The following is a 72,089-nucleotide window of genomic DNA, read 5'->3' as shown; positions in this document are numbered from 1 at the left end:
CATAGCTCCAAAATTATTTTTTTGAGTAAAAGGTAATTAGGGTGAATTAGTGCATTACTTAAGTAGAAATCGTCAATAACAAAAAAATATGTGAGATAAAAATAAACTTCCTTCGAAGAAATTGTTTGTTTTAGTATAGGAAACAATATTCCAGAACATTGAAAAATTATAGAAAATCACTACTAGAAGGTATATTGAAAAAACTGATTTTTAGTGGCAATCTGTAGAAAAATTCACAAAAGTCCATTAAAATAGGCAGATAGAAGTATGATGTCTTTGACAAAGCTGTTTCTTATGAAATGTGATACAACTTAGCTGAATACGACGAATTTTTATATGCAAAAATGAAAAAAGTAAAATTCGCTTTTCACTATTAAATTGATCACAAAACTGTAACTTCTATAACATGGAAAATAATCAATGGAACAACTTTACTGAAGACACTATGGCTCTAAAATCAAGATTTTTGGGTCAAAATAATTTCGATCACGTTTTTGCAGCTTTGGAAACAGTGTGCGACGGTACCGGGTTTGTTTATATATAAGGGGCCGTTACGTAAGCATATTTTTCCACTTTTTCAACCACCCCTCCACCCCTTGTGAGACATCGTAAGATTTTTTGATACCCCCCCTCCCCCCAGTAAGATCTAACTATGTATACTATATATAGATTTTTATTATAGTTTCATCATCCTGAAGCAAGCACAATACATACTTCGTTTCCTCTTCTGTCCTTAATTCGAGTTAATCGTCCTTCCGTAATTTTCTATTTATGAATTTTACCGTCCACACTTTCATGAACATGTTTTTTTGAATAGCTCCATAAACAATGTTTTTCTCACGTAAGATAATCAATTTACCCCCTCCCTCCCCTGTAAGATAGCGTAAGAAAATTGAACACCCCTCCTCCCCCCTCTTTGCTTACGTAATCATTGAACGGCCCCTTACTACAAATCAAAGAATGAGAGAGGTGAATAAAATTCAGTCATAAGCAAACACAAACATCACAAATCTGTAATTTTAAATCGATTTGCCAGTAATTTTCCTTGTAGGAAATATTTTCCTGGATCCCGGGATTCAAAAGAAATTTCCCGGGATTCCGGGAAATTTCAATTACCCGGGAATTCCATCCCGGGAAGTCCCTAGTGGCAAGGTACCGTTCTTTGAATACTTCTCTGAATGGAGTAGCTTCACTGTTTTCGCTATCACGGTTAGAGTTGAACTGAAAGACCTGTCAAATTTTCTTATTGACTCATGGCTTACTATGATTGATGTTGCATGGGTAGTTTCGTCAGAGCGTGTGAAAGTGAACCCATAAAAAATCTGCAATTTTTGTTCATTTTTCAATGCAAACGTTAGCAGCGGTTCTCAAAAATCAAAAATCTATTTTCTGTTGTGAGAATACTACTAACTTTATTACAGATTTCTTTCGCTATTTTCACTAATTACTGTATAGAAATTCATGCGAATCAACAAAAAAATATAGCCGGTCTAATAATCGTCAAGGGGACAAAATACTACAAGGTGTACAGCCCTAGGAGATGTATGAAATGGTGACGTAGGACTAAATGTATATATTCTATGCTGCGATAAACTGTTCATAGGCAACACTACCGTTTATATTTGATGGTCGTTATTGTAAAACTAACGATGCATGAAAACATGAAAATTTTACCCTATTAGTAGTTGTGAAAATTCTCATAACTCTTATCTTCAAGCATCTATAGTTCTGAAAAGAACTGATTCCATAATCTTCAGTATGAAATTCGTGCTACAGAACGCTGATGATCGCACAACCACCGGTAGTATTGAATATTTTGTTGGCCGCGCATAAAATTTGCTCTCCGCTGTACCCTCCAGTAGCTGTGCCAGCAAAATATCCTGCAGTGTACGATGGTAACTGTTGCTGCCGTATGCAAAATAAAGGTAACATGCTCCGCACTGCCTGGAAGTTGACTCGTATGCAGCTCTTGTTTCTCAATGTCGCGTACCTCTAACAGCTATACTCCACTCGCTGTTGGTGACAAACTAGACTGAAGCTGAATTTTCTACACGCAGTCTTTTGTATCGAGTTCAGAGTAGATTTTTGCCATTAGGGCGTGGCCACACAGCTTAGAGAAAAACAAACAAACCAAAACACTTTGTTGAGTCAAAATATGTAGGCAGTGGAATTCATTTCGTCCATGTTATTGTTATCTGTGCTCGGGAAGCAAGCCAATAACAAGGAAAATGTATGGGAAAGCTTGACTTTGGAACTTTTCACCTTTTTCCACCATTAAGCAGTAAAGCAACAATGTTGAACATTATATCAAAAAATTGTTACTTATTTTATCTATTTACTGACATATAAATGACTAAGATGCATTAAGTCGTTCACTTGCTATAATCGTTTGAAATCTGATGCAACATTTGCCAGTTTCATTTTAATTTTCACAAAGTGTAATCTAGTATAGAAAACAAAGACGTAGTCCTACGTCAAAAGGTTGAGAACCGCTGGCGTAGGAAATACACTATTTTCGTTTAACTCTTGTCGCCATATATTTCTTAACACCAAATTTTTCTCCCATCCAAAACTCTAATGTTCTCTGACCTTGAGGTTTTGATGTGAAAGAATTTATTTTTAAGCTGATTAATAATTCCATCAATCTCTTTCGCCTTTTGTGTATGAGTTGATGCTTCATTTCTCTGGAAAGCTAAAGAAAGTTTTCTTACACCTTTCATTGTTTCTTTGAGTTTATGCTCGGGGTGAGTGGCTTGCCCAAGTTTTCCCATCGATAATGGCTAGACGTTAATTCCGGTAATCCCCTTGTTGAAAAGCTCAACGTTGTGCGCTCTAGAATACTTTGGTCTTGCGGGATTCAAAAGCTGTCTCTCAGCATCCATCAACTTCGGTTTGAATCGCGGTATATGAATGACATGATCCACAAATTGTACGTCCCAGTTATCTACTTTTTTGCATCATCTACATGGTTAGAAAAAGTTTTTCAGAGGATCGTTTTTTATCCTTTTCTGGTAACAGTCTGCAATCTATTATTCATTTTGGAGATTCATTTTTATCCTTTAAGTCACAGCAAAAGACTTAGCAAAAACACATAACAGTGTTAGACATGAAAACGTTTTTGTTAAAAAAAACTTTTTCGTATCAGTTTCCGTTTAGCAATGTTCAGAAGAGAGTGCGTAACTAAATATTCTATCTAAATATATGATTTGAGGATACATATTTATAACATATTTGTTTTGTAAAATCAATCTATATTTAAAAAGAAACCTTTTTTCAAGTGCAGGGTTTAAAATTTATTTATTTTCTAGATTGCCAAAAAGAAGTTCAAATGAAATTTAATGAAAGCTATCCAATGGCAACCTTTCTCCAGGTCTTGCCCTCATTCAGAACAATTTAGAACTAGAGTTAAAAATAAGAATTTGAATATTTCAGCGCAATTCTATAGCCTAGAAAAGTTTTCGGAAAAAGAATTATGCAAAATTAATTAGTTAAGTAAGGCATATTTTCATTGAATTCTGAGATGGTGCTGTCAGATCCAAAGCTGGTGCGAAACGAAGTCCGTAATATCGTTTAATCGATTTGTTGTTCTTTCGCAAATATACATTATTGTAGGTACAGTTGTTAGTTGGATTTTTTTTTCTCGCTTATTTTCCGTCGGTCTAGTTCCGCCACTGTTGTTGTGCCAATCACCGACGCCCGGAGAGGCGACTCCACCCAGGACCCTAACTCACGACCCGTTGATTAACGAACCGGCGCCAACGGCTTTACTTCCTCATGCGATTGAAGGCGTGATCCCAGAGATTTTTCGCCTCAGAAAATCTCCCGGTGTCGGCTAGGATTGAATCTAGACCAGTTGGGTTGGTTGTGAGTGGATCACGCCACCTCACAACCATCGACACCTATGTCAGCGGTGGGATTCGAACCCAGGCGTCGAGCGTGGTTGGCGGAAACGTTACCAACCCAGACCGATGTCATGGCAACAGTTTCCTGAAGCCGCCGCCGATGATGATGGCGCTACTGTTGGAAATATGGTCATAGGCTCCGTTCATTGTGCCGCATGTGTTACTGTACGGATTTTTCGCGTGCTTCTAACTATATTGAATGTAGGGCTATCCGGAACCTGTTGAAACATGTTTGAACGTGACCATTTATGTCCTGCACAAAATCCATAAAACGTTCAAAACAAAACAATCGTTTTAAGCTTTCTGCATTTCTTCACACCACTTGCAGCAACAGTTGATCTCGCATGGACGGTGCTTAATCAGCTGTTTCGCAAGCACTGACAGCCTTTTGACGTATAATCGAGCCAGGGAGCCAGAGAAAAACGGCTTCAAGCGAGTATGGGGATGACGTTCGTGACAGGGATGTGTACCAACCACGCTAGGCCCCCGCTCTGTTAGTTAGTTGGATTTACCCTTCAACAACAGACGCATTCCACGCCAACTCGAGCAGTTGTCTAAGAATTCAATTGAACTTTGTTGGTGAGTAGGTCTCAAGGCCCCAATACAATAGATACGTTGGCGTTGCGTTGACGTTGATTTGACAGAAAATGTATGGGTAACTGTTAAATTACCGCAAACGTAGCCGTAACGTATCAATTGTGCTTGGGGTTTTACTAAACTAAGCAGTAGGCAATTTTATTTGGAAAATTGACAAGAAGTAACATTTGAAAAATACTGAAGTTTTTAAACCTTTTATTTATAAATTGATACCTACATTCAAATAAGACAAGAGATAAAAAAATTTCAATGGACTTCTAGAGTTTATCCTTCTTTTGTTGAACAATATTGAAGAAATGAATTTGCGATCCTACACTGAAAAAAAAATCATTTCAAAAACAAAAGTGATATTAACAAAATCTGTTCTTTTAAATTTTTCAGAACAAGTTGTTTAGATAAATAATTTAGTTGCTTAAAACTCTTATAGACAAAACAAAATGGACTTTCACTTGAAAAAAAAATCCAGCGAAAACGTTTTTGTGTCCAACACTGTTTAACGTTGAAAATGTTTCCTAAACATGAAAATGTAAGGGCCACTCACACAAAAAGTTTCATTGAGTTCTGACAGTGTGCTGCCAGCCCCTCGGTCGAATTGGCGCGAATTGTGTCAATAGTCGTACTAGAAAACCTGATTTCATCTCTGCACGAAATGTCAACTACCGTAAATTATTATTATTAGTATGATCAAAGTAGGGTCAACCAGGATTACTTCTTCGGCGATTATTACAATCGATAACTGTTCACTGTTGGTATGTATTCTGTGCGGAATAATAGAGCAATTTCCATGCTACACATGTTGCAATGCCTGCAATTACTACTCCCCGGAAATTTCCTTTGTGTGGGGAAAGTTGTATCAAACGCACCGCTTAGGTAAAATGGCTCAAGTCAATTATAAATCTCTGCAATTGGTTTATATAGGCAGTATATAAATATAGAATATAGGATAGACTAGCATTCACATACTACTTAAAAATCTGTTTGTTAGGATATAAAAATATTGCGGATGTTATGAAGCCTTGCACAATCATAATCAGCAATGCAAAATCTACTATTTCGCTAAATGGTGCGCGTTTCGAACCATTCGCCCATATGTATTTCTACCCGTTACATCTTCTGAGTAGCATCAAAGTGGGACTGAAACTAATTCCCATTCTTTTTCTTCCTTTTTTAAGAGCACCTTTCTCTGAGATTAAAGCAAGACAAGTAGAAGATGATAATACTCGTAAAAGTTAAATACCTTTTATGAAGAAAAACGAGCCAGCTCGTGGAAAACGATGAAGATTATCATCAAGTCGTTATTGTCATTTTCGGTTACTACACCTGAACTTAGATGGGGCTTAAGAAGAGCAGATAGACCTGACCAGTGTTTTTATGATGCCGTGGAGATTGTGTTTTTTCTGTCTCACTGGTCACGGGCTCTTGAAGAAGCATAGAAAGGTGTGACTCTTCGGTCAAGAATGTTCAACCATACCGATGATGATTCATTGGAATGGGTTTCCAACCTCAGCCGATGCGGGTATGATTCGCTATAGCGTATCGGAACGCTCACTCGCGATTCGCGTTTGCCGCCACGTTTTAGATGCGCGCATATTGTATGAATAAATTAAACACCTGTCTAATCATTGCGAGACTTTATAATCAACTTATCGCCCTGCTGTTGCTCCTGTTGCATGTTAGCGGCAACTATATTAACCAAGCTATATAAAGCTTGGTAAATTATTCATGGTTGTGCGGTTATTAACAAGAAAGCTTTAGGCCTTTTATGATTATTGCTTGTCAAAAGATATTATCTGATGAGTATTTTGGTCTATGTTTATTAAGGGATATTTAAAATTTAAAACTGATTATACGGCACAATTGGCTAGATGGCATCGCTTAGTATTTGTTTGTGTTTAAAATGGGGGCGGATGTTTGTCATATGTTTTTCTTATTCAGAATAGGAGCCGAGGTGGGTCGTATTGTTCTATTTATTTGACACAGCAGCAAACTGTTATTGTACAGGGCAGATGCGGGGCTAGCGCAGCGATCCTACTGACACTAACAGTCTCTCCCAAGCCAGGATTCGAACATACGACGACTGCCAAGCCGGGATTCGAACATACGACGACTGGATCGTTAGACCAGGATCGTACCTCGAGACCAGCTGGGAGGCTACGATTGCTGTAAATATGTTACATTAACTTTTGCGTTAAAAAAAAGAACCAAATTTGACGATTTTTCATGGGTTTACCTCTAAACGCAATAACGAAACGACGCTGAGCGTTGTCGCTCCAAAGGATTCTGAAGAGGAAGACTGAGGTGCAACCGGCTGAACAGTGAAAAAGTACGTGGTGAACATACATGTCAGGAAGCAGCAGCCCCGTCCAGTAGTCTCGGAGCTGCAGTTAATGACGCAGCTGCAGCGCCTGAATAAGATAGTCAAATCGATTTTCCCGGCAAATCACGACGCGGCGGTGGTGATGGACGACGAGACCTGCCTCATCCTGGATGGTAACGACTGGCAGGGCACTTCGTATTTTACCTCCCCCACGAAGGAAGCGAGCACCGAGGTGAAGTTTATTTCACACTACAAGTTCCCCAAGAAGGTGCTGCTGTGGCTGACAATCAGCGAGAAAGGGATGTCAAAGTTGCTGTTTATATTTATAATAAAAAGTGCCTGCCAGAAGTTGCGTCGTTCATCAAGAAATACCGAAAGGCCGAAGACGCGGTGTTTTGGCCGGATCTGGTGTCGGCCCACTACTCAAAGCGATCGTTAGAGGAGATGTAGCGGCTGAATATCGTACCACACCCGAATTGGTGAACCCGCTCAACGTCCCAAGGTTGCGTGTCATCGAGGATTTCTGGTCAAGCCTGAAGCGTAAGATCTATTCCACTAATTTTGTCGCGAAAACTGAGGAGGAATTGATAAATATAACGACGAATGAATTAAAAACATGCCTACACGCATGTTTTCGTCCGCTATGGTGAATGTTCCGGTTACCTGCCGGAAGGCCGTATGCAAAGACGTAAAAATTTTTTGAGAGGAAGCTATCATGATTATCTTCCATGGGAAATTTATCAAACTCATTTATCTGTCTTAGTAATTTTTTATCACCATTCGAAAAAAGTCAATTTTTAACGCATACGTTATGTAGGACAGAAAAGACGAAAACCATAATAGATGTTATTGGCGTATTGTAAAAAGAAGAGTGTTTTTTGATAGAATTAAAAAATGTCACATCACAAATATCACCACTATGTCTGCAATTTTTCCAGCACGTTTTAAGCATGCTTTGAAACAATTTGGAAAAGTATGATTGTATTATTTCACTACATATTTGTATTTTTTCTACCATGGAACTAGCAATTTAAAATTCGTTTCATTAAATTAAAAATTCATTTTCTGAGGATTTTTGGATTTGCTGAGTTTTTATAGCTTCAGCATCCCAAATTTGTCTTAGATGCTCGCTGTGTTTTAAAAATCATCATTCAAATGTAAAATATAAAATCATAATTAAATAATATGATGCATTTATTATTCAATTGTACATACTTTGCTGGCCGACGGATCGTTTACCGGTTTAAGGCCGAATGAATAAGAAATGATCAGCTTCCTCTGTTTTGAGCAACCGTTCTCTAGTCACCTCATACACCAATAGATCGTGCATTTACTTTCATCGCGCACATCCGCCGAGTGCAAGGTCTGATAGGGAGTAGACGGCTTTTTCTGCTTCTCAGCTAAAATAGATTCGGCAGTTCACTCCTCAGGCATTCTGGCTGCATGTCCAGCTTACTGAAGCCTGCCCCGCTGTACTACCTTTACTATATTAGCATGTTTGTATGCCTGGTACAACTTGTGATTCATGCGTCTGCGCCACACTCTATCTTACAATTTACCGTGCGATCGCAGAACTTTATGCCCAAAAACTCCAAGCACTCGTGGATCAGCTTCCTTCAGTGTCATTGCTTATTTCCGTTAAGGGGCACCGGGTGGATCAGCGTCCTATGGAGCGGTAGTTTTCTGCGAGTTTGCAAACTACGGGACCATAGCTGGTTACGTAGCCCGTAGAAGGCTCTGTTCGCAACTACAACTTGTCGTTTCACTTCACGGCTCATACCGTTGTCTCATGTCACTAGCGTACCAAAATAAACGAGCTCATTAACTGCTTCATTCCCCCCATCAATCTCCATTTCAGCCCCAGCACCATCGGAACTCCCACGTCCCCTGGCAGCTACCATGTTTCTTGTTTTGGTAGAGTTAACGGTAAGTCCCAACCGCTTCATTCTTAAAATGCCTGGTGGCCTCTTGCACGGCCGATGATGTCAATGTCATCTGAAAACCCAAGGAGCATGTGAGATTTCGTGATGATTGTATCGTTTCTTTGCACGTTCGCTCTGCTCTTCGTACTGCACGTAGTGAGATGGAAAGCGCAACTCACTGCTTCAGTCCATCTAATGTTACGAACACGACTGTTGTCTCGTGAGCTATCCGCACGCATGATTTCGATCCCTCCAGCGTCATACGACTCAGCTTAATTAGAAACCGCGTTCCAGTATAATCTGCTACAGATCGTTTCTTTTCACTGAGTCGTATGTCATCCTAAAACCTACAAACAGCTGGTGAGTTTGCATCTTATACATCCGGAACTTATCGAGTATTTGTCACCGGGTCTATCGCATTTGATCCGTCGTGGAACGCTCCTGTCGAAAACAAGCCTAGTATTCGTCGAAGAAAGATTCGGTTAACGGTTTCAATCTGAAGACTAGGTTACGGAAGAGCACTTTGTATGCGGAGTTGAACAACGTAATGCCTCGGCAGTTGCAACAATTCAGTCGATGGCCCTTCTTGTAGATTGGGCATATGGGGCCTTCCAACCAGTCGTTCGGCATTTGCTCATTTGCCCAGATTCTCAGTCTCATCTGGTGGATCGCATGTTACAGCCGCTCGCTCATCGGTTTTAGAAGTTCAGTCAGGAAACATCCTTCCCTGCGACTTTTTCGATTTTCAGCTCATTGATCGCTTCTTTAACTGTCTCCTTTGTTGGTGGCTACACATCTTGTTCGTCGCTCGTGGCCCTCATCTGTTCCTGTTTTACTCATCTTGTTCCTTACCGTTCAATAGCGCCTTAAAGTGCTTCCTCCACCTGGCTGCAACCGTTGGATCATCCGTAAGAAAGTGACGTCCTTATCATTTCCTGTTAAATGGGATTGGGAATTCCTGTTTCTGACTCTAACTTACCTATAGAACCTCCGTACCTCATTTCTAGCGTAGTTATCCTCTGCGCTGGCGAGTACCTGTTTCGACTTTATTTTCGGCAGCTCTTGTTTCCCTTAATCACGCGTAGCCGCAGTGAGCATGCGGCTGCTGACATGCTTCTTCTTGTCCGTCGCTCTCACTTAGAATCAAACCAGCTGTTACGCTGTCTTCCACGCTTCGTACCCACCACCTCGTACCCACAGCCCATTTATATTTTCCACGCGTCCCTCCTGCTGTTCTGCGCTCCGTTGATGGAGCTCTCTGGCGTATTCTTCTGCCACGCCATCAGCTTTTAACCGCTGTATGTTGAAACGCATCGTCCTTTCTGTGCGAGATTTCAGCACGTTCGACAACCTTACGAATGACGAGATAATGGTCACGGTCAATGTTTGGACCCCGATAAGTCCTAACATGTCAATCTCTCAATCAGTACGTGATCGATCTGGGAGCAGGCTTTTCCATTTGGATTCCGAAAAACGTGGAAAATATAAGTTACATATGGCCATTCTTTTGACCGTGGCAAAGTTTATCAGCCTCAGGCCGACTTAATTGGTTGACGATTGAAAGCTCTGCCCTTCAATGACCAGACGGAAGAATTTCTCTCGTGCTCGTGCGTTTGCATCGTGTTTTGAACACTCGTCATAACTCGTCAACTCATCTTTGACGTAATCGTATTTTTTTTCGTCTGTCTGTGTGTAGGTGTTGATTGAACTGTAGTAGAAGAACTTGCCTCTTAATCCTCAACACGCATATCTGGTTATCTACTGGCCTCTTTTGGATGACTCTTGTAATTAATTTCACAGCACTACGAAACGGACGCTCGTTTCGCTGCTTTGCCGATGTAGTAGTACGGAATTCCCTAACTCCGGCCACCGGGCCTCCTGAAAACCGTCCGCTGTAAGTCTCGAGTCCATTGATGTGAACTTTTCTAATTTTGTATACGTGTCCCCTTGCAAAATACAATCACCACTATTGTTGAGAGAACTTACACACAAGCACGATTGATTGCGGGGCTAGCGCTACGATCCTGCTGACACTAACAGTCTTATCCCGAGCTTTGCGGGGCCAGCGCTACGATCCTACTGACACTAACAGTCTTATCCAGAGCTGGGACTCGAACCTACGACGAGTGGCGTGTTGGGCCAGCTTCGTACCTCGGGACCAGCAGGGAGAGTCAATAGGACTTCAATAGTGATACTGCCAACACTATGAAGTGCGAAGTACAGAAAACACCTGGAAAATATCACAATAGATCCAATCTCTGGTGATGAGTGTGATGTGATGAGTCCACAAAGGAAAAATTTGTTGAGAGATCTGCACCGAAATGCTCCCAGTCAGATAAAATATGGTTTATGAAACCAATCACCTTCCCAGGATTCAAAGACCAAATCTCTTTGGGCTGTGAACCACCAATGCATATTAAAAAAACGACAGATATCATTCTGAACCCGGCCAATGTTTTTTTAAATGATATCTTCTCGGACAGTGTCCTGTTACTAGGCCGACGTATGTTCGAAGAGCTCTTCTGTTGAGCTCTAAGAGCTTCTTTAATTTGACTGTTTAGCAAGTTCGTCTACCCTTTCATTCCCACTAATGCCACCCCATACAAATTTACTCAGTTCGTTTGACACAGCTGTCGCAATCTTCCGAAATCCTGCCTTACCAGGGTTGCAATACCTACATCTCGCTGATGGGGCTGCCAACTCAGGTGTAGCTGGCGGGATACAGCATTTCATATTCGGCTGCTCGTTTTAAAACAGACGCTGTTTATGCCGCTCCTGCTGGAGATCAGACGCACCGGGTTTTTTGGACTGAAACGCTTATTGCGGCGTCGACTCGCCTTTTAGAAGTGGTTAGGGGAGATCAAGTAAAGCCCACTACGCATATCCCGGCCCTAATTAACTCCTGCTGCTTGTTCGGGGAGCTAATTCAGTGTATTCGCATCTCCATATCTGGAGGCTGTTTCGCTATCCGCAACATGCAACCTGTCCGATTCATTGAAGCTAGGTTGTGCATATTGAAACTCACATTGAACAATGTGAGTAGCGTATTAACTCTGTGAGAATTACCATGACCCCCACTTTAGACCCTGTGGGAATCACTACGCCAAAGCAAAGCAAAGCCTTGGTGCTACATTCCGATTCGGAACTTGACCTTCTGTTTATTATACACGGACTTCGCAGCCAACTGTTTAGTGTACAGGACAATTGCGGGGCTAGCGCTACGATCCTGCTGACACTAACAGTCTCTCCCGTGCCGAGACTCAAACCTACGACGACTGGCTTGTTAGGCCAGCATCATACCTCGAGACCATCTGGGAGATCAATCACTATCAAATCACTACGCCACTTTGATTTAATTGTAGAGTTTGCAAATTTGAAACAATTTTGTTTTTTGTTTCCAAATGCTTGTTGGAGAGTTTCAGGAATCTTATTCTCATTCACATCTCAAATTTTAAGGAATTTTGCAATATTAAAATAATCAAGATAAACAACACAGTGGCAGCAAAAGCATACAAAGATTGATTTTTGCTATTGTAATAAAACAATTATCGTGTACATATATGATTAGGGTTTGCAATATTTCGGGAATAAAAAATCGCATTTCCCGGGAATTCCCGGGAACCGGGAACTGACAAATTCTTTAGCAAAATGATATTTTAAATGAAGTTCATCAGTAAAAGGTAACAAAAAATTGTATAAAATTTCATTCTCAATCTGCATGAAAAACAGAAAAAAAACAAATGAAATACGAAACATTTTCAAGTTAACATAAAAAGTTCGTGATCGATTTTTGTAGTATATATTTGCAGAAGAGGAGAATTAAGGGTATTCATGTCGTCAAACAATCGCTTCAGATCTGCTGACAATTTTACGTCTAGCTCAAAAATTTTATTTCCTCCTGTAAAACTTTGCTCAAGTCTGCTGAATCACCGCTGATGTTTGAATTCCAGGATACTTTCAAATCACCGATTACAGCTTTTGCTACACTTAATTGAAAACTGGTGTCCAATTCTTTCAGTTTGTTGAAGAGAGAACTGTGTGTTGAGGCTTAAACACAATGGATACGTTGCGACTACATTTTCTGTCAAATTAACGTCAACGCAACGCAAACGTATCCATTGTGTTTGGGCTTTTAGGCAGGCATAGGACACTATATTATTCGGTACGAGCTTTTTGGGCAAAATATTTTTTACAATACAGTAAATATTTACTGTTTGCTTGAGCGATAGCAAACCTATTCGCTATTTTTTTTTATTTAAATATATTTGCTATGTCATTGTGATTTATTTTAAATAAACTGCGTCTCAAATCTAGTTTTCATTGACAGAAAAACATTTCAAACCCTTTTGGAGTTTATATCATTATTGATTAGAACGTAAGATTCCAAGGAAGATTTTTGGTTAATTAACCCGTAAAGATCCATACGCGATGAAATATTTATTCTAGCATGCAAACATTTTGAGAAAAACGAGTTTAAATTTACCAAAGTACGTATTTTCATGGAAACTTGATTTTCTCAAAATGTTTGCATGCTAAAATAAATATTTCATCGCGTATGGATTCAGGAGACCTTACCTCAAAAATGTGGAGCTTAAAATTTGAAGAACGATTTTGTTATTTGAATTTTTATGAAAATACGTAGTTTTGTGATTTTGTACTGAAATAATTTGGAAACTCCGAAATTCACACTTACATGCCATATTTCATCCACCTGACATGATTTGATACATGGTGCAATTGATACGTATGAAAATTTCCAGAATTTGCTCAATTTGTGTGAAAAATTAGAAAAAAAACACAGGCATATTTGCGTCTCACGAAAACGGGGAGGGGTCCAGAGGGGTGGCACCTTCACCAAAACTTAGACCAACTATTCCCCTTGAAAAAAAATCCAAGCTTTCCCAAATCGGCCGTTCCAGTGCTGAGAACGAGCATTTTCAATAAAAAAAACCTAACTTAATCCACCTAGCGGTCAGACCCAGCCTTTCTCATTCAAACTTTTATTTTTAAAAATAGATTTACATGAACGCTTCAATCCAATAAATGTATATTCACTCTTTAGGTTCTAAAATATTGATGTTGTAATCTATACATATAAAAATGCAGTACGGTTTGTCTGTCTGTTTGATCCATATAGGCTCGAAAACTACCGAACCGATCGACGTTTTTGGTCCCGATAAAGGTTCCTATGATAGTTTGAGACCCCTCCCTCTTCTGGAAAGGAGGGGTCCAATACAAATGAAACATACATTTCTGCACAACTCAAGAACAAACCAAGCAAATGAAACCGAATTTGGCATGTGGATGTTTTAAAGGGTAATAAACATGTCCATAATGGTTCGACGCCCCTCCCTCTTATGGAAGCACATGTTTCTGCACAAATTTCTGCACATCTCGCGAACTAATCAACTAAATGGAACCATACTTGGCAGGTAAATGTTTTTAGTGGTAACAAATATGTTCCATAATCGACCTCAGGCAACATTTTGGATTGTAAGATAGCAACTTCCGGTTTCTGGAAAACAGCCAAAAATGGACGATTTCCACTCAATATAATAATATCCGGATAAAGAAAGATACACAGGAGCTAAATTCGACCACAGATACCATTTTGAATTCTAACCATTTCCGTCTAACATGATACACAGCAGCTGAAATCGTTCAAAGATCCTATTTTGGATTCTAGGTTGGTGACTTCCGGTTCCTGGGAAACAGCGGAAAATAATCGAATTACACCCAATGTGAGTGTTTCTTCAACCAGAATGACGCTCAGAGGCCAGAAATTATCTTAAATACCATTTCGAAATCCAAGATGGCGACTTCCGGTTTGTGAAAAACGGCCTAAAATAACCAAATACCATCCAATATGAGTATCTCTGGAACCAGAATGATGCAATGAGCTAACAATTGACCTCAGGCACTATTTTGAATCGCTAAATGGCAACTTATAGGAAACAGCCGAAAATGACCAAATAATACTCAACGTGGATATTTCCGTAATCGAGATGATGCATAGAAACCAAACATTAACCCTTGACACCATTATGAATTTAAAGACGACCACTGTTCGTTTCTGGAAAACAACCAAAATAACTAAATACCTCCCAATATGGGTATTTTCGGTGTCAGATTGATGCCAGAAAATTTGCTGAAAATGACCGAATACCACCCAATATGAAGATATTCAGAATTAGGGCGATGTACAGAAGCCAAAAGTCGAGGATGTTGTCATTTCGATAAAACCAATCATTTCAAACGATTTGTCTTTTGACTTTGACCATATCCTATGGCCGATTCGTCGTGCATTTGCAGACTTCAAACAAACCGCAAGGAATCAATGAATTTGGAACGTTCAAATAGTACGACACCACATTTAAATTATGTTGAGGCCACATATATCGATCAAAGCAGGTATAGTTTTAAATAGTCTTTGAATTTCTCTTCTTTCCATAACTTTTGAGCCACATATCAAATTGTTATGAAGTTTGTTATTTGTAAGTTTGAGAGATGACTCGTTCATATGACACTAGTTATGTTCAAATAAGTCATGTCATCATTTCATGATAATAGACTTTCGTTGTTTTATTAACAATTTAATATATAACGGTTGCTTAAGTTCGATTATAATCAAATGAAAAGGGAACGTGTAGGGCAGCCAAACTTTGAAACCACGTGTGCAATCATAATTCATCAGTTAACCCTTAAATAGCCCGGTCATCTGATAATAATAATCAAATCGGTTGTGTAGTTTCTGAGATAATGAAGTTTCGTGATTTTTACAAGTCGGCACATTACAAATGAAGTTACAGTTCGATTACAGTAAAATTCAATAGAGTCTTTTGAGGCAGCTAGACCATTCATTTGACTTTAATTTCGTAGAAATCGGGCCAGCCATCACTGAGAAAAGTGAGTGAGTTCAAGTAGTCTTCGGAATATGTTCCTTTTCATAGCTGGATTTCACATTTTTAAACATAACAGGAAAAGTAATAGTCTGATTGCAAAACAAATCAATAGAGTCTTATGGGGCAACTAGACCTTCCATTTGACACTGATTTTATGAAAATCGGTACAGCCATCTCTGAGAAACATGAGTGAGATTAAACGGTCTTCAGAACACGTTTCTTTGCATAACTTTTGAACCACAAGTTCAATCTTTATGAAATTCAAAAATTAAGGGTTTTCTAGGTAGCCCGTTCTTTTGAGAGCAATTTTGTTCAAATCGGTTGTGTAGTTTCTGAGATATTGATGTTTCATGATTTTCACATTTTTAAACATAACCTCTAAACTAAAAATCCGATTACAATGAAATTCAATAGGGTCTTATGGGGCAACAAAACCTTTCATTTGCAATCAATTTCATGAAAATCGGTCCAGCCATCTCTGAGAAAAGTGAGTGAGAATAAAAATCTGCACATACACACACACACACTCACACACACATACAGAAAATGCTCAGCTCGTCGAGCTGAGTCGAGTGATATATGCCATTGGGCTTTTTGGAGCACTTTTATACTTTCGGTTTTGCAAGTGATTGCTATACCTTTCTAGGAGAAAGGCAAAAAGTTCCGTGCCGGGTCTTTACGGGTTAACTACGTTATTTCGTTATTTAGCCGTTCGGTGGTTTTCTGTAACCGAGACAAACCGGAAGTAAAACGATAGAATACTAAATAATCTGTTCAATACGACTCAAAATAAGTCAGTCTTAGAGCATTTGAAGGCTTACTAATTAACATGCAAAGATGATTTTTACGTTGAAATACTATACTGACTTTGAGTTTTATCAAATGATTTATTTTAGGTCGTACCAGTTTGACGTATTTAATTTTATTGCAATAATGCATGAAAAACTATAGTGAATCTTACAAAATTTTTCGCGGAGCTCGGGAATCCCGGGATCCCGGGAATCAATATTTCTGTTCCCGGGATCCGGGAATCCCGGGAAATCGTTCCCGGGATTGCAAACCCTATATATGATGGCAAATAACCTTAGGGCTTCTATCCACATTCTACGTGTACTCGATTTTGACTCCCCCTTCCCCCACGTGGACAACCACCAATATTGAGTCTTAAATTTCTATGAACCGTCTTTTTATGAAATGATATGGAAATAAATATGAATATAAAAACGTATTTATGGCTATTGAGTTGTCACCGTTTAAAATAAAGAGACTCAGATGAAATCGATCTGGAAAAACTCGCTATAAAATTACTGGTATTTTCTAAAAACACACAGGAGAAATTCAAAATTGCCAAACAAACTAATTTGATTTTTATTGCTTTGTGTTTTCCTGTCTAGATTATGACTCGATGCGAAAATTTTTTTGGTGTAGATATAAACAGAACATTTCCGTCTAAGTGCAAATTGAATTTTTTTTGAGACTAGGCTCGAGTACCATAGCCATTAACGGTTGTAGATTTTTCTGTCCTAGACGTTTTTCGGGGAATTTGAGTTCAACCAAAGAAATAATACACAAAATCCGAGGCCACGACAGCAGTTTTGGATCGTTATTGAGCTGGATCCAAACATTGCAACAGCTGTAATCCTATTAACGAACGAACTTCATCACAGGGATTAGGAATGACGGTGGTTCAAAGTTAGGCTACGCTTGCTCTGTACATCGATTTTGCTGAAGAAACCCGTTTCTACGTTTACCATTGTCATACGCTCTATATGCTCTGTTGTTTGAATAAAGCATAGTATTAGTGATGAAAGCTAGCACATATATGCATGCGAGAAATAAGTTTAAATGATCGGATATAGCTGGGCAAATTTTGAACGTGATATGTCTTTATCAGACACATTTAAGCATAAATTTGAAAATGTTGGAACATATACTTAATTTGAGTAGTGTAGTAAAACGAAGAATAAAGTAAAAAGCAAAATGCGTAGCATCATAAGACACAGTCCAACCTCATTGCTAGGTAGATTTACTCCCCGGTAACGCTGGAAACGGAACTGCTAAAGGTCAGTGCTTGATTGCCATTTTGCTTCACTCACAGTTGTTCAATATTCGTTCCGGTTTTCCTCTCACTTCAGTGCCCTCATCTGATAACAGAACACGAAAAAGGATACCGCTTGGCATCGGAGCGCTTAATACGCACGGAAATGGATCTTAAGTAGAAGATAATTTGATTGCGGTGGGACAATCGAAGTAGGGGAAATGCTATCATTACAAAAAGTGTTACTAAAAGTTTCGTGTTGACATTGGCGTAAGTTGGAAACAAACAAACTTGAGGCGTGTACGGTTCTGTGCGGAATCTTTTTCAATCATCTCGGAAGAGGACCAACTTGGATGTGCCGTTGAAATTTATATTTGCGGAGTAAGATTTTTTCGGGAACCTTTCAATATTTATGGAAAAGTAAGCACGGGGTTTTCAATTTCTTGGAACGAATTATTGAGATGAGAAGGCTGAAAATCGTCCAAAAAGTGTTTACGGTACAGTTGACAACTGAAAATTTAAAATGGACATCTTATTAAGGCTCCACAGATACCAGAGAGTATTAGAAAGCTACTCATTTTCGAATACCATCTTTCTTTATAATTCATCTTGTGGAAGTTTTTTCGCAAAATTTGCACCAGTCGTAAATATGCTTATACCTATATATCTTATTCAACGACTGGAAGTGTTCCTCCTATAACAGCTGCGCAAAAGTGCAAAAAATAACTTGTGCACATCTAACTTTTGTGATAAAAGAGACAATCATCTAAGAAAAAAGTTTTTTTTGCATACCTTCTTCCTAACACTGCTTCTCAAACGTTCACCTAAACTTGTTATATATACTGCCATAGTTTTAATCGCATGAATTATCCAAGCAGAAAGGAATAGAACTAAAAGTTAAAATCACTTACGCTTCAAAACTTGGAGCTGGGAGTAGTAATAAAACGCAATGATTCGACAGGGATGTCTCAAATTAGTAGGGCAAAACCGTCGTTATCTAGTTCTTATTGAAAGTAAGTTTGAGGTACAATGAAAATTTTCTTAGAGCTTGTATGTTCAATTTAGGTTTTATAGCCGGTAACTGAAAGTTAGTTTTGTTACCAATATTAATGTAACCATGAATTAGTTGTGTGAAACGATCAATGCGTTACAGGTTTACTTCTACCGTTAAGCAAGTAAAACTAAATTCATGAATTATCAAAGCGACTCATGATTCGAATATATTTTAATATTTTATTCATAATTCTAGATTGTAGAAGTTTTGATCCTTCAACATGCAACCATTAATAAAGATTCTGTACTTGTCACGTTTAAAGATTAGCAAGCTGAGTATTTTCCACGGGTTGAGATATTTTTGGACTCAAGAGTGCCTTTTGGAAAAAAAACGGAACAAATTTATTTATTTATTTCGTCAACTTCGTGTAGACTACATACAATAATTCATTACAGTTGTTATTTATAGTGTTTACAATGTTCTTCTTACGTGCTAAGCATTATTTCTATTGTATTTAAGGGGTTATATCTACCAAATGCTCAAAAAAGCAAGGCTTTTTTCATGATTTTTTTTTACAGGACATTTGAGATGTAAGGTATATAAATAATATATCATTGGATTGGGCAACTCTTGCAGAACAGAAAAAATATTTTTATTGCTATTTTTGTTACAAAATGGCGGCTGTGCAGCGATTGCCGTGAACCGCTTTTTTTAAAAGTTGTTCGCGGCGACCAGTAGAAGTCGTGCCCAACTCCACCTATAACCAAAACAATTTTTTTTTTCATTATCTACATAAGTGTCGCTAGTGAAGTACACATGATTATATTTTTAGAATTTTTCTTCGCAAAATGGCAACGGTTTGAAAAAAAAAAGTTCTGTTTCGACGAAAAAAATCGACTTTGATTGTTTATAACTTTAGTTGTTGTTAATCAATCGCTTAAATCGTGTGTACTTCACTAGATAATCTAATGAAAAAGCTACAGTTAAAATTTCAAGTCAATCGAATGTAAACTTTTTCAGTTCTTCTGCTCGCCGATTTTGAAAACATGGTTTTGAGAAAAACGCGTTTAATATTTTAAAATGCTATAAATCTTAAGAATCGCAATAACAAAGCCCCTAATAATTTTTTTACCTTCAGTCAGCTATCCCTGCGCCATAAAATTGTCCTTCCTGGGTTTTATTTTCCACTTCTTCCTTTTTGTCATCTGATGTATGGCTACGCCTAGCCTCTTTCGCGATGCTTAGCGACTTTGACACAGTTGGCGCCCGATCCCACGCAAAACTTAAACTTGTCACTCATATTTTAGTACTTTTGAATATAACTCACAGTTAAAAAGTATAGAAAAACTCAAACAAAGAATGTACACAACGAGAACGGCTGATCGACTAAACAAAGGGAAATTGTGAGTAAACACGTTCTGTAGAGACGCTATAACGGTCGAAATTTGATGCAGAGACCTCTATACTTCAAATTTGAAACACGATAACGATCGTAGGTAACTTCTGCTAGTTTACAAAGCCTCGAAATAAAAAGAAAAACGAGCATCGCCAAATTAAACGAAAAATGTGATTTTTTTAGTATAAAAATTGTTCGGTAAAAATTGATTTAAACGAACTTTGAGTTTAGATCTGTACGTGGGCGATGTAGATTTTGATTCTTGGATAGTTTTAGCATGCTTTAGGCCAATAAAAATAAATGGCGAAAAAAATTTTTTTGGGTAGATTAATTTGTTCTTTTGACATTGTTATCATTCATTTTATAAATCATTTCTTTAATCATAATGTCGACGTATTCAACGAAATATTAATTTTTGCTACACGCGAAGGCTTGAGCCTAAGTGATTATTCCATTCTTTCAGTCCGCACAACTGTTGATCTGGTGACTCAGAGGAAACAGTAAATAGGATTGAAGCAGCAATATATGTACATACATGTCAAACTATATCATTACTGATAAATGTTTTGTTTGTTTTTTTTTTTAATTGGTTTTTATCTACCAAAACACGAGAAAAGTAGAATTTTATGCAAAAGATCTGTCATTGAATAAACCATCCATATTTTGCATGTACGACATCAAGATCGTCATTGGGGATGTAAATGCGCAGGTCGGGCAGGAGAACTTCTTCCGCCCCGTGATTGGTAGAGAAAGCCTCCGCTCTACTACGAACGATAACGATACACCCGAACGGAGAGGCCTGCTCTCAGATCGACCATGTTCTGATAGATGGTCGGCACTTTTCAGACGTTACAGACGTGAGGTCGTTCAGTGGACCAAACGTTGACTCGAATTCTTATCTCGTGGTATCCAAGATTCGCGCCCGGTTGTCCAACGTGTTAAAATCCAGGACGATAAGGTGGATACAGTTGAACATCCAGCGGCTGTCAACTGGAGAAGTGGCTACAAAGTACCTGCGGAAGGTTAATGAGGGGATCGAGGATAAAGTTGGAGGTAACCTGAATGAACAGTGGAGGCATATCCACAGTACAATCAGCACCACAGCGGGAGAAATGTTGGGTAGATCTGCGACAGCCATGTCCAATGAGCGGTTTGACGCTGAGTGCCAGCGAGCGACGGATGAAAAGAACCGCGCCAGAGTTCACATGTAAGCCACCGCTGTGACTCGTCAGAGCGTGGGAAGATACCGGAAAGCTTGAGTTGCTGCAAATAGACTCCATCGTCGGAAGAAACAACAGCATTGGGAGCGGATTCTTGCGGAGGCGGAAGGTTGCTTCTCTAGGCACGATGCGAGAAGCTTCTACAAGGGGATTAATGGAATCAGGAACCGTAACGTGTCAGCCCCTGTCATTGTTGAAGGGTCTCATATATCCGATCTACAAGAAAGGCCACCGCCTGGACTGTAGTAATTATCGGGGCATAACCCTTCTCAACTCCCTTTAATGAAATTCTCTCACGTATTCTGTTTCATATACTAAGGCCGTTTTCGTAGACCTTTGTTGGCGGTTACCAATGTGGTTTTCGAGGGGGACGCTCCACTACGGACCAAATGTTCACCCTGCGCCAGATCCTCGATAAATTTCGAGAATTCAATTTGCAGACGCACCATCTGTTCATTGACTTTAGGGCAGTGTACGATACAGTTAAGAGGAATGAGTTATGGCGAATTATGCTCGAACATGGTTTCCCAACAAAATTAATTAGGCTGATACGTGCCACTATTGAAGGCTCTACATCATGCGTCAGGATAGCCGGTGACTCCCATATCGGACTCCCTCGTGACGTTAGATGATTTGAAGCAGGGAGACGGGCTGACAAGCTATGTAGTCAAACTATACGGAGGGCTGGCGTGCAAAGCAGCGTCACCATCATTAAGAAGTCTCACATGCTTCTAGATTTTGCGGACGATATCGAAATCATTGGTATCAACTGTAGAGCAGTGGAAGAGACAGAATAGGGCTCATCATTAACTCTGCCAGAACAAAATACATGGTGGCTGGTAGACGAATGTTGGTGCTGAGGTGGGGGAAACTTTTGAAGTAGTCGACAAATTTATTTACCTGGGTACATTAGTGACATCTGACAACGAGGTTAGCCGTGAGATAAAAAGGCGGATAGAAGCTGCAAACAAAGCCTTCTACGGATTACGTAACCAGCTGAGGTCCCGTAGTCTGCATACCCGTACTAAACTTGCATTCTACTGCACTAAAACACTAACTCTAAACACTGATTTTTATGGGTTCGAATCTTAGTAGAATCAGGCCATTCGATGTTAAAAAAGGACTTAAGCATGGGTTTATTCTCAGGCTAAGACTTCCTCTTATCAAAAATAAGTCCCTCTTATTAATAAAACTAGCCAGAAGGACGCATGACGAAACTTCTCCAGGCACGAGGCACGGTATAGCAAAACATTTAGCGTGCAAAAGGAAGGGTAAAACCACTTACACACAAGCATAGCATAGCATAGCATAGCATAGCATATTTGATCGCCCGTGTGTTGCCCGCGATTGACCAGAATCAGCTGAAATTGCACAAAGAACCGTCAAAATGGTGCCTAGGAGTAGCAAGCCATTTTCAGTGTACAATTCCTGGTGATCTTTCTTTTCACTGGTCAATAACGTAGCTGGCCACGCCCAATGCAGATCAATAGAGGAAGGGATATCGGGAATGTTAGTTTAATACTTGTTGCTACTAGAGACCGAGGAATCCTCTGCATGATCCACAAATATCAAAGGAAGGAATTAGTGTTAGTGGAAGGGAATTGATCTGGATCCATCGAGGTTCATGGTGCGATCTTTTCTACACAAATTCGCGCACGATATGGTTACTTCTCGGTCTCTGGGTAACCGGCCACCAGGAGACGATATAAATAGAACCGCGCCACGATCTAGTTATCTTCGGCGACCTACCAATCGTTAACAGTCTGTATCACACCAAACTTCGCGTTTAATGCCGTGAACTTAATTCAAATTTACCTAGAAACGAATAGATTTCGTGAAACGCAACAACCGCACGCCGTACGCAAGCTACGCAAACTACTGGTACCAGCTCAAATAACCGATAGAGCGCTGTATTAAGATAGTCACACTGAGCGCAGTCAAAATACCACGCGCGAAACTGAACTGCATTCTCCGAAAGCAAACAAGGGCGTGGTATGACGAAAAAGCCAAAACACCCGCTTTGCTAGAGAAAAAAATAGAAAAAAAGGGAACCGGCAAAACAGGAATAAATAAATTTCTTTTTGAGCGTCTTAGTAGAAGGGAATTGAGTATTGAGAACAGGCCATGCCTCCACCCAATTCCACTACAGCTTGTAGTAGAATCAAACGGAAACACAACCCACTCTCAACATTCAAAACAGGAATAGATTTGGCATCCATGCCGGGTTTGTCTTTGTCGCGATTGGATAGTTACAATATTTATCGAACGAACGAAACCTACTCTGAATCGTAACGTGCTAAAAAAGAACCAACGGGCGTACAGTCTCTGAAATAATGATTTGGTACATCTCGGAAATCACAATACACCGATAATCCTTATAGCGAATTTCTTTATTCCACTGTGTGCGGTCAAAACTGCCGAGGAATAATGAAACGTCATCGCCATTCAAGATGCAAGTAAGAAAGAGATGCCAGATAATTGTTTACCAACTTAGCAAGTGCGGTGGTGGGTTGAAACTGACAAATTTCACAGTGCGCTTCGGGCAGCACGGCAGGTCAAAACTGGGTCAAATTCGAGCGAATAAAGAAGGGTTTTGACAGCAGTTAGTGCGCTTCCAGGTCAAAACGAGGTGAGCTGGTGCAATAAAGAAATTCGCTATTAGATGAGCAAAGCTCACCAAGGCCGAAGACACGTTTACACCGGAGCATTATGTACGACCGCTTTATTCCCTCTCACCGACGCTACACGGTGCTTCGACCCGATAATTTTTTGTTTTGTCTTTAAGATACCTACTGAGTATAAAAAAAAACTGGCAAAGTTTCATGCACTCATAGCTCAAAAATTAAAAAAAATGCAATATGCATATCGAACAAGACAGAATTCTAAGTTGAATGATAAAATGCCAAAGCAATCGCAATCAAAATTTAGTTTCTATTCCGACCAACAAGATTTTCACATAATTAATAAAAATTGTCTATGTGTTCCAATATTTGTTCAAAAGCTAGAAAAATCATAAAACAAGGGCACAAAACTGGGCCAAATGTCCGTAACCGTTCGGTCAGGCCGCGATAAGTTTCTGAATTATATTCTAATGCTACAAGTTCCGTGTTGTGAGAGCCAGCGTGTACAAAGGACTGAAGCTCTCACCTACTGGGGCAATTCTGATCATTCAAACAGAGCTTTAGCAAATGAAATGACTCCACAAAACCACGCTAAAATAAATCTCGACATATTGTAAGCAATGCACCCAGATTGGCATCTACCAAAAAAATAAACAAATAAATAGACCAAGTATTTTCGAAACGGCTAACTGACAACGCAGGTAGGGTGTTTAAAGTAACCCTGCCGTCGTCAGTGCACTGCTCACACGAGACGCATGAAACGCAAAAACTAAACATAACACTTAAACCCGATTATCCTTCTGCCCGCGCCCCCAACACACGTTGCAAGCGATCATGCAAGACAGCTTCGATATATTCAAAGCTGGAGGAAGAACAAAACTTTTTCTCGATTGGCCTCGCTGTGTAAGATTTACTTGAGTAACTAAAAATATACTTGTACTTAGTTGTAACGTATACATACAAAATAACCTTTTCGAAATTTTGCCTACGGAGAAGAGTAAGTAGCGTAAATAGTAAAATTTCAATAAATCTGGCAACACGACAAAAAAAAAATCGCGTTCCGCAGAAAAAACCGCACACCTTAATCGATCAACCCGAGATGCCAGATGTTCCTCTACAACCGCCCGAAAAACCACAAAAACGGCTCGAAATCCGCAGCTCGAAAAAAATGCATTCGCTCTTTTAAAAGTCTGCACACATTCTAAGAAAGCCCGCGCTAACGTGACAAGGCTCTGCCAAAAATCTGCTGAAAAATGAATAAATTGCAAACAGCTGCAAATCAACAAAAGTCCCCACACGGACTCCAAAAATCCGCACTCTACGTACAAAACCGGACATTTGATGGCCCTGCGATCAATAACAATATCAATGGCGAACGTTATTTCACCTTGCAAGCAGAATTTCCGTGTACATCTTGAACAGAGAGCAGTAAAAAGAGTATTAATGAAAAAGCAGTGTGTATAAAGACTCAAAACTGGACGAACTCGAAAAACCTTCACTAGCTAATTTTAGTAAATTAACCGAGAAAATGTTTTGCAGATAAATCCGATATGGGTAAAATTAACCCACATCTGGGTATTGCCAGTTTTTCATGCTGCTCGAAAAGAAATTTCCTGCAAGTCCCGCCAAGTCCACCAAATCAGAGGTGCCAAAACCACAGTTGTATCCTTCTATTCCCTCCTTTTTGTCAACATTAAAGCAATTCCTCTGTCTCAGCACTCTCCACACAGCAATGTCCACATCATATCGCATCACCAAAACTGATACTTATCCTATTCCTCATCTCTGATTCTCGTTGTGGGAGCCATCATGGTGTTGCGAGCAGGTTCGCACGCCAGCCGTTTTGACACCGACTCTAACACTAACACTAATACTCGACACCATGGAGCCGCGAAGCAATGAGCAAACTGCAATTTTTCCTAATGTTCATATGAACCTCCATTTGCACTAACAGGTACACCTCCACTTTCACCGACAGAATGCATTAAAAGAACTGAATTGCATTTAACTCCGGCCACTTTACTTCCCGAAAACAATACAAATTTCATCTTTTTCGCGAGTTGGATATTTTTCAAACCTGTGCAAATCAACAGTGTTGCCGAAACCAATAATAATAGTTTATTACAACAGGAGAAAAATAAATGTCAATGTCTGAGATGACCATGATATGAATTATTTATTTTGATGATAGTATGACTAGTCGTTCATAGTCGTTTCAACAATATGTTTTTAAGCATAACCAAAGATGACTAGTACACAATACGTCACTCTTGCAGTATGCAGCGGACACGAGTTTCGCTGCGCGTGAACGAAATTTGAACTAATTTGTATACTGTAATTTTGGTGATGACGACAAGGTGGTGAAAGGTGAAGCATGTTTTTCAATATCATTATATGGTCCTGTCATCTAATTTTCAATATCCTCATGCAGTATTGCCATCTTGTTTTTGTTTTCATCTAGCGGATTGACCATGATAAATCGATTTTGCTAATAATCACAGTTTTAAGGTTATCAGATGGCACCGTTATAAAGGTGTTGCGAGCAAAATGTATGAAGTCAGGTATCTTGCTCTAGTCATCATTTGTTGTTTGTACCAATTTTAATAGTCGGTTGCGAACCACTTTATAGCTTTAATCCCTTCGCGGAACTGGTTGGGTTAACAATTCTGCCTCAGCCGTCAAATAATGCTGTAGAATGTTCTCCTATTCAGTTTGTAGCTTCCGTTGCAGATTATTTTTTTTTTCTTCATCTAAGTAAAACCACTTACACACAAGCACTGATAAAATAATAATAAGCATGCCACTTCTCAATAGCGGTATTGCTAATAATAAAAGTGCAGGATACAGCAGACACCCGGGCATATCTCACAATAGATCAACAATTTTGGTCGCAGTGAGGAAGTCAATACAGAAAAAAACACTAATTCTTCCTGTGGCCCTTTGAGGTCATGAAGCATGGACGTTGAAAGAGGCCGATCGGCGAGCTGTCGGTGTTTTTGAGCGTAGGATTTTATGTTCAATACTTGGCGGTAAACTAGAAAATGGTGTTTGGCGTAGACGCATGAACCATGAAGTGTACCAGGTGTACTAATCGGTGGATATAATTAAGCGGATAAAACACGGCAGGTTGCAGTGAGCTGGGCATGTAGCTAGAATGCCGGAAAAAGACCAGCGAAGACTATATTAAGCAGAAATCCTGATAGAAGCCGTCAACTTCCAGGAGGTCCCGCGCTCGTTGGATGTCTGCTGTCGACGAGGATGCCCGCAAAACAGGTGTTTGGAGGATAGCAGCCCAAGACCGAGTGACATGGCAACGTATTCTGGATTAGGCATTGGATCTATAATCGGTCTGTCGCCGTAAAAGTAAGTATAGTAAAGTTAAGTAAGTAATTTTGCAGCAGTACGGCAGAGAAAATATTATTAACTAGCTGTCCCGGCAAACTTCGTTTCGCTCATTTTTTTTATTTAAATGATTTCAGACACTCCAAATTAATTTCACCTACAAAAGTTCCAGAAACCGGAAGTCACCATCCTAGAATTCAAAATGGTGTCTGCGATGGACTTTCAGTATCTGTGCATCATCATGATTACGGAAATACCATATTTGGGCACTTTCGGCTGTTTTCCAGGCACCGGAAGTCGTCATTTTGGAATTCAAAATAACATGTGAAGGTAATTTCTGGCCTTTGGCCGGATATACCCACATCGGGTGGTACTCGGCCATTTTTGGTTGTTTTCCAAGAAGCGGAAGTCACATCTTGGATTTCAAAAAAGCATGTGGAGTTCATTTCTGAGCGTCATTCTGATAACGAAAATAACCATTTTGGGTTGTACTCGGTCTTTTTGAGCTGTTTTCCAGAAACCGTAAGCCACCATTTTGGAATTCAAAATGATGTCTCAGGTCGACGTTTGGGCTCTGTGCATCATCAGACTACGAAAAACGTGTATTTGGTGATATTTGATCACTTTTGGCTATTTTCTATAAAGCGGAAGTCGCCATCTTAGGGTTCCAAAAGAAGTCCGGTTCGATTTTTTGCTTCTGCGCATCATTCTGGTTCCGAAAATATCCGTATTGCATGGTAAGTGGTAATTTTGGGTTGTTTTCTGGAAACCGGAAGTCGTCGTATTAGAATCCGAAATGGTGTCTGAGGTCGATATTTGATCTCTATGCATTGTCACAATTACGGGAAGCGCCATATTGTGTTTGGTCGCTTCTCGCTGTTTTCCAGAAAATGGAAGTCGCCATTTTGAAATTCGAAATTGTGTCTGTGGTCGCTTTTTGCTACCGTGCATCATCATGATTACGGAAGCACCCATGCTTGGTGGTATTTGGTAACTTTTGGCTATTTTCCAGCCCCCACTCCCCTTTTTCAAAAGTAGGCAGGAAAGTCAAACCATCATGGAAACATTTTTCACCCCCAAAAACCTTCACATGCCAAATTTGATTCAACTTGCTCGATTAGGTTACGATTAGGCCTCGAGTTGTGCAGAAATTTGTGTTTCATTTGTATGGTATCCCTCCTTTTCGGAAGAGGGAGGAGTTCTCGAACTATTATGAAAGTATTTTTTACCCCTGAAAATGTTCTCCATTTGCTTGATTAATAACAAACAGCAGACAGACAGAACTCCCGTTTTATATATATAGAAGATTTCTTTAGAGCAGGTTACCTTTACCATTGTCTTCAATCTCATTATTATGCGCTTATGCAAAGCCAAAAAAAAAACACATTTTTTCTGTCTCATGAAAAAACACTGTTTAAAATATAATACGAAACGTTCGTTTGTTTATAGTAACTTGTGTCTAACTGAAGACTATGAAGACTGTGTATAAACGATAGTTTCAATATGTTTCAATATGCAAAGCACAGAGGACACCTTTTTTCGAGGGCAGCACAAAAAATTAAAATATCAGTTGTCAGCCGTTATAATTATACTTACTATGACACGACTAATGTTTAAAAACTCAAAATTTCAAAATTTTTGTTCGCTTAACGGAATTTACTATTGGAAAGGAAAGTAGAATATTTTTTTAGTTTAAAAAATCAATTTTCTACAGCATTTTCTTAGAGATTAAAGCTTTGAGATACATTCAAAAGATTTCCCCTGGTAAAACCTGTACGCCGTTTTCAATAGTAAGTTTTGAGTCATTATCGTCCAAATACCTAAGGACTCCACCAACTCCAGCCCAATTGCGTTCTAGAACTTTATATTGTCGATTCGTTTCATGTAAACAGCGACGAATTGTGAGTATTTAATCTACCAATGAAGACATGGAAGTTCATTGTACCGTCGTTGGCGTCCTCAGCCTGCGTATTTTTTATTGTTCATTAAAAGAAACCAGACTTTGAGGTTTGGAACAAGTTTACTGCAAACTTTATTATGGTTGGTAACACTGTTATGCGATTTATAGATACAGATTGGAACATGTTTGAACAATTCAACCCGGACTACAGTCTGAGTCTCGTTGTTCCTGTACCGATCACTATATAAAACAGAGAGAATAATTAATCAGTCGATATAGAAAATATATGAACGGGATCTCTGGTTTCACTAGAAACTAAACATTTCTTGTAGTGTTGGCTGTGGAACGCTGTAACTGGTACGAATATTGGTATTCAACCGTTAGTTCAATCAATTGATGTGACTTCATAATTCACCAATTATAATACAGTAGATAAAATACCTTCCCCGGCGATATTGACCGGAAACGATAAAATTTCCGCGTAATCAAAATCTATAATGCTGTTATGCTTGCTGCCCAATTCGCGTTTGTCTCGTCTTCCTGGGCGAAATCAAGTAGCAGAACTGTCCCAAACAAGGAACAATAGCCTGCGAAAATGTGCAGCCATTTGTGAATGGAGGGACTCATTTCAATACAATTTCCCCGGAGGCAAAATTAAAATGATTTATTCTTGATGGAATCCACTGAACGTGTTGAATCCTTTTTGGTTGCCGAGTTGTGAATTATTTTCCTCTCGATGCTATCGTGTGCTGTAAAATGATGAGCTTGTCACAGGGTGCGCGGAAAAATTAAATATAAGCTTTGAGTTAATAATGAGACTGCAGGGACCGCATACCCGTTGTGAGCAGCAAAGTTGTATTTTAATCAAGAGAAATTATTATGGTTTTGCATTAAGATCATGAAATCTTGGAGTTCTTCGGCAGGATAAGCAAAATTTATGGCTTTCTTCACTACAATACATTTCGGTTACATGGTACCACTAACACAACATTTAATGAAATAATATCACATATGGTATGGCCAATGACTGACTACTGTTGCATACATAGTTAGATTCTCGGACTAGTTCCGAGTAGCGTAAATACCCCATATTTAGACAGGCATGATGAAGGCAACAATTTCCATTTGCAACGCTTTTGATTGAAATACGGTACACATCACATGACGTGAATGACGCCCAGGAGAACTGATCGTGAATGGAATCACGGACGGATGTAGAAATTACTAGACCTGTGCAAGGATGCACGTTCGCTAGTTTCGTATTGGCGCTGACAGCTGCCATGCTACGATTCCTGACGATTTGTCAAGTGATTTGTGAGCAATCAGTGTTGTGACGAACTTTGCGCTCCAATGAGCGTTTGATAGACATATGTTAAACTAGCTTGAGTTTTATTGCTCCGCGAAATTCTACAGCGTTCCAGATTCAGGTAGCATCTACTGTACAAAGACCGGATGAGTTACAAATTTATGGGCATATCAGCACATTTATTTCCTCGTAATAACAACAGTTTTAGGCCGAGAGAAGTTATTCATATTACTAGCATAAAAAAATAACATTTAAAGAAACGAAACGGGTGAATTTTCAACTGTTACTACATTATAATGTTAGAAATGAAGTTTTTTCTATAACTTGATTAATTGTCAACGTTGGTTTTACAGATTTTTAGATTACTCCGATGGTGTGTGTTCTGCTTTTCGGACATCATTGACATTTATCTACGAGGAAAGGTGAATCGAGTAGTCTCCAGTGACCCTGGATAATCTCGAGCGTGATTTAACGGAAAATTTCTTGGCAAACAGTTCAGTTCGACGAATTTGTATCTGAAAACACCGAGAAGAAAAAAGGAATATCTTCAATAAAAATTTGTATATATGCAAATAAAAGTTGCGAAATAACACATTATTATTAATCATTTGACTTGCCGTTTAACGACGCTCTAACCGTCACTGAACGTGTTTACTTATGCTAAATTGAGCAAAAACGTTGTCGGAAAACTAGTAATATTAGCATAACGGCTTTTATCTTTTTTATTCCCCTTTCAATTTTCAACACTTCTGTAGGAAGGGGAAGGAAGTCGGGAGGAGTTATGGTATTGAAATAAAATAATAACATTTGTAACGTCTTAACGATTTGCAAAATAAAATGTGCCTTGTTGTTTATGAACTGCTAACAGAGTCATTTTTCATGCAGAACAGTGTGCAGATCCAAGTTTTTATACCCACTGTTTCCTTAGGGATAATGACTGTAATTTATTGAAGTTATTTCAGCTGCGTATCTCAGAGCACAGTTTTTCTTTTGAGCTCATCAAAAAAGTTGTTGAATATCGTATTTTTTCCAGATGAGTATATGCGTGCTGTTCTGGAGAAAACGTTGTTCATTTTATTGACATTTTAGGCAGCCCCGATGGTCAATCCATTGTCGAAGTGCTTTGGTTGAAAAAGTTGCGGATCTATTAGAGTGCACCATTTTCCACAAATAACCCTTTAATCACTCAACCACTACACCATCAAGTCAACTCAAACAGGGAGGCCGAATATTCAAACAAATTGACATGGATGGTCAATATGCGCCGGAGGCGAATGAAAGTGATTGACACAGAATTTAAATTAATACCGGTCGGCGACTACCTGCGGTTATACCCTGCTAGCACGTAAGGCTATCCGAACTATTTGATCCAAGTTCGGTAAGTGAAAAAGTTGGTTTAATTGAAATTCTGGGATCAAACAACTTCTCCGTCCTTAGGCGCTTCATTTTCATTCAATATAGCCAAATGTTTGAATGTGGCCGAGAACCCCTCAGCAAAAAAAATATTTGGTCGTATGAGGACGGAGCTTTTTTATGAGCTTTAATTAAAAGTGTATTGAATTTAAAGCTCAGAAATCAACAACATAAACTGATTTTTAGAGCATTGAAATATCAATTTAGAATATATAAAACGATAATTTCGCAAGTACTGCACTATGCTTAATATGAAGTGTGAAAATCACGATCATCATCGAGTAAACAGAATTGGTTTTGTATTTGGTGTCGGACTCGGAAAACGTGATAAGTGATGTTATCAACTCATATGTAGCGGATGTCAGCCATCCAATATCCTGGATATCAGCAGGGTAGAAAAATGTGAATGAGTGAACCATGAAGAAAGGGTTGATCACTTGATGAAATAAAGCGCGCAAAAATCCTTTCAAAACATTCAATTTCCATTACACGTCAATTTTCGAAACAGCCTATGAAAATGTGTGGATTCTGGGATATAGATAATACATATTACCAGTTCACGAATGCATGGCGAACACCGCACACCGGTCGGATGGCTTTCAATTATACTGGCATACACGAGTCCTGAATGGTAAAATCGGTTTTCCGGCACACATGATGATGCCATTCACTTAATTTATTCAAGCGTAAACAATGCTCCTGAAAACCCGCCCATCCGGTGTTGATTTGGCTCATTTGGTATGCAAACTGATTATCATCGATATTGTGATATAGCCCTTTTCTGCTATGCTAATTTTATAAACAAAATATTGATTTTGTGTGGATTTCGTGTGAGCACTTTTTGGATGCTGAAGTGTGTAAATGTTGATCATTAGAGAGATGAAGATTTTTACGTTGCTATCTGTGGCACTGCAAATTGCAGTGTCAATGGAAAAGATTAGTGATGTCGGTTAAATTATTCGGAATGTGTTCATCATGCTTAGTTTTAATTGACAAATCAATGAACTGAAAGTGTACACTTGAAGTGATAAATTCAGTGCTGTTTTCTTGGTAGATATATAAAAAAGAAATAGTAAAATGTGACCTGTCTGCCTCTAGTCTGCACTTGCACTTTGGATAAAACTTGGGATCATTACTGTTATTCTATTACCTACTTGTAAATCTCTACCATGTTTTATCTGTTTTAGCTACGAGTGGCTTTAGTCAACAATTTGAATGTTGGTGAATAGGATAGGCCCCCACCAGCAAACTACGCACAAGTTTCTTAAAGTTTGCATTAAAAAATGGACTTTTTTTGGATGGTTAAAACTAGGACAGATAATTGAGTTTGACTGAATTCCCATGAAAGGTAATTATATAACTTACTTGTAGAAAAATCTACGTCCTTGCGAGCCATCCGACAGTTAAGAGGATCGTTTGCTATGGCGGACGAAAACAAGCGTGTAGGCATGTTTTTGAGTTCTTTCGCGTTTTATTTATCAATTCCTCCTCAGTTTTCGCGACAAAATTGTTGGAGTAGATCTTACGCTTCAGGCCTGCACATTGATATCCAGCCGCTCCATCTCCTCCAACGATCGCTTTGAGTAATGGGCCGACACCAGGTCTGACCAGAACACAGCGTCTTCGCCCGTATGGTATTTTTCGATGAACGACGCAACTTCCGGCAGGCACTTCGTCCGATAAATATCTCCGTTCACAGCCAGTCCGGAGTGAAAGAAGCGCGGCTTTGATATTCCCCTCTCGCTGATTGTCAGTCACAGCAGCACCTTCTTGGGGAACTTGATGTGTGAAATGAACTTCACCTAGCTCACTTTCTTCGTGGGGGGAGTAAAATACGAAGCGCCCTGCCAGTCGTTGCCATCCAGGGTAAGATAGGTCTCGTCGTCCGTCACCATCATTCGCCAGAAAATCCACTTGCCCATCTTATTTTGCCGGTTTCGCTGCGTCATTGCCTGTATCTCCGAGACCAGAGGACGGGGCTGCCGCTTCCTGACATGTATGTCCATGTTCGGAAGGGAATTTTCCACTGTTTGGCCGGTTGCACCGACCTCTCGGCCACTTTTCCGGTCTTCCTTTGGAGCTTCGTGTCGCTCAGGGTCGTCGGGCGTCCCGAGGCGGACTTTATTCGAATGCTCTGATTGTTGTCCAATAGTACCAAGATTTTGTAGATGCCTGAACGGGCGTATCGGGCGTCCACAAAGAGCCGCACTATGTCCGCTTTCGTAGCGGCGGGGTACCGTTCTTTAAACGCGCACACTTCTGAACGGAGCAGCTTTACTGTTTCCGCCATCACGGATAGAGTTCAATTGACAGAGCTGTCAAATGTTTTCTACTGACTCATGGGTTACCATGGGCGCAACTTAGGAAAATTTCTAGGGGGGGTTTGTGTTCATGTAATTTAAAAAAAATCGGAAAAGGAGTTTTAATATGCTTATTAAATGACGCTTAAAATAGTGTCGTAACAGCAGAAAAAATCACTTCGGGATAGAATCTCCGAAGATGTACTGAATATCTTGAACACAGCGTCAACGCCAACCTCTTTCAGCAACACTGGTTTGATATTGAGGAGAGCCAGGTTTGGTAAATGGCTGGGCAGTGCTTTTTAACAGCACACCGGTACTAGCTGGAATAAAATAGACCCCAGTGTGGTTCAAGGCATAATGCCCTATTCCTTTCTCCACGTGTTACCGACTGTGATACGAGCAACCAAGGGAAAACCGGTGAACCGGTGGGAACTTGGCCGTATGCTGACAGGAAAGGGGTAGTTGTTCTCCTTAGAGAGCAGCTTGTCTGAACCCCACAGGCTAGGGGCGGCTCAACAGCGACTGATCCGGACCGAACGGCTGAACTATGAAATGCGGTGTCTCGCCAGCTACACCTATGACGGCAGCCCCGTCGCGAGACTAGGCATCGCAGCCCTAGTAAGGCAGCATACTAAAATAAACATACTACGAAGAATCAAGAATTCAAAACGAACCGGAACAATAGGCAATGACCCAGCCGACGAAATAAGGACGACGATTAGAAGCTCGGTACATGTAACAGTAGATCGCTCAACGCCCCGGATCTCGACTGGATTCCGCTGGATCAGCTAGAATCCCGCCAGTTCGACATCGTTGCGCTCCAGGAGCTTTGCCTGAAAGGAGAGAAGGTACGGTGGATTTGTGACAGTACCACCAAAGCGGTGGCACAACCAATGAGCTTGGTAGCGGTTTTATAGTGCTGTGCAGGATGCAGAGTCGTGTGATGAAGTGGCAGGCAATCAGCGACAGGTTGTGTTTATTGAGAATAAAAGGCTGGTTCTACAACTACACTATTCCCAATGTGCACTGCCCTCACGAAGGAAGACCTGATGCAGATAAACAAGCGTTCTACGCACAGCTGGAGAAACTTTCCGATAGCTGCTCGCGTAGAGACACCAAGATCGTGTATTGTACACCGTGACGAACGACAACGGCCAGCTATGCACCAACTTCGCAGCTTCCCACGGGCTGGCAGTCCAAAGTCCCTTCTTTCCTCGACCAACGTACAGCAAAACAATAGACCACAGTGCTGATCGGACATGACTACTTCAATACAAAAAACTACAAAACCCTGATATAACCGGTAGTCCTCTACGAAAGTCCTCTTGGTGTTTTCGAACGGAAGGTGCTGTGAACTATCTAAGGTGGAGTACAAACGGACGACGGATAACGGCTACAGCGCATGAACCATTAGCTACAAGCGCTGCTTGGAGAGAACCCCATTGCGCACCTGGCGAAAGACAATAGCTTGCGATGGGCCGGTCACGTCGTAAGGATGCCGGACGACAACCCTGTGGAATCACTTCTCTTCAGCAAACCTTACCGGCACCAGAAAGTAAGGGGCGCAGGAACTGGTGAAACACAGCCCAAAACCGAGTAAAATGGCGACAACTTCTTGATACCGCACGAGTTACTACAGCTCTTGTCTGACTGGTAAGATGAGTAAGAGAGCTAGGCTTGAGAAACGATCCTGGGAGCAGAACTAGTTCTCAGCCAATGAATGACGACTCAATTTATGTTGATTTTGATGCTTTGATAAGTAGTATAGAATGTATTTATATTGAATACAAGCATTCTCTGGAAAACTCTAGGGGGGGCTAAACACTTTCTAGAGGGGGCTGAAGCCCCCCCGTAGTTGCGCCCATGTGGGTTACTATGCTTGATACTGCATGAGTAGTTTCGTCAGTGCGTATGAAAGTAAACCCATACCAATAAGTCTGTACATCGTGTATATCGTGAACATCATGAAGATTTTGTTTGCCTTCCAGGATGCGACAGAATAATTTGCAATCCGCGATATCCACTGTTTTCCAGGTTGCGGAAGGATAATCAAAGAGCTATAACCGCGCAACTTCGAAGTCCTAGCGAGACAGGAAAAATGCTGGACAGCCTACGTGTGATGGACCAACCAGCGTGTAAGGATGTGTAAGTTTAGGATAAAGGGTCGGTTCTTCAACAAGCATCATCAACGTGCACCACCCACATGACACCCGACAACGAGAAGAAAGCGTTCTACACGCAGCTGGAGCACACCTACGATAACTGCTGGCGACGGAGTGTGAAAATCGTCATCGGGAACTTGAATGTTGTCAGCAGGCAACGTACAGAACGAAAATCGGACCTGATAGCCTGCACAACAGATAATGGCCAGTGGTGCGTGAACTCTGCAGCCTTCTGTGGCAAAGATATCTGTAAAACCTTCTGGTGATCACCTGGCACACAGATAGAGAATCAAATCGACCGCTTTTTAATCAACACAATCAACGTTTGCACTTACCGCAGTGCGAATATAGATTCCGGCCACAACCTAGTAGCTGTTTGCATGTGCTCAAAACTGTCGACGGTGTGTAATACCAACCGAAGACGCGAGCATGTATTAAGCAACTTCGGGACGCTAGTGTTGCACAAGAAAACGCGCAGCACCTGGAGGAAGGGCTACCCGCGGAAGAACTGTTTGACGCAGGTACTCTTGAAGATGGCTTAAGGAACATTCGGTTCGCTAAAGGTTTACCTTTACACACACTGAAGAAACATGCAGCATCAGTCATATTAACCCATGAGTCAGTAGAAAAAAAATGATAGCTCTACTAATCGAACTCTAACCGTGATGGCGGAAACAGTGAGGCTACTCCGTTCAGAAGTGTGCGCGTTCAAAGAACGGTACCCCGTCGCGTGGAAAAAGAACATCGTATGGCAGCTCCTGGACACCGAATACACCCGTTCCAGCATCTACAAAATCTTGGCACTATTAACAACAGTCAGAGCATTGAAAGAAAGCCCGGTTCCGGACGGTCCTGAGCAACAAGATGCTCCAAAGGATGCTGGAGAGGAAGACCGAGGGAAAAGTAGCTACATCGCTGCGTGCGCTTGATCGGGAGGTCGGTGCAACCGGCCAAACAGTGACAAAGTACTTGGTGAACATGGACATAAATGTCAGGAAGCAGCAGTCCCGTCCACTAGTCTCGGAGCTGCAGGCAACGACGCAGCGGAAGCGGCTGAATAAGATGGTCAAGTGGATTTTCCCGGCAAATCAGGACGTGGCGGTGGTGATGGACGACGAGACCTGTCTCACCCTAGATGGCAACGACTAGCAGGACGCTTCGTATTTTACCTCCCCCACGAAGGAATTGAGCACAGAGGTGAAGTTTATTTCACACACCAAGTTCCCCAAGAAGGTGCTGCTGTGGCTAGGGTTTGCAATATTCCCGAGAATCGACTTTCCGGGAAACGGGAATGAAAAATCTCATATCCCGGAAATTCCCGGGAACCGGGAAAAGAAAAAAAATCTTAGTAAAAATTAGATTTCAAATAATGTTTATTAAAAAAGGTATCAAAAATCGTTATTAATTCTCATGAAAAAAAAACTTTTTCGATTTCACATAAGAAATTCACGAACGATTTTTGTTGCAAATATTTGCAGAATAGTAGGGTTTTCATGTCGTCGAACAATCGTTTCAGATCCGCTAACAGTTTTCCGTTAAGCTCAAATAGTATTATTTTTTTTTCTGAAAAACTTTGCTTAAGTTCGCTGAATCACCGCTGGTGTTTGATTTCTCGAATACTTCTAAATCACCGATTCCAGCTCTCGTTACATTTTATTAGAAACTGCAGTGTATAATACTTTCAGTTCGTTGTGAGCTGAGTTTTAGGCAGGTATTAAACGAGGCAAATATTTGCTATATTCGGTATTGATTTTTTTTTGGGCAAAGTATTTATTCGGGCTTGGTGCCTGGAATGGCCAGAACTTAAGTTACACTATTTGAGTTTTATTCAATTATTTATTTCTGGTCGCATTGATTAACAGGTTTCCTTTTATTATCCATTTACAGTTTTAAAATTTTTTTGTCAATGAACAAAGAAAAAATCAAGTAAAAAAAATCTCTCAGTAGTGTACTAACTAGCAAAGAACGACATTGAACGAGGCAAATATTTGTCTAATTTTTCAATTACTGAATAGGTCAGTAAATATTTTTGACAAATAATTGAAGCAAATTATTTAATGTAACACGGCAAGCGAGTATTTTCGTCATTTCAAGTAAATATTTTCTTCTTATCATGCCCACTTCAAAGGTGCTATACACTTTAACGACATAAGTTGTGCATTTTGATAGGATGTTTAGTTTTATTGCAATATTGAATGGGAAACTATATTATATCTTGCGAAATTTTCGAGGAACTCAGGAATCCCGGGATTCCGGGAATCAATATTTCTATTCCCGGGATCCGGGAATCCTGGAAAAGGTAATTCCCGGGAAAATGTAATTCCCGGGAAATCGTTCCCGGGATTGCAAACCCTAGCTGTGGCTGACAATCAGTGAGAAAGGGATTTTTTTTTCTTCATCTAAACGAGAAAGGGATGACAAAATTGCTCTTCTTCTGCTCCGGACTGGCCGTGGACGGGGAAATTTGTAGTATGAAGTGCCTGCCGGAACTTGCGTCGTTCATCAAGAAATACCGAAAGGCCGAAGACGCGTTGTTACGGCCGGATCTGGCGTCGGCCCACTACTAGAAGCGATCGTTGGAGGGGATGGAGCTGCTGAATATCGATTTCGATTTTGTCCGCCATGGCGAATGCTCTGTTTAATTGGCGATAGGCCGCAGCCAAGGACGTTAAATTTTCTTGCGAGGAAGCTAACGTGATTACCTTTCATGGGAAATTTATCAAACTCAATTATCAGTCTTAGTTATTTTTTTTATCACCATCCGAAAAAAGTCTATTTTTTTAACGCATACGTTACTCTGGATCATAGAAACGACTGGTTTGACGGTGAATGCGCAAACAGTTAAGTGTGGAAAAGAACGCAGCACTGGTGAGGATGCTGCATCACCATACGAGAGCGAACGTCGAATGATACGATGAGCACGGAACAACCAAAACACCGAAGGAAGAAACGCTAACCGAGATCCCGTAACGATGGAAGAGCTGTACCAAGTTAATGACACTCGGATGTTCTACGAGAAACTTAACAGCTTCCGCAAAGGCTAGCCGATATGTGCAGGAGCTACGACGGTAACTACCATACGGACGTGTGTGAGGTAATCGAAAGGTGAAAGCAGCATTTAGATGATCATCTGAACAGTAAAGCGCGCGGGCGGTATGGTAATTAGTCTTGGTGTACGGGCGGAAGACAACAGCATTCCAGTCCCTGATCTCCTGGAAGTGGGCGACTGAAAAACAACAAAGCTGTTGTAGTGGACCAACTTCCCAGTGAGCTGTCACGGTGCTCCCACAGACCGTTGTTATAAAAAAAAATGCACCAAAGAATCTGAGTATACCATTCGATTCGTTATGACGTCCAGAATGTCTGGTCAAAATTTCAAAATCATCGTACGGTACATTTTTGAGTAATGTACCGTAAAATGATATAAAAACGACGAAATATTTATTTTAGAGCATGTTTTTTAACCACCATTTTATGAAATAACTTCCGAAATAGTTTCTACACATTCCAAGGGTTATATTTCAAGACATTAACAATTGGTGGAAGGATTTATTTGAAAATCCCACAGTGCACAGTGGTCTAAACTCGAAAAATCGTGATCGTCCTAAATTTGACTGTGAAAAATTGATTTTATGTACTCAATGTCTTCAGCCAAATTTATTCATAGAACAAGGCCTTACTTTTGGCGTTTTTAGTTTTTCGATCAATCCACCTAACAGTTAGATAAAAATTTTTTTTTTTGATTTTCAATATACCAGATTGCTTCCTTCAGCAATTTTGTGGAAAATTTTAAAAGAAAAACAATTGCTGAATACTGCGATGTCCTATCTGTACGTTGGACACGACAAAATAGAGTTTTTTTTTAGAACACCCCTTCTAAATCAGTTTTTTGTCTCTGACCGGTAGTCGGCCATGAGCCATGGCCTATGATTGTGGAAAATCAACACGCACATGTGGTATTCGAGCGGAAGGTATTGCGTACCATCTTCGATGGACTGCAGATGCAGTACGAAACGTGGAAGAGGCATATGAACCATGAGCTGCAGGAGCTGGTTGGGGAGCCTTTTATTGTCAAATCGCTAAAATTGGCAGGCTGCAGTGGGATGTCGTAAGGATATCGGATGGCAGCCCGGTAAAGATTATTCTTGAAAGCAACTTGTCAGGGACGAGACGAAAAAGTGCGTAGTAGTCAAGGTGTATCGATCAGGTGGAAGATGACCTAACAGACACCACGCGAGCTGCATAGCTGGTGAGCTGCAGCAATGGACCGAGTGAAGTGGAGACGACTCTTACGTAGTGCGAAGGCCAAACTTGATTACTGTTAACTGTGTGATTTGCAATGACCACTGGAATCATTTAACATCATCGAAACACGATTATTCTTGAAAAAAAGGTGAAACGAAAAAAACAATTTTATTAGCTCATCGACATTTTGTTTCGTTTTGAACTGCTTTTTGTTCCTCACTTTCATTGTTTAACGTGAAACGATCGTCAGTGTCAGCGCTGTCAATTTTCAATGAAAATTCGGTCATTGAAAGAAATGAGACGTCTGATTTATTATTGAAACTATTAAATTTGAGCCAGTTCATTACATGAAGTCGAACTATATAGGCATCTACGTTCTCAACCGCATAAACATCGCTAAAGCAACACAGTGTGTGCGAAATCACAGAAATGCTGCTAGCCAACAATCGCTGCACCCAACGCAAACGGGGAACATTTTATTACCTTAGGGCAATTTTTTATTACTTATTGTGTCTTATGACTGCGCATTATACACAAAGAGTAACAAACAAAAAGTAATAAAAATTATGACGGCCACACGCTTGTATGTGTTTCTGGAGAAGAACATACAGCCAAGCACCGCAATGCATATGTTAGCAAGACTTCACTCGCTGCATTTGTATTGATGCAACGATCAGGTTCATTTTTGTCCCCTTCATCCACACATAATCAGAATCTCAACCGTCAACCTCAAATGTCTAATTAGAAACACTTTCGTTTTATCCCCCAGTGTTTACTTGAAATGGAAATATGTAATACTGTCTGACCAGAGTTGCCGAAGTTGCGAATATTGTCTGGATAGGCACGAGTATTGAATTTTCAAACAGGTGCAAATGAGTTTCCATGAACCAATGAGTATGTGTTTTAGATATCTTGCAGGAAAGCGAATGTTTTTGTTTTTCTCTAACGCAGTTTACAGATTGTGATGTCATTTCACGACGCATTTTAAATCTTTGAAATCATCAACGTTTGCATACCCTATGACATATTTCAAATTTTTTCTCTACTCCGTACACGCACAGCGGATGAATTGGAGATTGAAGAAACTTGTAACATGTGCAACATATGCGACGGTGTGTGATTTTTTTTTGCTTCAGATGGAAAGGGAGCAGTTTTCGACAGAAAAAATCTTGCATGTGGTTGAAACGACCATTATTAGATAGTCGTACTCCCGTAACTCGTGCTAAATATATGACAGTATGTGTTGTTATTTGACTGGGGAAGAATTTTATTGCCTTTTAAGTAATAGGTTTGTTACCCAAAAGGCAATTTTGCGCTATTGCTTCTAAAGTAATAAGGAAAAGTTTTGCGTGTGTCAACTGATCGGATTTAAAGGTCTCTTTCATTCTCAGCTCGTTCGTTGAAAGTTGAAATTCAAAGATTTTACTTTCAACTGCAAATCCTTTCTTGACAGTGGCTATAGCTTTTTACTCATTCGGTATTTTCTATTGAACATTTGGTTAAATTCTCAATGTGTATTGTTGGCACAGTGTAAGTTGCACTCAGCTGCTAGTGCAATCGTTGCGTAGAAGGATTTGGAAGAATAGAGGAGGCGTAATGAAATTTGGCGCACATACCTAGCAAATCCGAATCTTTCTCATCGTGCAATAGCAGGAAGCTGGGAATGGTTCAATCTACGGTGACTCGCGTTTTAAATCGATATAACGAGCATTTGACCATCGACCGGAGTGAAAAGAGTAGCCAAAATGGTTCTCCGTATAGTGGAATAGATCACAGGCGGGTGGTTCAAGCTTTTAAGAGGAATCCGATAGGTTTATTTGAAGATGTGGCTAAAACCGCTGCATTTGAACTTTTTCGATCAAGATCAAGAAAAAACGTAAAGAATTACACACGTACAAAGTTCAAAAGGTGCCGAACGTCAGAATACGGTGGTGAAAACACGTGCACGGAAGCTCCACACCCAGATGTTGATGAAATTACATTGCCTCGTTATGGATGACGAGAAAAGCAAACTACCGGCAACTTACGGGGCTCCAGTACTTCACCGCTTATCATAAATTCGAAGTTCCTGGGGACGTTAGAAAGCAGAAGTACATGATTTGGTAAGATGTTTGCTCGCATGGAAAGCGGAACACCCCATCCGTGACAATCGGGACTGTCAATGGGCAGGTATATTTGAAGGAATGCCTCCAAAACCGTTTAATTCCACTTCTGAGGTCACACTATGATCCTACAAATTTCTGGCCGGATTTAGCTTTGTGTCATTATCCAAAGATTTTCTGGAGTAGTACGAGACTAAGGAAGTCAATTTCATACCGAACCATCTCATTTCTCCGTACGCATCTGAATTGCGGCCAATTGAGAAGTACTGGGCCATCATGAAGCAGGCACTTCGGAAACAACCTAGAGAAGTGAAATCGGAGGAGGATATGAAGAGAAAATGAATTTCCACACAAAAATAGTGGATCCAAACGATGTACAAGACCTTATGAGCAGTATTAAGAGAAAAGTTCGTGCAGTTGGATATGGGGATGAAAGCGAATGAAACGAACAGCGAAAAAATTAAATAACATGTTTTATTTTACTACCTGAAAGTTAGAAGGCGATTGGTTGGATGAGTGAAATTCACCAAATCTTTTTTTGTGATGCAATTTGATTCCGTGCACCCTTTATGTTATCTCACAAAATAATGTGAATGTAATTAAGAAACTATATGCTTTCTGGGTCTCATATCTTGAGACAACGTTGAAATAAAAAAAAAAAGACAAGAAAATTCAAAGCGTTAATATTATTGCAGATTTAGACAATTTTGATTGGCTTGTCTTCGGCTTTTATTTAACGAAACCTGATTAAGCTGTTATTCCTCAATATTGTTTGTTGGGATTTTCAACGACGGCTTTTAAGACCACTTTAATAAAATAATACTGCAACGATCCCACCAATTATATAACCAGCTCTAAAAAGTTGCAATGTTACATGTGTCACAATTTTGTTTAAATTGTTGATTCATATTCTCCGCGGATCCATGATTTGCGAATATGTTTAAAAGATGTTCTCCATCGCTACATTCTAACTACCTTCCTGTTGAAAACACCGGATTCATAAATATGTATGAGTAAGTAGAGCCTTGTGAAGAGCGCCATGACGCATATTTTTGTCTCGGTGCTTCCCATGACGCTTCAATATAGGCTTACGCTAGGGCCGCAATCATGAAAATTAAATATTTGTAAATCCGTTTAGCGCCTCCGCGTGGGTAACATTTCTAGTCAGCGAGTGCAATAGATAGTGTTTAATTTTCGCCATATTGCCTATAAATATAGTGTAAAAATCCTGTTCACCGTAAGTTATTCAAACAAGGAACAAATTTATCATATACTACAAATTGGATTTTCGTACGTAAAATTTGATACCGAACACAAAAAAAACTTGAGACACTCTAATGGGCTGGTAAATTGTTCCGCCCTTCACCGTGGTTTTGACACAGGGCTGTCCCAACCCAGTGCCAACGGCTTGCCGTTTATAGGCAAAGCAGATGCTAAAAGACATTAGTCAAACGGGAAAGAAACATTAAACTGTCACGGACATAAATTCAATATATTTCACCCGGTTTTTTGAGATTGTGAATCGATTAATCGCCAGCAGTGCTTTCAGGCCCGGGATCGTCCAGATAAACCCACTTTGCGTAAAAGCTCCCACAGCGAGGCCACTTACATCCAAGCGAATTCCTTCCCACGTTTCTTTGGCTGGTTTGTTTCCACTTCAGAACACCGATGGCTTTCTATCGCATTTATTAAAGCAGTTGGCGGAACAGTGAAAAGGGTGGAGAGATGGAAAATCTCAGTTAAAAATAAAATTAAAAATATCGATTTAATGGGGTTTACTACAGTTTTAAGTGCAATTCAATACAGTTATTTATATAGCTTAATACCACCTTCAAAATGTTACCTTACGCACGCCCATGAAGACTTGGTGCCGCTTATAGAAGAAACGGTGAAGATTTTTTTTCCACGATGCTGATGGGAGACTTTCGAATTTGTAAATCGAATAATGTGCAAATTCATCTTAATAAGTGAAACGTTAACGTGTCAGTAATCAGAGCGCCTTTCTTTGGAAGAATCTTAATTGGATCAGCGGTGCTCTAGGTTTGACTAATAGATTAGGATTTTATTGCATCCAAAATCATCAGTTGACGCGGTAGAGGTAGACAACGGGGTAGGGAAGTCAAGCAGTCGCTTTACCATTGTTGTACACTAAAGTCGCTTTCTATGTGGAGATTACGTAGCGCGTGAAGAAACCGCGGGAGTTCCGAAATCCACATACTAAAACATGTAAATTTCGGAATCCGCGTAAAAACCTTTTATTGGAAAATGTTTTTAATCATGTCTGCTAAACACTCTCGAAAAAAAAAAATGAAAAAACAGTGTTCAATTCACCCGTGAATCAAGTTAAATTCAGTAAAAATATGAAAACGACAGGTAAAATTAGTGAATATATGAGAATTGGATACGTAATATAAAAAAATGTGTCATGTAACCATTTGAAAAAAAGGATGTCAAAGTGGTCTAAGTGTTCAGATCCTTTTGTAGTCAAGTGGTATAATCAAAATTGTATATAAAATTTGAGTTTCAAATCAACGAAAAAAGAACCTTATGTGGCCTGAAAAGTCTTCGGTCGGACACAAAATTGGTGCTGTAAATGCGATTCGTTGTCAATCCTAACAAGAATACTAACAAAATGTCGTTAATTTATTCTCAAGTTATTGCTTTCGAAGTGACGCTACCTTCATTTTTCTCACGCCAGAAATGAATTACTATCCATCAAAGGTAATGGCCGCATATGGTGAATAATATAGTACTCTTTCATCACGACAACGCTCTCGCTCGTTTAGCTCGCAGTACAATCGATAAATTGAAAAAATGTGCTTCGAACTGGTCGCCCACTATACGTTATCCCCAAGCGACCATTTCCTGTTTACCCGGTTGAAAATGTGGATCTCTGGCAAGCAATTTATTTATTTATTTATTCGCAAGTTACCTATAAGTCCAAACATTTCGCACAAGAAGTCTTTCCATTAAAACTTGAATATTATAAGAACCTCTTAACGAAAAATAAGTTGATACTTATACAACTTTCTTCATTATCACTTTTTTTTTTCTCTCTGCGTGGATTGATCACTGCGATCATAGACATTTGATCTATTGTAACATTACCCTGATGTTTTCTGTACTCCACACTTCATATTATTGGCACTTGGCAGTATCACTGAATTGAAGAAGTGATACGCACTTTGGTTGAGGTTTTACCCTTCCGTTTCAAGCTCAATGCTCTACTATACCCAGTCTCTTTCAATCCAACCAGTATCACCAACTTACAATTCCTTTGAAAGAAAATCTCACCTAACGTTCCTCTTTGGTCAGGGTCATTTTAGGAGGGATTTATTGTATCAAAAGGAAGGAGTCCCGTCGAATCTCGTTCCCCGTGCCAATATCACCAGTTATAATTCTCTGGAGAGGATTAATGTCTCTCTGGTCAGTTTTCTTATAAAAAAGACTTGTTTTGTCAAGATGAAGGAGTCTTATCGAAACATCGTTCCTCCTACCAATACCACGTCACAGTCATATTTTCCTGAAGAGGCTCCTAAAACTTTAACCTCTGGTACGATTTATTATGAATAGAACTTATATATTATCAAGAGGAAGGAGTCTCATCGAAATCTCGTTCCTACAACCAAGATCGCGTCATAATTACAATTCCATGAAGAGAACTATTATACGTTACTCAGACCAGTTTGATTATAAGACGGACTTTTTTGTTAGGATGAGAGTCAACAGAAGTACTATAGAACTCAGGTTAAACGGAGGATGTGTGGTGGAGAGCCTGAGAATAAACCCATGTTAAAGTCCTTTGACAACCATATGGCCTGATTCTACTAAAATTCGAACCTACAACCACCCGCTCATCAAAGCGGACTGTGTAACTTAGCGGCTACGAAGCTCCCTAAAAACTCCTCCTTGAAAATGATTAGCAAAAGTGATGGTGCTTTTCAAGATAACAAATTCAAAGCAACTGAGCGTACTCCAAAAAATCGGATTGAACCGACCAGTTCCAGAAAAATAAGTATGTATTTACTCCCGCCGTATAACAGAATCCATTTGCGTACATTACATCATCCGCTATAAATTCAGGTACAACCAAAAATTTTAATTTTCCGTTAGAAGGCTTGAATGTTTTTTTTCTATATTGTACGTTTAAGTCCAAAATTTCTTAAACAGTCTGAGCTTATCGTGTTCAAAATAGTCAAAGCATTCACTATGCATAAGTTAACACTGTAAGGAGGATACAATGGATCGAATCGGCATCACAGTTTCGCCGAGCTAAAAATCGAATTAACATAAATTAAATGCACGTCAAAGATTCCAAGAAGTGCTCTAGTTGGAAGTACTGTGCTTAAAATTTAATAACTGCTCATCAATAGACTTGCTAAGCAGCTCTTCAAGGATATTCAAAAGCAAATTCAGTTGTTTACGAAATCAATTTGCTCTGTTACGGTTGTCCCACAGCGAGTACCAGGCCACCCGAAACTGCTAGATTACCATTAGTCTGATACGGTGCAAGTCGTTGCATCGCTGATGCACCCGTACATATCCTTTGTATCGATATCAGCTTCGGGTTCATGGGATGTAGTTACCAAGTTACACAAATTTCCACTTTTGATTTCATCCACGCCAGTTTCACTCGAATGTACGGGCAGCATCGATGGGTTTCTCATGCTGCAGTTGGACAAGAGGAATTTCACAGTCGCATACCAGCAGAGCTGTCAATGTATTGGCAGTTTGAAATCCATTCCATGTATCGTGAACTCCATCTCCTTTTGCAATATGTTTCTCGTGTTGCTGATTCTAAGCTTGTCGTATTGGTCGCGAGGCTCAGGACGTAGAGCCGTTGCAGTGGTTTCATTCACGGTTGCTGTGCTTTTACTGCTCGGTTCGATCAATGCAATTAGTTTCTGGTTCCCGGTATACTTCACCATAGTCCTACCCTCCGCCAACTAAACGTACACTAGCGTGGCCAAGTCGGCATGAATTTGCAATCCAATTTGTTTTACGGCTGTGGTGTGGCAATAAAATACCGGGTACACTGTACAATACGAGAGACAGAGAGGAATATTCTATTAGTATAAATGGTCCCGTTGTTGAGAATTCAGCACAGAAGCTTACAAAGCCACCACATATCGATAAACTCTATAACGGAGTTTAAACTCGTGCCATCGATTCGCAAAACTCATGCTTAATTTATTTCACGTTTGCTACTCAGCTCACAAGTTATTTCCTTCCTCAAGTCTGTTTCTTTCCGGCCGATATTTGGTGAACGATACTTTAAATTTGTAATATAATTTATGTGCCCTTTTTAAGACATAATTGAATTTCTTTCAAATTCCGTTTCTGCATGGTGGAATGGAATCTTTCTTCGTTGCTGTTCAGCGTCCCGTGAATGGGTGATTGTGATGAAGGATTTTTTTTTTCTTTGGACAAGCCATTTCATTATAATAAATATTAAACGGGACACAAACACTTATGGTTCTTACAATGTAAAAAAATTTACCTTTTTTACCGACCGGTTTCGGGTAAGCTGTTACCCATCTACGGGGCGATGTCCAACTAATTAGTAGGAGAGAGTTACAATTTCAGTTTAGTGAGGTGGAAGAGAGGCGATAGTATGGGAGCATCATCCTCGTTCATAATCGCCTGTTCCGATGTCATGATATGCATCGACTCCCATGCATTAAGTTGCGACGATTTCCTAATATTTTTCAAAATTTTCGCGTTGTCCCAATCGGTATTGTGTTGGAGGGAAATAGCATGACTTGCCACACTTGACTCGTTGGCTCGTTTGTTGGCCACAGCTTTCTTATGCTCTTTCAAACTAACTTTGAACTTGCGCCGTGTTTGGCCAATGTACACAGCTGCACAATCCTGGCATTCAATTTTGTAGATTCCAGACTTCTCATTAGGCGGGATTTTATCTTTCGCGTTACACAAAAGATCACGTAGTCTGTTTTCACTTTTGTGAGTTACGTGGTAGCCGTGCCTTTTAAGGGCGTTTTTGATCCAGTTTGTAACTTTTGCGTAGAATGGCATGCTGATCCTCTAAATTTTCTTTTTCTGGTTGCAGAGTGGTGACTTCGCGTTTGTGTTGTTTCCGTTCGTGTGTGCGGATAATTTTTTCCACAAAATCTTCGTCATATCCGTTTAACTTGGCCGCTTTTTTAATTTTTTCTTCCTCTTTTGTGTACTCATCTTTCTCCATCGGTACACTAACAAGGCGATGGGCCATGGAGTGAAAAGCCGCTTGTTTTTGGGCTCCACAATGGTTAGAGTCTGAAGTAATGTACCGGTCCGTGGATGTTGGTTTCCGGTAGATGCCAAATTTTAGCGAGTTGGCAGATTTCCTAGATATGATCAAATCTAGGAACGGAAGTTTTTTTATCCACTTCCTGTTCTACGGTGAATTTGATCGTCGGATGTCGAGTATTTAGCAGCTCTAGTGTTTGTTCTAAATGACGTTCTTCTACGATGGCAAAAACATCATCGACGTACCGCTTCCACACGCGGGGAAAATTTTTTTCTCTTTCAATTTTTTCTCAAAATCACTCATGAATAACTCCGCTAAGAGTGGCGACAATTTGCTGCCCATACAAAGACCAAATACCTGCCGGTAAAATTTCCCCCTGAAGGTGAAGAAATTTTGGTCCATGCATCTCTCCACTATCGATGTGTAGGCTTCAATTTGAATGGATATCATGACAGCCGCTTATGAACGAGGATGATGCTCCCATACTATCGCCTCTCTTCCATCTCACCAAACTGAAATTGTAACTCTCTCCTACTAATTAGTTGGACATCGCCCCGTAGATGGGTAACAGCTTACCCGAAACCGGTCGGTAAAAAAGGTAAAATTTTTTACATTGTAAGAACCATAAGTGTTTGTGTCCCGTTTAATATTTATTCGCGAGTTCTTACGTTGCACTAAAATTTAAAATTTAAAGTGCCATTTCATTATATCTGACAACAATTATTTCCTAATCAAAGCCCCCTTAGTTTCATGTGACTATATCTAGGCTTGCCAGATTACTTAAAGACACTAAGCCATTTCCCAGAAGATCAACTTAAATTTACCACAACAGAAAACGTCTTCCACATTACATCGTTAGCCGTTCGTAGCATCAAGTTCTGGCACCCGATAGGCGGGCAGACTCAAGCAGTGTGAAGCAAATCCTTTAGATTAATTCTGAAAGCTTGGGCCTCAAGTAGAACTCACAGCGGGATCATTCATTCACATTCAGAGGCTGATATTGGAACGAAATTTGGCCGATTGCCCGAAAACGAGGCTATTGAAAAAGATTTGTGTCAAGTTTTAGTGCAGAAATTGGTATTCTGAGAGGAGAAAGAATTTCCAACGCCGAGCGCAAAGTTCAAGCGTCGACTAATTGTAATGAAGCAATAAAATGGAAGAAATTAGATCGGGCTCCACATGCGGTAATATGTTGAGTGCTTACGGTGGGGACTATAGATTGGGGTGCCAATGGAATTGACGAAAGAAATGTTGCCTTCAAGTTCCGTCTCAAACAATTTGCTTTCTTGAAAAAAGTCATCATGCAAAATTTGAGCTCAATCGAACTTGGAAAAATGGAGCCTCAGAGCGCTCAAAGTTTCACTGTTTTGATCGATGAAAAAATGGTAAATTTTACGGTAAATTGTACTTCGAGAATGATAAAACTGTGATGATTTGAAAACGATAGTGCACAGTTCAAGTTTATGAATTTTACTAATGGATTTTGTGTTCTACCAAAAAAACGCAAACAATGTTAAATTCAGCGGCGAACAAAATGCGGTTAATTCTACACCAAACCGGTGGCCATTCACATACGTCTCAGCATTATATATAAAATTCTCAAAATACGCAGGTTATAAGGTACTCTGATCTAGTTTAAAAATGAAAAGAAAAATCTTGTTTCTTGTACAAAAAAGTAAAATACAAAATAACCAAACGATTCTAAAGTACAGTTATATTCATTTCCAGGTCATGGTTACATCTGGCAAACACGAAAGGTGGTGAACCAGCTCGTAGTGCAAGTTCTCCAATTCATAGGTCGTATCTCTCTCAGCTGGTCTCGAGGCACGATGCTAGCCTAACAAGGCAGTTGCGTAGGTTCAAGTTTTGGCTCGGGAGAGACTGTGTTATTGTCAGAAGGATCGTAGCGCTAGCCCCGCAATTGTTCTGTACGCAAAATAGTTAGCTGCAAAGTCCATGTATAACAAAACGGAAGGTCAAATTCCGAATCGAAATGTAGCACCAAGGCTTCGCTTTGCTTTTATAGGTCGTATCGTAAGTAGAATGAGCGAGAGCGTTGTCTCGTTGAAAGAGCACTTTTTACATCACAGTCTGTGGCCGTTTTATCTTGATTTGACTAATCGATCCAATAATATACAATAATGTTGTTTATCAACTGTTTTACCAAGTTTAATGAGATACCAATGAAAATCGACTTTTCGAATATCGTTCAGTGGTAGGGGAGTGTCAACCTTGCGGTTGCGGCTTCGCACAGAGCCCTGCTGTTTTTTTTACTAAAGAAATACCGCTGCACCTACCGCTGAAGCTGCTACTACCACTACCGTTACTAGTACTCGCTGCAGCTACCGTTGCAGGTGCCCGAGAATATTAACTTTTTAATTACGTATTTAATTTGTCCTCATAATGGCCTTAAAACGTTCAAAGTTGTGATTTCTTGATCCGCGAAAATCTAACAATACATGAAATTGGGAAAATCAAAAAATTTTTTTTTTTTTTTGAAACACAAATTTTTGCACATCTCGAGAACTAATCAACTAAATGGAACCAAATTTGGCAGGTAAATGTTTTAAGTGGTATAAAATATTTTCAGAATGTTTTGACACCCCTCCTTCTTTTGGAAGGGAGGGATGCCATACAAATTAAACACAAATTTCTGCACATCTCGAGAACTAACTGAGTAAAGAAAACCAAATTTAGCATGCGAATGTTTTTTTGGGGTAACAAACATATCCATAATTGTTCGACACCCTTCCCTTTTCTGGAAGGGAGGATTTCCATACAAATGAAACACAAATTTTTGCACATCTCGAGAGCTAACCAACTAAATGGAACCAAATTTGGCAGCCAAAAATGGCCGATTTCCACCCAATATAACTGATAGAAGATAGAATTTAACTAGATTTAGGTAAAATGCAGTTGCTGATTGTTTTACACCCAATTGATGTAGGGCATAATATCGACCGCGTACATTTCAAGCATCTCAACTTACTGCTTTCAACTCTCACAGATACAAATAAGTTGTTCCCGAGCCATCCCCGAAGATACACTTGTAATGATAAGGCAAATGTGTCAGTAGCCATCCGATAGCGATTCAATAAAGACGTACACCAGTACAGCAGTGCTGTGTATAAATATAAAAACCTAAATTAATCCACCTAGCGGTCAGACTCAGCCTTTCTCATTCAAACTTATTATTTGTAAAAATAGATTTACATGAATGCTTAAATCCAATAAATGTTTATCCACTCTTTGGGTTCTAAAATATTGATGTTGTAATTAAAGTATAAAATATGAAATTTGACGTAATGTTAGTACTTAAGAAATAGCGAAATAAAAGCAATGACTCTTAATTTCGAACAATTTAATCACGAGCGATGCCGGGAACGGTCAGATAGTACGATACCACATTTAAATCATGTTGAGGCCATATATATTGATCCAAACTTTGAAACCACGTGTTCAATCATAATTCATCAGTTAACCCTTAACTAGCCCGTTCATCTGATATCAATATTGTTCAAATCGGTTGTGTAGTTTTAAGATAATGAAGTTTCGTGATTTTCACATTTCGATACATTACAGACGAAGTTACAGTCCGATTACTGCAAAATTCAATAGGGTGTTATGAGGTAGGTAGACCTTTTATTTGATACTAATTCTGTGGAAATCGGGTCAACCATCTCTGAGAAATATGAGTGAGTCCAAGTAAGTTGTCTTGGAGTATGTTTCTTTTCATAGCTGGATTTCACATTTTTAAACATAACAGGCAAAGTAATAATCCGTTTGTAAAAAAAATCATTAGGGTCTTATGGGGCAACAAGACCTTTTATATGACACTAATTTTATAAAAATCGGGACAGCCATCTCTGAGAAACATGAGTGAGATTAAATAGTCTCCAGAACACGTTTCTTTCCATAACTTCTGAACCACATGTTCAATCTTCATAAAATTCATTTGAAACTAATTTTAATCAAATCAGATGTGTGGTTTCTGAGATATTGATGTTTCGTGATTTTTACACTTTGATACATAACCTCTAAACTAGAAATCAGATTACAATAAAATTCAATAGGGTCTTATAGGGCAACTAGACCTTTCCTTTGCAAAAAATTTCATTGAAATCTGTTCGGTCAGACCATCTCTGAGAATAGTGAGTGCGAAAAAAGGTGCACATACACACGTACACACCCACACACAAACATATACACCTATACCTGCTTATATGCAGAAAATGCTCGATTCGTCTAACTGAGTCGAGTAGTATATGACATTCGGCCATTTGGATCACTTTTCTACCTTTTAATTAGCCAGTGATCGTTAGGAGGAAGTCAATATGTTTACTTTCATTATGTGATTTCACATTTTCATAAACAACGGACAAAGTTACAATCCGATTGCAATGAAATTCAATAGCAACCTATGGGGCAACTAGACCTTCCATTTGACACTAATTTTGTGAAAATCGGTTCAGCCATCTATGAGAAAAATGAGTGAGTTTAAACAACCTCAGGATAACTTTTCTTTACATAACTTTTGAACCATATGTTCAATCATTACGAAATTCAAAAGTTAAGGGTTCTGGAGACAGCCCGATCATCTGAAACTAATTTGATTAAAATCGGTTGTGTGGTTTCTGAGATATTGATGTTTCGTGATTTTTACATTCTGATACATAACCTCTAAACTAAAAATCCGATTACAATGAAATTCAATAGCAACCTACGGCGCTACTAGACCTTTCATTTGCAATTAATTTTATGAAAATCGGTCCAGCCATCTCTGAGAAAAGTGAGTGAGAAAAAAAGTTGCACATACATACACACACACACACATACACACATACATACATACATACATATAGAAAATGCTCAGTTCGTCGAAAGGGGTCGAGTGGTATATGACATTCGGCCATTGGGACCACTTTTATACCTTTGGTTTTTCCAGTGATTGCTATACCTTTCTAGGAGAAAGGCAAAAAGGGAGTTTCGGTGTACAATAAACGAAGTTGAATAAAGCCACCTTCTATAATAGCGAAGCGTAACGAGAAAAGTTTTGTTTTGGGTTTTTACTAAAATATTCAACCCCCGAACCGCGATGCAACAATAACAATCTCCGGATCTAAAATGATACACAGGAGATAAAATCGACCAAAGATACCATTTTGAATTCTAAGATGGCGACTTCCGTTATTGGGTGTTATTCGATCTTTTTCGGCTGTTTCCCAGGAACATGTGCTTCCAAAAGAGGAAGGGGCGTCGAACCATTATGGACATATTTGTTACCTCTAAAAACATTCAAGCAGATTGACGCTCAGAGGCCAGAAATTTGTTTAAATACCATTTCGAAATCCAAGATGGAGACTTCTGGTTTGTGAAAAACAGCCTAAAATAACCAAATACCATCCAATATGAGGATCTCTGAAACCAGAATGATGTAATGAGCTAACAATTGACCTCAAGCACCATTTTGAATTGCTCAATGGCAACTTCTAGGAAACAGCCGAAATTGACCGAATAATGCTCAATATGGATATTTCCGTAATCGAGACGATGCATAGAAACCAAACATTGACCCTGGACACCAAAATAACTAAATACCTCCCAATATGGGTATTTCCGGTGTCAGATTGATGCCAGAAAATCTGCTGAAAATGACCGATTACCACCCAATATGAATATATTCAGAATTAAGATGATGTACAGAAGCCAAAAGTCGAGGATGTTGTTATTTTGATAAAACCAATCATTTCAAACGATTTGTTATTCGACTTTGATCATATCCTATGGCCGATTCGTAGTGCATTTGCAGACTTTGAACACATCGCAAGGAATCAATGAATTTGGAGAGTTCAAATAGTAGGATACCACATTCAAATTACGTTGTGGCCAAATATGTCGATCAAAGCAGGTATAGTTTTAAATAGTCTTTGAATTTCTTCTCTTTCCATAACTTTTGAGCCACATATCAAATTGTTATGAAGTTTTTTTATTTGTCAGGGAATTAGAATTACGTTGTCCATTGATGTGAACTTTTGTAATATATGAAGTTTGTTATTTGTCAAGTCAAGTCATGTAATCTATGAGATAATAGACTTTCGTTGTTTTATTAAATATTTAATACATAACGGTTGCTTAGGTTCGATTATAATCAAATGAAATGGGAACGTATATATAATCAAATGAAATGGGAACGTATAGTGCAGCAAAACTTTCAAACCACGTGTTCAATCATACCTATTTTTGTATTATAGAGGAATTGGGGCAAAATCGACATTTTGCTGACATTTCACGTAGATCAGACACCTACCATTCGATTTCTGAGACTTTTTTACTCAAAATAAGTTATAATTTGACTTCCACTTTGGGATATTAGCGAGTTACCAATAATGCTCAAATATAATCGATATTATTTTGCTTTGTTAAATATACTAAAACTATACCAAACCCGGTTCCGTAGAATCACCGTTTTGAGCTGAGTTTTTGTCCGATTGAAGATCTGTTTTTTTTTTTGAATGGGTGGAAAGATGCTAATATGTGGACAAACTGTTAGAATTTTGATATTTGGTCTTAAAACAAAAGGGCGTCAAAAAACCATAAAAATTTCCAGTTTCTCGAAAATTCAAAATGGCGCCATTGTTGCCCCTTAAGTTGAAATATGTTCAAACTCGGGGAAATTTAGTTTTGCATGAAAATACACAAAAAAAATATATATAGAAGCCAAGGCAGAAGAAAAAGTCAATTTTTGTTGCACTGTGTTATTTGTTCAAAGTTTTTCTCATAGATGAACTATAAACCACTTAAGCTATTTCTCACAACCTCCCAGTTGGTCTCGAAGTACGATGCTGGTATAACAAGCCAGTCGTCAGATGTTCGAGTCCCAGCTCGGGGAAAACTGTTGATGTCAAAAGGATCACAGCACTATTCCCGCAATTGTCAGTGATTGAACTAAACCTCATGTTCATTTGGTAAAGGTTGTGTTTAACCAACATTTATCGCACAGCTGCTTTTGAAAACCTAAAACAAAATGGCGTCGAAAAAACCTCAAAAATTTCCAGTTTCTCAAAAATTCAAAATGGCGCCATTGTTGCCCCTTAAGTTGAAATATGTTCAACCTCCAGGAAATTTATTTTCGCATCAAACTTCATCAGAAAATCGTACATAGAAGCCAGGGCAAAAAAATTGTTGCACTGTGTAATAGGCTCTTGAGGGGACTATTTATTGTTGCCAGATCGATTCTTGCAAAACTCATCTTATTATCTGTAACATAAATTTAAAATTCCACATAACATTTTGATCGAGCCAAATTCAATTTAACCTACGCTGTTTGATTTGATTGGGAAGAAATGCTCTACTGACAACCTTCAGCAGCAACCTTAAACATTATTATTGAATTACTTCTAGCCAATTGCCTCTTTTCAGAGTAAACAAAAAATTTAAAATTTAAAATAAAGAAAGAGTTGAAAAAGAATTATTACTGAAACTTACCTTTCCAGACCTAAAGTGTGTTCTTCAGGCCTAAAATAAACAACCTCAATCAAGTGTAAATTGTAATATATTGCAAGAAATACATTGCCATAAGACAGGCTGTTATAATTCTACGTAAACTTGGGTTCGTAAACAAACTCTTCTACGTTTTCTGTGAATAGTTAAAAACATACACTTCGCGTACTCTTTTTGGCCTGTTTTTCAAAAAGTTCTTTTAAGTCATAAGTAAGCTACAACAATCTCATTTATTTATTAGTTTATCCGATTGAACAAATCCTCATGATCAGTTGGTAAAGGTTGTGTTTAACCAACATTTATCGCACAGCTGCTTTTAAAAACGGTTTCGCAAAAGCAACCCAACAACTACTGTTTGGCAAAGAGTTCTGCCGATAATTAGATTTGGGTAAAAAACATGGATAACGATGTGTTTTCAACAGGTGCTTCAGGGTTATGTTTATTAAATATCGGTTCTTGCTACGCGGCGTTTGATCCACGTATGTTTTTAAAAGCGCTACCGAACTGTTCCTTGGTGATGCTCATTAACCACACACATTTAAACATTACAACATTATGTTTATTCAGCATCGCAGTGGTTATTAGGTACACATATGATGCTGCTGGATTGTTCCTTGGTATGGTACATTTACGATATAATCTACACAGTATGGTGACTTTCTGATGGTTATATCTTGAATACACAACATTCCTTCGTTTTACCAGTCATATGTTTAGGTGGCACTATCGTTTTTTTGCTTACTCTTCAGCAGCAATGTCGAATAATTCATAATTTATCTCAACGGAGCTCCTGAGTTTCGTTGTTTTATATGTGTTGTCGGGAGGCAACAGAGAAATTTTCGTGAACTACGATTAGTAACTCAAAACGTTTATATTATTAATGCACATATGCCGTAAACAGGATTATGTAATCACTTCAATGTGTGCCTAGTGAGTGTGTTGTGTATCATGTGCTAAGTATGTGAGTCTATAGACAGCAGATTACTTCAATTATAAAATATTAGGATGTATGGTAAGGTACGGTTAATTTTATAATCGTGTTGAATTCAACTGGAATGGAATCGACGAAATGGAAAAAGTTTTACGTAAGATGCAACTTAAAATTTGTTTACATTGTTTAACACTCAAATCTGATAAAACGTAAAATGAAGTTATTCGTAAGGTTAATGAATGCGCCAGTTAAAATCGTGATAAACTCTAATCCTCTCTAAGTTTCTAAGTTTCAAATAAGGCTATTCAAAATAGTCGGCGAAGTTATACAAAATATTTTTCCCAATGCCTTCAGATTTTTATATGGTCATTTTTTACCAAAATATTTACCAACTTAACAGCGTAGAGTGCGTGTAATATGGACCAACTTGTTTGCTGGGGATGAAACTCAATAAACTATGATTACGCTTTAAATATTAATTATTGTTAGAACACCCATGTTTATACTTGCTGAAAAGTGATACATATTCATCAATCGATATTTAATATTCACCAATTAAATTGGAAGTTACGGTTCAGATTTATTGCCGATGTATCGATTTTGTTAAATCGTTTGAATTCTGGTTTCATGTTACAGATGCCTTTTGAAACTAAAAAGATCAGATGCTTAGACTTATTCCGCTTCTGTCCTATAATCTATCGATCGAATGCGAAACTCATCGAAACAGAGAATTAATTTAAATTCTATTATACTGCAAGGTTCAAAGCCCATCCGAATAATATTTCAAACGATGGTTCCCATCCCTTTAGTTGTTCCATGCTACAGAGAGCATGCATGTGTTGTGTGGTTAAGTAGCTATGACAATTCAAAACTCTCCACCCGGAAGGCTATGTCATATGTTAGTGGCTAACATATCTAGACAATTTTTTTTTTGTTTATCACCGGTTGAATTTGTTTACGAGTCTCTCGGGGTTTCCTAATGTATTAGTCGTGCTACGCATGTGCCGCTCGCATTGTTTGTCTGAATGGTGTCTGCTTATATACAGGAACCGGACGGATTGCATTGCTGTGCCAGTGGTTTATTCGATGGATTTTCTTGGTTCGTTTTTCGCATAACGATTGTGCCCTTGAGGGATTTTCGTTGAAAAAGCTCCGCTATCCGCCGTGTTGGCAGAAATCTCACCCACTTCGCAATTGATTTCTTCGCTTATTCATTTTATCATGTTGTAAAAGCTGCCCAAGGGTAGCAATTTTTATTTTCATTTCCTCGACTGTTTCTTAGCGACATAGATTCTCATGAATATTAAAATAGACCCACGATCCGGCCGACTCTACTATCAGTGTGCTCCCGGGTGCAGAATCAAGAATATTCAATGTAAGCGGGTGGCATTGCACTCTGTCTGGAATAACGTATGGTAATCTAATACTTGCGCGGAGGAAAATAATATCGTGGTGGAGTTTTGTTCGAGCAGGAATATGGGATTGAAAATGCTTGTCATTTCTTTACTTATTTCTCGTTGAAATATCAGCGGAAAGCCATATTCAAGGGAATGCTGGTCGCAGGAGAATGTTGCTTCGCAGAATTGCATACCGTTTGCCACGCAAACGAACGTATCATTCCGAGGCTGGGAATATCTTCCCTTCGAGGACAGACCGAACGCGTTCTTCAACATTCAAGTACTTTGAAGAATCTTGTGGACCTCTCAAGCTGCATTAACGTTAGCAGAAGCTGTGCGTGCGTCAGGTTTGCCATCCCATAAATATTGCTCGGGGCTTAATGCGTACTTCCCAGCAAATAAATATTCAATGACACTTGATGAGATAATGCGGTTACCGACTACTTTGCCAAACATTTCAGAGAAAATTCGTTTTGATTCTTGACGTATAATTGTAGTCAACAATATGGTGCGGTTTGTGTCTGGCATATCATCTGGGAACTTGATGTCTAGCGATCGCTGTTGAGATTTTTTAAATGTTTTAAATTTACAAATTATCATTAACTTATTTTGTTTCACCGGAGTTTTCAAAACGATTTTTTGTCTTAAAATTTATGAAACCAAGTGCAGTTATTCGGTGTATGTACTGATCAAAAAGTTACTTTTGTTATTTTCATGTTATTTTCGTGTATGATGTAATCAGACCTTCTAGCTATTTTCTTTCTTGTTATAGTATAAAAACTTCCACGCTCGATGCCAAATATTTGGACTGTATATTGTTCCAAACGTATCGCATTGTACCCCTTCCTTTCCTACATACGGTACCGTATCTACAGTAACCGTTTCCTGGTGGTCAAGTGGTGAGGGTGAAACACTGTTCGTTTCAAAATTATTCCGTGCATGAACGTTACCCATGATATAAACGAGTAGCGATAAGACCGCAGCCAACCATAATGAAGCGCTAAAATATGCAACGGGTCGTCATATGAAATTCTCTAGCAAATGGTTGGTGACACAACCGAAGAGCCAAATTTGATCCCAATGTTGGGTTAATCAATTAATAATAATCTTCCCTACAGCTCTCCGAATGAATTATTAAAAATACACCACCCGATGAGAATGCCATGTTCCACATGTACAAATGAAATTTTTGCTGTTATTTCACAGAGCGAGAGGCCAAGCAATGCATGTGTCAAACTTTAGCAATCACTTGAGGAACAGATTTCGGTGTTTCTAAAATTAGTGCCACTAATTGCGCGCTGGGAAAACTGCAACTGACAGCCGCTCGTTTGAATGGAAATTAATCCTGGCGAATCCGGAATAGAAGGATACACCGTTCATAGGCGCGAAACATGGAGAGGCAGATTGAATGGAGCGCCAGTATGAGGTAATGACCTTCCTAGGTATTAAGCCAAGAGATAGCTCCGAGATGAGAATCGTTTTCATCGAAACAGAATTGGGAGCGTTGTTGGGTTTGTAATCCATTAGCAAAAGCCACTTAATCTTCTTTGCAGCGCGGTATTACGATGATAAGTGCTTGTAAATTCGAAAACCTAAATTTGATTGTCGGAAGAAGAGAAAACGGATATTCAGAAAACTTATTGAATGATCCGAAAACACCCTGTTTGTGATATTATTTCTGATAAACCAAAATCTTGTCTCGAATTACGGTAGTTGTAATCAGAAGACTACCGTAACAAACAGTGCGGTGACAGCATCAGCATTCAGTTATGTCTGTTTGGGATAAAACTTGATAGGGCGAATGATTCTATTTGAGCAAACGTTGATTGATTCAAACTGAAACTGTTGCTCAACGATGCTCTGCTTGAGAAACTGGTAAACAACAGATGACAACTAAAATTTTGAAATTTTTTTAAAGCTTCTTTTTCTTACTCAACTACAAACACGCTCAGAGAAAAATGAGAGTTTGTATGTGTAAGCTCTCTCTCCTCTTTATGCCATTATTTTTTGTTTCGCTTATGCATGCACAGTTTCGTTCCAAATGGCGTCGAAAGGTAAAGCGTTATGCGAGCTGTACAGTTCGAACTGAACTGCACAAAAATTTTGGCAAAAAATTCACGATAAACCATTAGGAAAGCGAAAATCTTCCGGTTTAAACTGTGTTTAATTTCCTGCAATGCTAAACAATAATTCGCCAGGAAGGTAGTGGAAGACAGGCCAAAATAGTGGACAAAAAAAGGTTTCTCTTCTTCTTGTCAATCAAGTCAATCAAGATAATACCAGAACGAATGTTTGAACAAAATGTTGATTCCATATCTTCAGAAACACCATACCTATCAAAGGAATGTGTTTTGGCCAGATAATACGTAAATCAGACACAAACGTTCCCGAACAACTCGACTCACCAAATACGCAACACCAAATACGCAACACAACGAATCTACCTCAGTGCCGCCCAATCGAAGCTTTCTTTGAGATTTCAAGTTTCTTCGGTGACCGTAGTTTGCCGTGACACAAATCATTGGAGATTCGGTATTTATCATAACTAAGGATTATCAAAAAAATAACAAATTTCACCACGTTGCTTATATTATTTTAATTTCTTTCTTCACTTAAGCTTAATAAGAATAAAAAATAAAGAAATAACCCGCTCCTGGAGTTGACCAGTAGGTAGTTATAATAAACTCATTTTGTAAAATAAACCATTTTCACAAAGCCCTCGTAATTGTCACACCACTCAAATCGTTAATCAAATTTTCGTGCTATCGAAAAAATAAAAAGCAAAATATTCACTTTATATGTAGCAACTTAACGCAACTTAGCGTTATTATAAATAATTTAAATGAATGGTGATCTTTTTTTTCACCAAGAATATTCAACAGCAATTTTTGAAATGATGGTTGGTTGGGCTCTTTTAGAAAATGCGGTTTTGCGATGAAATTGATGGTAATGGCTCAATGATTATCTTTTCATTATCACATAAATTAAATTTTAACTTATACTTTAATAATGCTACTACATCGAAGTAAGAGAGAGTATACCTCCATTATTAATTAACAATCAAGCGCCCACCGTCTGCTACCTATGAAGCAAACAGGATGTGAACTATTAAAGCCTGTTGCGGAACATGGCAATATCGACGGTAGGTGTCTGTCATTACATTAATGCCTCCCGGTCGTTTTATACACTGCTGATGTTTTCAAGTTTTAGTTGTGAAGCCCAAATTTCTTTGATGTGAAACCCAAGCCCTGCGACCAATTACAACCTTCCTAAATTCTACCCTTTTAGTCGTAGACGGTTAATTATAAACTGCCAAGAACAAACAAAGCAACTAAAAGGCAATGTAGCCGTTTCGCTGAAATCTAGACTTGACAGTGTGTTTATAGCTGGGCTCTCTAATCAATGAAATCTTGTAATAGGCTGTCAGGAACAAATATGAATTATATGAGGTAACAATATTTTTAAAGATAAGTTCTTGTAATGCTTTGTTATTTTCTGCGGTTTCTTTTTATTTCCGAAATGGTGAAATGTCACCCAAAAAGATTCAAAACTTTTTCCCTAACGTTATGAGTTGCATCAAAACGTGTTTTACTCCTGACCATTTAAAAAGATATTAGGCCAATCAGTGATATTTCAAATCAAAATTTGCTTTTTTCATTGTTGTTTGTCAACCATATTTGGATCAATCATTTTTTGATATATATTTCTGACAAACGAATAAGGATGCCTAGGGTAAAATGTTTTTAATATAGGAATATTGAATTTCATACGTGTATCATATAAATCCCAATGCAACTTCCAATGTGTCTTGCTTGGTTTCCGTACCATCGAGCTGAACCTGATACGTCGGTTATCATCGCCGCTATTCATAAATTCTTGAAATGATTGTAAAAAGGTGAAAAAAATACTGAATTTACGTTCAATAGAGTGCAGAATCATCTTTCTAATGAACATTGCTTTATTATGGAATCGCGTGGACTAAATAAAACAAGTCTTCAAAGTCTTCGACTAATGTTCTCCAAATCTGTGTCACCATTCTCAACAATTTTTCTGATAATTTGAAGCTCTACAACTTGTTCAACAATTGAGGCTATAGTTTCTATTTTTACACCAATAATATTAAAAACAACATTGCCGTCACAGTATATTCGAATTTCAGAACACGAAGTTATGTTGGGAATTCTGGTTTCTTCAAAACGCATACCTAATTATCATAAACAAAATCTGGTCGACGCTGTATTACATAAGCAAGTAAAATGTCGTCTTCCGCTTTGACATGTGATTGGTCATGAGTTCGAACCTTAGTAGAATCAGACCGTTCGGTGTCAGAGGGACTTTCACGCATGGGTTTATTCTCAGAATCCCTCATATTTCGCTACTTAAGTCTTCTCTCGCGCTAAATTCCTGTGAAAGGTCACACACAGTTGAAGGAATACCTCTCCAGACAGTTAAAATGACCGATACTTGGCAGGATAGTTAACCGACCATAAGGGCGTAGCCGGAGCCGTAATCGATCTATACAAAGCGGGAGCTTCTGAAGCGTTGTACATTGATGATGGGAATTAATCCTAAATTAGCCATCTTACGGTGGTTCTTTGTGAAGCCCCACTAGCTCAGAACCATCACGGAGGAACAACTACGAAATGTGCGATCGTTCAAACTTCGTTCAATGCTTGCTGGCAATTTCTCCAGATTTCTGCAGCTCTATCAAAATTTGTGATACTGAACTACAGACAAACAGACGTACCACGAAATTTATTTTCGTGGGTCAATACAACGGTCAATTCAAATGAGTTTCAGTTTTGCGGAGTACTCCCGCCGCAGCAGCGATGGTGGCGCTGATGTGCCTTTTCCCTTTGAACTCAGTTGACAGTTGTCGCGCGGCGTGCTGCCATAAACGACAGAAAGGCTGAACGTTTATCTTTTGCGGAATATGTCCAGTAGGTGTCGCACAAGTTAGTCGGAACCATAATTTTCTTAGAATTTCGTATGGAGTGGTACGTCTGTTTGTCTGGGACTGAACTGTCCAACCACTCTCGTCTTCTCATATTCGTACTACTATATTCTCAATGTTCAGTGGCAAGACTTCCACTTTCACCGCTGCGAATCTTGATCATTGAAAAACCACAAGCCATTTTCTTACAGATCCTCACAGGTCACATAAAAAGGCGTCGTTGCATGCCTGAATCGATGCCTGAAGCAATCGTGACTAGACAATACTGTGTTAGGTAAAAGCTCACCTCGCTAATGTTTCTGCTCATCCAGATCAGAAGATCCGGTGTGAATCGATGCGTTCAGCGGTCTTTCGCCATCGTATCATGGGCGTTGCCACTTAATTATTAACTCTAGTTTTATCATCTTGCGAACTTCTTCAGTGCTTCTACGGTAGAAACTCTCACTATCCTCCGTCAATGCCAATGGGCATCATGGCAGCTATGACACCTCCGACGAGATTTTTCGGAACGAATTTTGGGGAACTCCCGCTGTGATATTCATCTCTCGGCAATTCTTTATACCAGTACCAGGTTCTGAAGGTAGCTACCAAGGATAGTCCTCCCAGTTGACATTGTTGAGGGCGTTTTTACGTCAATTGTCACGACGGCACAGCAACGATTGCCTCTCCGCTTCTCTTTGGCCGACTTCTCGGTAATCTCAAGAACTGTACGGTTGCCTCAACTGCAGATATACCTATCCGGAGTCCGAATTGCATCTTCAACCGGCCTCATTTACCTTTCGTATCCTGTGTCAGCCCATTGAGAACGATAATTTCCGAAAGTTTACCAACTGTGTCCAGCAGACATATTGGCTTGTACGATGCTGGATCCCTTAATGACTTGTCTGGCTGCGGCAACAGCACTAACTTCTGCTTTTTACATCTCTCTGGGAAATGACATTTCTGCATCATCGTCCTGAACATGAACTTGGATCGCTACTTTCAACACCACATGGATGATTTCATCCCGACCAGGTGCCTTATTTGACTTCAGCTTGTTCGCCATACTCAAGAGTTCTTCTTTGTAGACTTGTAACTCATAAGCGCCACTCATATCTTCTTCGAATCATTCATAAATTCATTCATTCATCCATTCTTACTGTATGGTGTAACTCGCCAAATAATGGAGCAGGAAAAACCCAACCTTTCTGCTTCAGTTTTCTTGGCATGGCTGTATTGCACGCCCAAGCCAATACATTCTCATCCTCATCCGTATTTTAGTAAGACGGCCCACCATCGATACGTAGGGCGTCAACAAAGAAATTCCTATCAAAAGCCTTTGTATTCATTCTTTGATTGCAAGATGTTTTACTCTGTAGTGTTTTAGAGTTCTGGTGACCGATGCATTACCGAATCGCACATACAGTTTCCAGTTCATGTTTGCCCTCAGCGATGAGCTGAAGAAGATGACGTCGATGATAGATTTCGTCCATCTTTACGCACTTCCATGACAAAGTGCGAGTTCTAACTTTGGTAGAGCTGCTAGTACCCTCTAGCGTAAATACATCTGCTATCCTGCTCCAGGGCCCAAGCGTTGAAGTCCCCGCCTATAATAATCGGTTTTCGCTCGCTAACTTTCCGGTTAATTCGTCCAACATTTGTTGAAACTGCCTCAAGGTCCATTTCGAAGGTGCATTACAGCTACACAAAAACACGCCATTAGCTGGAGATCACTTTGCTCATAACGGGAATCTCAGCCATTGCCGCTCTGTCCGTCACCCACTTGCCGTTATCCCAAGATGGTTGATACAGATCTGCAACCATTGCATGCAAGTCGTAGTCGTTGTGGTTAATCTGCGTTACTTTCATGCTAGTTTGCATTTGCTTTCTTGTACTTAGGGTATCTAAAACACCCTGTCGAATGGGGCTCTTGCGGTTTGCAGAGCATGCATTTTGTCTGCTTTTCACTTACTAATTAAGAGGCTTTGCATTAATATTCTTTGCGATGGTTTCGTTTCCAAAATTGTGCACGTCGTTTACGATTAGTCGCTGTGGATAGATCCGCCATTTTGTTGCCAAAATGAAAAAATAAATTGTATACTCATTTATGTATTTATTTTACGCGTTTTTTATGCGTCTTTTTTACGCGGATTTCGGAATTTACGCGGAGTTTTCAGAAAAGTCGTTTCTTATGTGGTATGTTTTTATTGGTTTTTTATTATCGAATCGTTCATTTAGAGTATCGGATGAGTTGTCGAACTTGCTGAAATCTCAAACAGAGAAGACGACGCGTCTCAGCATTCAGCGGTTGAAAGCTGATGGCGCGGCAGCGTATTCTACTGGATCAAAGGATCGCAGAACAGCAGGAGGAAGGAGTGGAAGACTTAAATGGGCTGTGGAGTATTATCCACGGCGCCATCAAAACGACTGCGAGAGAGGTGGTAGGTACGACGCGTGGAAGACAGCGTAATGGCTGGTTCGATGTGGAGGCCCAGAGAGCGACGAATGAAAAGAACCGTGCTAGGAGCCGCAAGCTCACTGCGGCTACGCGTCAGAACAGAGAGAGGCACAGGGGGTCAAGAGCTGCCGAAAATAGAACCCACTGTCGGGAGAAGCGCCAGTACTAGGAGCAGGTACTCGCCAGCGCAGAGGACAACTATGTTCAAAACGACGTGCGGAGATGCTATAGAACAGTCAACATAGTCAGAAGTAGGAATTTCCCTGTGCCAGTCATGTGTAATGACAGGACGGCAACCTGCTTACTGACAAACCGACGGTTGCAGCCAGGTGGAAGGAGCATTTTCAGTCACTATTGAGCGGTGAGGAGCCGGATGAGCAGAACAAGAACAGGATGACGATTATGAGTGACGAACAAGCTGTGGACGGTATCCCGGCCGAACTTCTAAAGCAGGAAAGGAGCGGCTGTACTATGCGATCCATCAGATAACACTAAGGATCTGGGCGGATGAACAAATGCCGAACGACTGGTTGGAAGTCCTCGTATGCTCAATCTATAAGAAGGGTCATCGACAGGATTATTGCAGCTGTCGAGTCATTACGTTGCTCAACTCCGCATATAAAGTGCTCTCCCGTATCCTGTTCTTCAGATTGAGACCGATAGCGGAATCCTTTGTTGGCGAATACCAGGCTGGTTTTCGACAGGGGCGTTCCACGTCAGATCAAATCTTTACCCTGCGACAGATCCTCGATAAGTTCCGGGAGTATAACTTACCGATTCACCATCTCTTTGTGGATTTCAAGGTGGCATACGACTCTGTGAAAAGAAACGAGTTCTGACAGATCATGCTGGAACACGGTTTCCCGACGAGGCTGATTCGTATGACGCTGGAGGGATCGAAATCATGCGTGCGGATAGCTGGCGAGACATCAGCCGCGTTCGTAACGTTGGATGGATTTTTTTTTTTTTTCTTCACATAACATTTATTTGACACGGCACAAATACAATTTAATGTTTAACGGCGCCAATTATATCTGATGACTTAAAAACTAAAGCAAATTTTTTATCCTCGCTGCCGACTACGAGCTGAAATTAAGTCTAACTTAAAACTAGCATGGGATTTCCAATCAGTGTTTTGTTGTTCAATGGTCGTCTGATAATCGTCGAATGGCATGTATGGATTCGTTCTGCTGAGCCACGATGTCGTGAGTTGGGACAGAGGCTCGTAGTCCTTGGGTCCTGGTTCTATTGTGCGGGGTCTGGTTGCTGGTTTTGTGCTTAAGGTTCAAACGTGTTCTTGTCGTTTTGTTGGGTGTAGACGGAGGGGAACGGGACTAGACTGGGGCATGGATGGATTTCAGGAAAACGTATATAAGGGACATGTAGGATAGGTCACGGCTCGCCAAGACATCACGAACAGGAACAGCCGGCTGTCTACCCTCGGCCTGCAGGGAAGCTATCAATTTAGACCTGGCGTCACGGTGTACAGGGCATGACCAAACCACATGCTCTATGTCGTGATAACCTTCACCACAGGCACAGATACCACTTTCCCCGAGCCCAACACGACGGAGGAGCGCGTCAAATCTATAGTGATTGGACATAAGCCGGGACATCACGCAAATGAAATCCCGACCTACATCCAACCCCTTGAACCACGGGTTCGTCGATACTTTGGGGATTATGGAATGTAACCACCTTCCCAATTCCCCTCTGGTCCAAGCATTTTGCCAACTGATGATCGTATTCTGACGTACAAGTGCGAAAAATTCATTAAAGGCAATTGGTCTTTCATAAATATCACCGTTTGTTGCGCCCACCTTAGCCAAAGAGTCCGCTTTCTCATTACCCGGTATCGAGCAGTGAGAAGGGACCCACGCTAAGGTAATCTGAGTAGATTTTTCGGATAAAGCACTCAGATGTTCCCGTATTTTCCCCAGGAAATACGGAGAGTGCTTAACATCTTTCATCGATCGGAGAGCCTCAATGGAACTGAGACTGTCCGTAAAGATGAAATAATGGTCCGTGGGCATTTTTTCGATAATCCCTAGGGTGTACTGAATTGCAGCTAATTCTGCGACGTAAACAGAAGCAGGATTATCGAGCTTATGGGAGACGGTTAAATTGTTATTGAAGATACCGAAGCCAGTGGACCCATCAAGAAGTGATCCGTCAGTGTAGTACATATTGTCGCAGTTGATGTTTCGATATTTATTGGAAAAAATTTTAGGGATCTGCTGCACGCGTAAATGATCCGGGATTCCACGAGTTTCTTCTATCATGGATGTATCGAAAAACACAGTAGAATCAGAAGTATTTGATAAGTCGACACGATTTGGAATATTCGAAGAAGGGTTAATATTTTGGGACATGTGATTGAAATACAATGTCATAAAACGGGTTTGAGAATTAAGTTCGATTAACCTTTCAAAATTTTCAATCACGGGACGGTTCAAGACCTCACATTTGATTAGAATACGAGAAGACAGGCTCCAGAAGCGGTTTTTCAATGGTAGTACTCCAGCTAAAACCTCCAAACTCATCGTATGGGTCGACTGCATGCAACCTAAGGCGATACGCAAACAACGATATTGTATTCGCTCCAGTTTGATCAAATGTGTGTTTGCTGCGGAGCGGAAGCAGAAACACCCGTATTCAATAACAGACAATATCGTTGTTTGGTAAAGCCTTATGAGGTCTCCTGGATGGGCTCCCACCATTGTCCGGTTATTGTACGAAGAAAATTCACTCTTAGTTGACATTTTTCCATCAGATACCTCACGTGACAACCCCAGGTGCCTTTAGAGTCGAACCAGACACCAAGATATTTGTGTACCAAAACCTGAGAAATCGTTTTACCCATTAATTGTGTTTGAAGCTGAGCAGGTTCATGCTTCCTAGAAAAAACTACTATCTCAGTCTTCTCCGGAGAGAATTCGATACCTAGCTGTAAAGCCCAAGCAGACAAATTGTCCAAGGTATCTTGCAATGGTCCTTGCAAATCGGCAGCTTTGGCTCCTGTAACAGAGATTACACTGTCGTCTGCAAGTTGTCTTATCGTGCATGAATTTGCCAGACATTCGTCGATGTCATTTACATAAAAGTTGTAAAGAAGGGGGCTTAAACATGAGCCCTGGGGAAGACCCATGTAGCTAATGCGAAAAGTTGCCAAATCGCCATGCGTAAAATGCATGTGCTTTTCGGACAACAAATTGTGCAAAAAATTGTTCAAAATTGGAGAAAATCCTTGTCGGTGAAGTTTACCCGAAAGAATGTCAATAGAAACGGAATCAAAAGCCCCCTTAATGTCCAAGAACGCAGACGCCATTTGTTCTTTACGAGCATACGCCAGCTGAATATCTGTTGAAAGCAACGCAAGACAATCATTCGACCCTTTGGCACGGCGGAAGCCAAATTGAGTTTCTGATAGTAGACCATTTGATTCGACCCAGTGGTCTAAACGACGGAGTATCATTTTTTCCATCAATTTCCGGATACAGGATAGCATTGCAATCGGCCTATAAGAGTTGTGATTAGAAGCTGGTTTCCCTGGTTTTTGGATGGCGATCACCTTCACTTGCCTCCAATCCTGCGGTACAATGTTTTGCTCCAGGAACTTATTGAACAAGTTCAACAAGCGCCTCTTGGCATTGCCGGGTAGATTCTTCAACAATTTGAATTTGATTCTATCTAATCCAGGCGCGTTATTGTTACAGGACAGGAGGGCAACTGAAAATTCTGCCATCGTAAAAGGTGATTCTATCGCGTCGTGGCCCGGAGACGCATCGCGAACAATATTTTGCTCAGGAACAGAGTCCGGACATACTTTCCTGGCAAAATCAAATATCCACCTACTTGAAGACTCCTCGCTTTTGTTGACCGTTACGCGATTTCGCATTCTTCGGGCTGTGTTCCAAAGAGTGCTCATCGATGTCTCCCTCGACGTCTCGTTCACGAACCGACGCCAATATCCACGTTTCTTTGCTTTAGCCAAGCTTTTAAGCTTGGTATCAAGCTCCGAATACCGTAAATAGTCGCCAGGTATACCTCCCGTCTGGTAGGCCTTAAACGCGTCAGATCTTTGCGTGTAGACATCGGAGCACTCTTGGTCCCACCACGGAGTGGGAGGCCGTTCTTTGATCGTTACGCCGGGATATTTCTTCGTTTGGGCTTGCAACGCGGCGTCGAGAATCAAGCCCGCGAGGAGGTTGTATTCTTCAAGTGGTGAATGATGTTGGATCGACTCGACCGCTTTTGAAATCATTTCCTCGTATAACTTCCAATCGACATTTCGTGTGAGGTCATACGGAATGTCAATTGGTCGCATGCGAGTTGACCCGTTAGTAAATGAAATAAGAATAGGCAGATGGTCGCTACCGTGAGGATCGAGGATTACCTTCCATGTGCAATCCAACCGTAGCGACGTCGAACATAAGGATAGATCCAAAGCGCTTGGGCGCGCTGGAGGTTTCGGGATACGTGTCATTTCACCGTTGTTTAAAATAGTCATGTCGAAGTCATCGCAAAGGTTATAGATTAAAGAGGAGCGGTTATCATTGTATGGGGAACCCCAAGCCACGCCATGAGAATTGAAGTCTCCCAAAATCAAACGTGGCGAGGGAAGAAGTTCTATTAAATCAAAGAGCAGCCGTTGCCCAACCTGTGCTCTGGGGGGAATATATGTTGAGGCAATACAAAGCTCTTTACCTTGTATTGTCATTTGACATGCGACAACTTCGATGCCTGGAATCGAGGGGAGGTTAATACGATAGAAAGAATAGCACTTTTTAATCCCTAAAAGTACTCCTCCATATGGGGTGTCTCGATCAAGGCGAATAATATTAAAATCATGGAAGTTGAGATCAATATTTGAAGTAAGCCAAGTTTCACAAAGGGAAAATGCATCGCATTTGTTTTTATTTATCAAAACTTTAAACGAATCAATTTTTGGTAAAATACTTCTACAATTCCACTGTAAGACAGAGATAGAATCCTTCATATACGCAGTTGAATTAGGCATCGAAGGATACAATCGCTGCAAGGAGAGGCCATTGGGCAGTCAACTGCTTCAAAAATGATCTAACTGTTGGGAGGAATGCTGTAAGAAAAATTTTAATTGGATCGGGTACATTGAAAGTTTCAAAAATCCAGTCCACAATGTCAGAAAATTTCACTAATCCAGAGTTTGTTTCATCAACTGGGAGTGTAAAAGGAGCAACTGGGGTTTTAGATGTTCCTGGCAGTGCTGGGAACTCCTTCTGGGACTTTAAATTTGCCAGCCCAGGAGGAGTTTGCTTCGGTTTTTCCGCAGCACTGTTTGGTTTGTTTGTAACTTTCATTTCACTTTGAGAAATCTTAGGACCTTTTCTGGGAAGTTTAGGAGAGGAAATATTTTTCCTCTTTCTAGACTCCCCAGGATTGGCGTAAGACGCTCCCGCTGGTGAATCGTCAGAATCGGTTTCATCAGAGGACAACAGATCGAAGGGGTTCGAAGTAACGGGAGAAGTGGTAACGGTCTTCTTCAGCATGTCAGCGTAGGAACGCTTTGAACGCTCTTTGAGAGACCGTTTTATTTTATCCCTGCGCTGCATGTACACCGCACATGTCGAGAGCTCATGCAGATTTTCTCCGCAGTGAATACACTTTTCAGCGTTAACACTGCAAGAATCTTCCGCATGAGACTCCCCACACTTGCCACAACGTGCCTTATTGCAGCAGTAGGCGGCTGTATGGCCTAACTGCTTGCAATTCAGGCAGTTCATGACGCGGGGCACGTAGAGCCTCACAGGGAGACGAACCCGGTGGATCGAGACGTGGCTTGGTAGTGCAGACCCGGCGAACGTAACTCGAAACGAGTCTGACGGAGTGTATACTGTTTCGCCACCGATGATCGATGCTGACCGCAATTGCTTGCAGTCGAGCACCTTTACTTCGGGAC

This window comes from Wyeomyia smithii, chromosome 3 (assembly GCF_029784165.1).
Source record: "Wyeomyia smithii strain HCP4-BCI-WySm-NY-G18 chromosome 3, ASM2978416v1, whole genome shotgun sequence".
Lineage (NCBI taxonomy): Eukaryota > Metazoa > Arthropoda > Insecta > Diptera > Culicidae > Wyeomyia > Wyeomyia smithii.
This window is presented reverse-complemented; position numbering follows the sequence as displayed.